The 72,089-nt window shown below is 30.8% G+C and overlaps 4 protein-coding genes and 1 long non-coding RNA gene across 5 annotated transcripts; 4 read left to right on the top strand and 1 right to left on the bottom strand.

Moving 5' to 3' along the window:
* The first annotated feature begins 23,270 nt into the window (after positions 1-23,270).
* LOC130943540 (psbP domain-containing protein 2, chloroplastic-like) lies at positions 23,271-24,418 on the top strand. Its single transcript, XM_057871459.1, has 2 exons — positions 23,271-23,612; positions 24,121-24,418. The coding sequence occupies exons 1-2, from the start codon at positions 23,526-23,528 to the stop codon at positions 24,277-24,279; spliced, it is 246 nt and encodes an 81-aa protein (XP_057727442.1). The 5' UTR covers positions 23,271-23,525; the 3' UTR covers positions 24,280-24,418.
* Positions 24,419-30,524: 6,106 nt separating this feature from the next.
* On the top strand, positions 30,525-33,030 carry LOC130945654 (cytochrome P450 71A1-like). Its single transcript, XM_057874356.1, has 2 exons — positions 30,525-31,561; positions 32,192-33,030. Exons 1-2 carry the CDS (start codon positions 30,527-30,529, stop codon positions 32,792-32,794), a joined length of 1,638 nt encoding a protein of 545 aa, XP_057730339.1. The 5' UTR covers positions 30,525-30,526; the 3' UTR covers positions 32,795-33,030.
* Positions 33,031-36,478: 3,448 nt separating this feature from the next.
* On the top strand, positions 36,479-37,830 carry LOC130946953 (uncharacterized). Its single transcript, XR_009072398.1, has 3 exons — positions 36,479-36,860; positions 37,058-37,140; positions 37,513-37,830. It is a non-coding gene; the product is annotated as an uncharacterized LOC130946953 (long non-coding RNA).
* Positions 37,831-46,914: 9,084 nt separating this feature from the next.
* Positions 46,915-49,377, bottom strand: LOC130944866 (protein DUF642 L-GALACTONO-1,4-LACTONE-RESPONSIVE GENE 2). Its single transcript, XM_057873437.1, has 3 exons — positions 49,178-49,377; positions 48,218-48,712; positions 46,915-47,538 (listed from the first exon to the last, which is right to left on the bottom strand). The coding sequence occupies exons 1-3, from the start codon at positions 49,263-49,265 to the stop codon at positions 47,018-47,020; spliced, it is 1,104 nt and encodes a 367-aa protein (XP_057729420.1). The 5' UTR covers positions 49,266-49,377; the 3' UTR covers positions 46,915-47,017.
* A 15,788-nt stretch (positions 49,378-65,165) lies between these two features.
* On the top strand, positions 65,166-66,290 carry LOC130944038 (uncharacterized). The gene has a single exon (XM_057872164.1). It carries the CDS (start codon positions 65,260-65,262, stop codon positions 65,821-65,823), a length of 564 nt encoding a protein of 187 aa, XP_057728147.1. The 5' UTR covers positions 65,166-65,259; the 3' UTR covers positions 65,824-66,290.
* Positions 66,291-72,089: the final 5,799 nt, after the last annotated feature.

Genomic DNA, 72,089 nt, shown 5'->3' with positions numbered 1-72,089 from the left:
GTTTTGGTATTGAGAGATTATGTAATTTTGATGGTTTAGGTGAACTCTAGCAACGAAAAATTATTGGGCTTTACCCAATTGTCCAAGGATAATGGTAAGAAACTCAAAACCCTTGTGAATTCTTCAATTATATAAGTTAGGTATTAAATTTGTGAATATGTATGTAATGATGCGAAATTAGGTGGTATATATGTGAATTGGAGCCAAATTAATGAAGTTGAAGGCTTGAGTTTGAGTATTGGGAGCTAAAAATCCATTTGGTAGAAGCTTGGAGCTTGTGAATTGAGGATTGTGAGGTGTTCCAGGCTTAGGGAGGAATCGGCAAAGGTATGATTTTGGTTTCTCATATATAATGTATAATGTTACGTGAAAATTTAGGCTAGTTGACTGTAGGATAAGTTGAACTACATGAATTTGTTAAGGTTTAGTAATTTTGGTGATAATGTTGAGTTTATTATGAATGTGTTGATTATTGATGATTGTGATGATTGATGATGAATAATGAATTGTGTTGCTTTGATTTTCGATCGTTTCGAATGAAAGTGATAAAAATTTAGTATTGGTATGTTGTGGAAGAGATGGAATGGATATGGAAATACCTTGAATATCGTTGGTGTTGTTTTGGGGTGTGAAACATTGATTTTTAAATTGGGATTTTGGTAAAAATAGAGGTTTGGTACTTTTGGTAAAAAAAAAAAAGTAGTTTTTGACCAACTTCGTCGGATCATAACTCGGCTTCTAGGCCCTCAAATTTTGTAAAACTTGTTTCAAGTAAAAATTGGGCATGTGAAGTTTATGTTGTTTAAAGAATGGATAAAAAATTATTTAAAACAAAAAAAGTTATACGCGTTTGAAGTTTGGTGCAAAAATATGATTTTCTGCACACTTAGCAGCTTTTTTAAGAAAACGGAACCTGCTTACGTGAACATGCATGCGACGCAAATCCTGGGCTCTGCCCAGATGTTCTGCGTACACGGGCATGGTTCGCGTACGCGAAAATACTGTGTTTACGTTCACGCACATGTGACTAAAGGTCTATATACACGTTCTATTTTTTGAGTTTGCGTACGCATGACCCCTTTTTTTTTGAAAAGTGTGTTTTTGAATGTTTAACCAATCCTCTAGCTTTCCAATCATCTATAACTACCTTCTAAGACCCAGTTCCTAATTTCTAAGCATAGAGAGAAGAGTGGACCTATAGAGAAAGATTATGAAGAGAAGAACTTGAATTAAGAATTTTAAATGAAGTTGAACATGGTATGAATGATGATGAAACTAATGTTGATTGATTCAATAAGTGTGGAATGTTGAGATGTTTATGAATAAAGGCTTTATTGATAATGATTGATTGATATTGAATGATTAATGGCATATGCTCTTCTATTATTTAAGATACGAGTTTTTCTGGGTAGACGCAGTCGCTTGCCACCATTTTCTCCAGGTTAAGACTTAATACTCTGTTGACCCTACGTCGCAAGATTTGAATAGGTACTTTAACTCCCCGGAGTTCTCCCAATGAGATGATAAATGAATGATTGTGATTATATGCATAGACTCTTGGGAATGCGCGCACGGAGGGACTATCCAAGGTTAGCTACCAGACATGTCGGGTTTGGCTATATAACCGACAAATGAGACTCATCAGCCATAGGACAGCCATACATCATATGCATTTGTATATTTTGCTTGAGTGTGCATATTTTGGTTTGCCTAATTGATTAGCCATGCTTATTTGCTATTTGTCCTATTTGCTGTATTTGCATCCTATCTATGTTTTCTTTACCTGTCTTGTATGTCTTTGCAACTAAGAGATCCCTCATGCTGGCGGAGGTGACGCTGAGGGTAGTTTCACCGGTGATTAGGAGGTTTGGGTTGATAGGAGGTAAATAATAGATTAGAACTAGAATCCACAAATAAATTTCCAAATTTATGGTTTAGTATACTTCTTTAAGTTTAAACCTGAGTGTCAAAGTTCTAAGAATGCCTCTGAATTTTTTGAGACCTTATATATTACTTACGTTGGCACTTTTACTATGTTGAGAACCCCCAGTTCTCATTCTATACATATTTTGTTATTTTTCGCTGAGTGTCTGAAATTTCATATATATATATACTTCGTTCAGCCTTAGTTTTGCAGGTCGAGTCTGGAGTTTGATATTTTGTATCTTTTGGTCTTCTGCTCTTTATGTGTATAAACTTTGTCCTTTCTTTTTTATCTGGTTATCCTTTTACATGTGTGATGCGCTTTTCGTTTGTGGTTTTGCTTAAGCTTTTCTCAAGGCTCCTAGTTACGAATTCTTTCAACACACACATACACACACAGATCGTTATACCTTGTTACCTCTTCTTTACGACTTAAGCGTAAGACTCTGCATAATAAAGTATTACAAAAATGAGTATGGCTGAAAATATTTGACAGAATGTGAAAGATCCAATAATTTGACAAATAGTCACTTTGCCTCAAGATGTCAAAAATAATGTGTGGGGGCAACATGAACCGGAAGAAGTTGTTACTCAAATATTAAAGAGGAATAGTTTTTATGTTGAATCTACCAAACAATTTCGTTGTGTGTCACCATTTCCTAATTTTGTTCAAGAAGCCCAATTCCCTCAAGAATGGAAAGCTCCCAAGGCATTTTCTATATTTACTAGAGAACGTGATGAGTGGACAGTGGAATACGTAGTAGGGTATACTTTTGAAATTGGTCAAATTGCTACTAATGAATATCTTAAAATTGAAGTCTTTTCATCTTTATTGACCAGGATTGCATTTACATGATTTCTACACTCCTACTAAATTCAATTCATTTTTTGGTCGAATTAGAAAAATACTTTCATGAACAATTCTTTAGAGAAGAGATGAAAATCAGTTTGTGTGATTTGTATAAAGTCAAACGATTTCAAAATGAGTCCATTTATATGGTTATTTGATTCTATTTACACTACAAAAAAATATTAAGTACCACCGATTTAACGGCAAAAGAATGAAAATAATTCGTTGATAAACATATTATTGGCAGATTTATCGTCGAAAATAATCTGACGGTATAACTCTCACCGGTAATCAATTATCATCCAATTTTTCAATTCGGCGGTAATTATCGACGGATTCAACAGTAAATTCTTTTCCCACAAACAATTTGATTACCGGATAAAAATTTTTGCTGATAATTTTGGCATCATACTATTTTGTTTTCTGTCTAATTATATTGTCGGATTTTTTCTCGGTAAATTCGATAGTAAATTCAATTTTTTGTTTTTTCTAAACACAGTTAGTAGTCAAATTTCATTTTTTCTAGATTTGTGTTTTACACAATTAGTAATCAAAATTTAAATAATAGAAATCAAATAATAATTTTATTAAATATCAAGTGTACGAATAAAATAAAACGTCAAATAAATAAAATACAATGAAATAATCTAGAAGAAAATCCTAACCACTACGGATCTTGATAGTCATTGTCGTCGTTATCCCCCTAGTCCTGCTGAGGCAATGAACTAAGCAATGATGTCGGTGCCCCTCCATCAGCGTCGCTGCCACCAGAAACGCCGCTACCACTTGTGCATATCTGCTCGTGGTATACCACCATTTATTGCTCCATCCGCTGAAGCCGCTCCAGCTCCTACTTAAGCTCCAGCCTGAGGGAATCTATGTTTAACACTCATGTGAGGAACTTCTTATACCTCTCCTCATATTGCTGCAGCTGCTGAGCCTGTTGGTGAAGGTTCGAGGTGAGATTCTGCACCTGCTCTCTCAAATCAATGCTATTCTCGGGATCGACAGTGCAACTGATGACAGAGGTAGATGAAGCCATCAATATGGATGTGCGGATGTTGTTGTCAAAGAACAATCTCAGTCTGTAGACGCGATTCTTATACGGCTCAGATGCGGTTTTACGCCGAACCGTGTCAGGATCGACAACTGAATCAGCAAAGTTGTTACAGTTTTCTCTATGCTGGGATTGCTGGGTTCTAACCTCCAATCTTTGCATGTAATTGAAAACTTTAATCACATGATGTTTACTTACATAATGATCTGCAGACCGTTGATCAGCAAATCTCTCCTTGTTTTCTTTCAAGGTGTAAGTAGACTTGAAGGTCTTTATCATTGTTGCATCATGATCCAATAATTTAGACTATACATGTTGAAACAATAGGTTAAATTAAGTAATGACATTATATGTCAAAGGCAAAATGAACATAATAATAAGATGAAACAAATTACATACCAGTCTGACCTTTATCTTCATGAAAGTCGCTGAGTTACCGGTATACTTTAACGACCTGGTTGATGCCATATTAGCTCTGTTTGTGAGATGGTGATGCATGAACCCTTCATCTGTCTCCGAATAGACTTACAATGCCTTTTTAATGTTTAGGCAAAGCCAAATAGTAGTGAGGTGTTTGCATATCTCATATGCGTCTTATATCATCTGTTGAAGCTGCCTAACTATCTGATAGTCGAAGATCTTCTTAATCATGACATCACATGAGTCTTGTCCCATATATATTTCTCTTGTACAAAGAAATATTTAGCACTAGCTAATCGAAATTAAGTACCTAATTAAACAAAATAGAAGATATAAACTAGCTAAGGTTTAAATATATTGTGTTTTTACTACCCATTTTTAATACCATCGCTCTTTGGTCTCCGCAGGAATTTTCTTGTAATTCGGCCATGAATGACCGTACATCAACTTAATGATATTGGTATACTTCTGTATACATGTATTGTTATTTGACACAAATCTATCAATAAAAAACTTAAGATTAACAACTATGTATATTAAATAAAAATATCAAAATAGATTGCATTTAAAAAATATTAAAATAATATTCACACCATCAAATTATCAAGCCAAATCGTCATTCGTATGACGGATAATGATAGAGAGGATCTCGTTATTTTTAAAATTTGAACTTGATGAAAACCTTTTAACTTAAACTTAAAATATTGATAATTCAAACTAACTTCATATTTGGTGTTATTCTATATATTAAATAAATAAGAACAGATTAATAAAAAATTATTTAATATTTAATAATAAATAAATATTTAATTTTTAATATTTTTATACTATTTAATTCTATATGCTTTGATATGTTTATATAAATTTTTTTATTATTCCTGCATACTATATATTAATAATAAATGAATAAAATAACTATTTAATATTTAATATTTTTATATTATTTAATTCTGTATACTTTAATATGTTTATATAAAATTTTTTATTATTCTTACATACTATATGTTTGTTCTTAACCATTTATCAGTTTTTTTTTTTAAATCTGTTACCTAGCACAAGTATGACTACTGTTGTTGAAGCAATTTCTAGAGTGATCAGAAATCTTATCTTAGGTGTTGAACAATCAAGCTTCTTAATTGTACTAAGAGAGAAAGAAACGAAAGTAAGGAAAAGCATAATCTATATATATATTGAGAAAAAATGAATTATTTCTAGAAAAAGCTAAGGATGCATAAAATATTGAATTTTCCATTCTTCCACCTGGGAACCAAATTAAAAGAATAAATAAATGAAAAAAAATAAAAACAAGGGATCGGATCGAAGCAAGAAGAAAATTCATAGAAATTAATTAAGAAATTAAAAAAGAACATCAAAAACTTGTATATTTAATTTATTTCGATCAAGAGTCCAAAACTTACATATTACATTTACACACATAATATAAGCAAAGGATATAATATATACAAATTCTCACAAATTAATCATGGGAGCAAAGAAGGAAAATGATACACCTTCTAAATATATAAAATCTTCCTCTACCCTCTCTTATTAGAGATCCCATACCTTTAACACTAAATCTTCTCTTGGATACTCCAATATTACTCTCACTTTCTACCTTCATCTTCGAAGAATAATAGAATATATGCCAATACTACTGTTCACTCTAGTCACAAAACGTACAATTGAGTGCATGCACTTTTTGGGCTCAATTTTTGCCTTCTAATTGCAACAACGAGTATATATCAAACTTTACGTGGTTTTGGAAGCTAAATAAGTTCAACCAAGTTTATAATATGAGGTTATGAGTGAAGAATTGCATGAGAGGCTGAGAAGAGAGAGAAGAATGCTCTTACATATATATACCAAGAGAAAGGGAGTTTTGTGTGGTGGTCCATAGTTAACAAGAAAGACATGCAATATATATTTAATGTGTATTTTAAAAATAACATAAATAAAATTCAGTAGTTTTTTAATTGAGTAAATACATAAGGTATGACTTCAATTAATTTTTTAAATTTTAGTTGAATCAAATTTGATCTATAAAATTAACTAAACCTGCACTTTATAGAACATTTATTTTTCGTATTTACCCCTTTAATTTCGATAGAATTTTAAAAAATTTAAAATATTTTTTTAATTATAATTATTGAGTGTTAAATATATATATACCAATGCTAGGAAGCTAATTTTTTCCATCCATATGAACTAATTTTTTTAATTATTTTATTTATTTAAATACTAAATAAAAATTATAAATTTTTAATTATAAATTTTAAATCCTAAATTCTCTAAAAAATAAAAATTCTGAAATTAAAAAAAGTTTACTAATGTTGCTAATTAACTTTTTAATTTTTTACACAAAAATGTTGACCCTCTTGTATTTTCTATTCATAAATCTCAACTCTAAATTTTAAATTTTTTTAAAAAAATTATCTAGTATTAACTAATTAAAAATTACTTCTATATATATACTTATAAATGTATTCCAACAGCGTCTAAAAACTTCTCTTAAGGATGGAACTCCTGAGTCTTGGTCGCCAATAAAGGAACCAAACGTGGGGTTTGTGGTGGATCATATGAAATGTCACCATGCTTTGGGTCCCAACACTTCTGGCAAGCAGCAACAACAACAATAATAACTTGTATAGAGAATGTTCAAAACCATACAAATTGAATCTCTCTTTAAGCTTTGTGTGCTCTTTCCTTGTTCATAAAACGATGTTTAGGGCTTTAAGCTTTCTGTATATTAGAGAAATTTTAAGGTACACATGTTTTCAAGAATTGGGTGACATACTGTCATATTTGGCTGCTTTGCTTATCAATATGCTCATAAAATGAGTGAAGCATAGATGCTGTCACATTGAGCCATTCATTTTTTCTTTTCAATTATTAAAATTGGATCAATAATTATATAGTTTCTGACTCCGCTCTCAGCTTTTTTTTTCTTTTTTTTTTCTTTCACAATAAAGACTAGTAGTTAATAATAATACATAATAATGAAATTGCATCACATACATGTTAACAGTTTAAATTTGATGCACTGAAAATATCAAACATTTTATATAGTCATTAAATCGTATCTGGTTTAGAAATGGCGAAATAAATCGGTATTGGGAGAGTAATCCGGTTATGAAATTTGAAATGTTCGAATGAAGATGATTACCAATAGGAAATATGGTTTTATCCAAAAATAAATAAATAAATAAAAGAAAACATACACGAAGTCATTTACACTATTATAGAAAAATTAAATGAATTCTATCTTTTCTTACAAATTTTATATCGCTAAAAAAATTATGTTAGTTAAACTAGACGTACTCAATTTTAAGATCCTTCTTTATAATTTACTTTCAATTCAATAATAAATTAAACAAGATGAATTATTTGCATGTAACTATGTATAATAAGAGTAATGTTAAGAAGAAAATAATTTAAAATTATTTTATTTAATTTAATATTTATAATTTTATGTATGTAATATTTATAATTACATATTTATTATATTTTATATTATATATTTATTCCAACAATAATTAATGAATACAAATAAAAAAAATTAAAATATGACTATCTATGATTTTCAAACTATAGCCCCCAAATATTTTTTTTGTAGGAGTACCATATAGTAATTTATTTAACGTTGAAAATGAATTAAATTAATACCTAAATTATTTTTGACTTGGTCCATTATTGACTTATTATTAGCTTATAATTAATAAGCTAAACCTATCAAAAAATAACTAATAAGCTAAAACTTGCTATGTTTAACCTGTAAAAAAACTTGAGATGGTTAATTAATGATCGGGTCATTTATGAATGTTAAAAATATAAGTATTTATGTTTTTTTTTCTGTCAGATTAATCTTTTTATTTGTGATAAATGGTTTTATAACACATGTTGGTAAAAAAATATGATTAAAGTATTTTTTTAAAGAGGATATTACAGAAAAAGTTCAACAAAATGGTTTATAAGGCTTCCAAATGCATCTGAGAGGAATCCAAATTGAAATAACACTTAAGAGAATTTCATTATGGAAAAGTCTAGGGGACTAACTTTGGCCAGCATGTAACTAGCAGAGGAATGTAAGTCATTGGATGAAATCTCACACCAATCTCACACCATTAAATCATCATTGATGGCTAGTTGATAATTAACAATCACAAAAATTGCTAGCCTCCTAGCATTACTCTTTTATTATTTTAGCGCACATAAAGGTAAGGTTGAGAACGTCAAGGAGATTCAAATTTCAAGGAGATTCAAATTTCAAAAGTGAAATAGTTGTCGGATTGATCTATATACAAAGCAATCGTTGATGACACATGTCAAGCATGCAATGAAAGACCTCTATTATTACTTTAGTGTTTTGTAATATAAATTTTAAATTCATATTTTTTAAATAAAAATATTATTTATATATTAAAATTAATCACTAAAATTAATTATCATATATTTTTATATAATTATATATAAATTTAATTTATATTTAATGTATATTTTGTATTTTAATAAATATTTTACGTTAGTTATTGATTTTGGTGAATTTTTTTAAATGATAAACAAAAATCTTTATTAATCTGTTAGGATATTTTATTAGATTTTTAATTAACACAAAAAGAAAAAAATAATTATTTTAGTATTTTAAAATTAATGCTAAAAAAAGTGTTTTCATCTCTTAAAACAAACTATGTGGTTATTTTAGTATTTTTAAGATTAAGTTAAAATTTTAAATGCTAATCCAATTAAACAACCTTAAACTTAAAAGGATATTTTATTTTTTAAAGTTAATCATTAATAATTATTTATGTTAAAATATTAAAAATAATACATATTAGTTTTGCAAAATTTTTTAAAAATATATTTTAGTTATCATAGTTAACTAGAAGGGCATTTTGTATAAGATAAAATCTAATATGTTTTTAAATTTAATTAAGATACGAAATGAAAACATAAGAAACTATAAATGTTGGATTTTAAAAGATAATTTGACTATTTTTAATAATATATTTTTGCATTAAATAGACATATATTTAAATTTAAATAATATCAACTAAAAATGATAATATTTAGTTAGGATGTTTTAGCATTACAAGAAAATTTATTTTTAATATCAAATTTTTATTGACAAGAATAATATAATAGTCATTATATATTTTATTTAATTTATTTTTTATAATTATATATTTATCGTTATTATTGTATGTTATGATAATAATTAATATATTTTTTGTCGCTATTAAAAAGTCTCGATAATTGTATATAATTATTTTTGTAAAAATTTTATGATAAAGTATAAGATAATTCATATTTAATTACCGATAAATATATTAAAGACTACTTTTATTATTGTTAAAAGTAAAATAATTAACAACTAAAAATAATATTTTTAGTAGTGTAGGTATATGCCATTGCCTAGATTATGTGTTAAAATAATTTCATATATGGCTATCATATGTGTCATAAAACCATAAATAGAGAAGGCTGAATAATATTGTTACCAACCACAAATGGTCTAATAAATTCAAACCTATCTATGTGGAATTAGCAAATACAAAAGGACCCAGCAGCAGATCTTGCAAACACAATCAAAGGGAAAAGACGTAACTGTACGGTACAAAAACTAATCTTCTTTTGCACGTGCTGCTCGCGTGACTGACATGCTCACTGTCTGTTACACGGAAGACAATGTTTGTTTATGGTTTATCTGCTTCAAGTTTTTCAAACCACAAAGTATTTTACATGGTTGGAATAAAGCTCCATGTTGCTTTCCTTCTTTTCTGTCCCGGGTGTTTATTTGCTCATACTTGAAGGGACTATTACTACCATGTAGGGTTTTTGTGCTATCACTTTATAACGATTTTGGAATGGATTTGATTTTTTTGGTTTTCAAAGAGTAAAGAAGTGCATGGGTAGGGTTGAGTTAGATGAAGACTTCACTACTTACAAAGCCCTAGTTTAGTGGTTATGATATTTGAATTGCAATAAGTGCATCTGAGTTTGAAATTTGACTGATACCAATAGTGAATGAAAATTATTAATGTTGGGTGTATAAATATGTAATATGGATGACAGTCGTAATATTGTAACGTGCAAGGTTAGAAATTGTCTAACCCAACTTCTTAACCAAAAAAAAAAAAAAGACTTCATCACTTTAATAAAAAATGTTATAAATAAAAAATGATCAAATTTTAATTTAAAAGACCAATCATCTATCGTCACTTTTTTAAACATATAAAAACCTAACATTAAAATGTATAGTATTTTGAGACGGGTTAAAACAATTTAAACCCAAAAAAACGTTACATGAGTTTAAAAATGCAAATCTGAGTTGGAAATGGATCTTTAATTACGATAGACAGCGAAGTGCTTTTACAACTAACTTATTTGTGCAGGTGATACAAGAAGAACTGAACTTAGAGGAGGTGATCATTAGTTACAGCTTCACTAGGATTATTTGAAAAGGGCTAGTTCCACCTAGAGTGGAGCTATTTGTCTGATTTGTTCTGATAGGAAGAGTGAATACAAGAGACAGGCTGAGTCGGTTTGAAATCATCAATCAGGAGAATATTATTTGTGCTCTTTATATTAATGATGTGGAACATATACATCATTTATTTCTAGGATGTGTATTTGCTTAGCAGGTATGGAGTGTTTAGATTTCAGCCTTTGGAAGACAATGATCTTATCCGGGAACGATGAAAGAGCATTTTTTTAGTTGGACAAAAGAACCGAGAAGGATAGAGGAGCGTAATTACCGGATGAAGTGCTTTTGTGCGATCGTCTTGAACCTATAGTTGGAAAGGATTTTCCAACAACAAGCAAAGGCATTAAAAAAATTATCAACATGTCTTCGAATAGCGTTACCGAGTGGAGCGGTGGAGTTCCTTTTAATTATTGATGGTTATGTTGGAGATGACATGAGAATTGTTTTCGTGTTGTTGTGGTTCTTGTTAATTTGTGTTGTTCTGGTGGCTCTACTTCTATTGTGTTGAGCTGTTTGTTTTAAAAAAAAGTTTTTTAACAATTGAGGGGATAAAATGTGATCTTTTATCATTAATTTTATAAATAAGATCAAGAATAAATATGAAAAAAAAATAATGAAGGGTTAAAAAACTTATGTTTGTTGTAATTGAGTTTTAAACTGTGTTTGGTTCAAACGCTCATGTAGAATAATAAATATAGAAGTAATTTATTTTTTTCAGGGTAAAGTATTTTTTATTTTTAGTATTTTAAAATTTTTTTAAAATAACCTATAGTTTAATCTTTTGACAATCAATAATTATTTTCTTCCAAATTTACGAATCTTATGCGAAATCCTCTTTTTGTTTCTTCCAAACCCTAATTTACCTCTCTGGTTCCATCCTTCTTCATTGCTATCACCAACGACAAGCCTACCTTCCTTCTTACTTCCCTCTACATTTAACGTCGTCAATGACTCTGCTTTTGCCTGCCATGCCTATGCTTAATGCTTCTGCTCCATTCTTGATCTTTGCTTTTCCTCTGCCATTGTTGGCATATATGCTTTTGCCTCCATCATTCAACTCTGCTTCTTCTCTATTGTTCACTCCTCCCTCTTTCTTTCTCTCTTCCCTACCTTCTAGTCTCTTTTGCTTCAGTATGTTTCTTCTTGTTGATGGTGGTGCTAGTGGTGATGGTTATTTCGGATGAAGCTTCATAGTGAGAGGTGGAGTTCGGTGAGAGAGTGATGATGAGAAGTGGCAGCGGGTGAAAGCTGCTGACAATTCAGATTGGGAGTGATAGCAGTATAGTGAACAGTGCTCAGGGTTACAATTAAGATTAGGATTAAAATTGAAATTGGATTTAAAATTAGAAATAAAAATTTATTTGTAGTTATTTTTTTATATGAAATTGATAGTTAAAAATTATTAAATAATTTAATAAATTTAATTAAATTATTATTTAATAATTTTTTATTATCAATTTTACGTGAAGATAAATTATATGTGAATTTTTACTTAAAATTAAAGTTGAGTATAGATTTAAGTTTAAAATTAAAAGGGATTACAAATTGAGAAAAATAAGTAAATATTAACTATTAAAAAATCAACTATGGCAAAAAATTAAAATTTATTTTAAATATTAACGGGCAAAATAAATTAAATTAAACGCGTGAATAATAATTTTAAAAAATTTCAAAACCTTATGATTAATTAAAAAGCAAATATACCTTATCCTTTCTCATCTTGTATGTCTTTATTACTACGCCTGCATTTCGTTATATTGTTTTTTTCAATGTTCTGAAAATCGGTTCGAACTGGCCGGTCGAATCGGTCAAACTATGAACTGGACACTAAAGCGGTTCAAACAATAAAAAAATCGTTAAATCTGAAAATCGGTGTTGAACTGGCGAACTGGCCGGTTACCGGTCGGTCGAACCGAACCGGGATCTAGCCGGTTTTTTAGCTGTACAGCAAAACGTTGCCGTTTTGTGTTTTGTGAACCCTAAATGTCTGAATCCCTAATCCCATCCCTTCGCCCTTCGCACTTTCATTTCACTTTCATAGTTCAGCACTTCAGCTCCACCATTCTCATCAAGGTTCAGAGAGACATAGGGAACGCCATCACAATCCGTCACGCCGTCAGCTCCGTCGCGCCGTCAGCTCCGTCGCGCACTCTCGGGCCTCTCGCCGGATCCTCCGCGTCGTGTGCTCGCATCTCGCCTCTCTCCTCTGTACTCGGCTGCTTGCGCCTCCCTCCGCCAGTGAGTGCTCGAGCTGTGCGAGTTGGTTGTTGCTCGTCGTCCGTGGTTGTCTCTGCTTGATTCTGCCTTCCAGTGTCACTCGAGTCTCGTCTCAGTCACTGGCATCTCATGGTTCGCCTGTCTCGTCGCCGGCGGCAGAAGCAACTCGTGGGGTTGTCCCTTGCGTCGTCGCCTTCCGTCTGGTGGTCACTGACTCGCCGTCGACCGTTGGTGAGTCCCTGCACCATCTCTTCCCTGTTCTCTCTTCTCCAGATTTCCCTTCTCCCTGTATATTTGCATGTTGCTGAAAAAATTGCTAATCAATAAATTTGCCTTGTTGCTGATCTAAATGTTACTGTAAACCTGGACTTTACTAAGATTTGTTAATTTTGTTGCTGTAACTTGAATTTGTTGCTTCCCAGTCATAAAATCATAACAGAATGCTCAGTCGGTGCTTGGTTGAATTGGCTTTGCTCACTGATTGTATTTGATGATAGATTTTAAATTGATAACTTTAAAATTTTAAATTTGCACTGCCCATGTTACTGATTCACTGTTCCTTCAGTGCTTTTTGTTGTTGTTAATCATTGTGATGAGCTATGTTAAAATTGGGTTGAAAAATGTTAATCTTTCTTCATTTTTCATTATTCTTAACTTCTGTTCTTTTTAAAAAATTGCAATTGGTGATCTTTTGATTTATTATATGCTTCATGTTTTTAATTTCACTCTGCTTCTAGGCTTTGAAATCAGTTTATGATAACTGTGATCCAATTATTTAATTGGATAACTGATGTAATTATTGAGTTTAAGAGATTGAGTTTTTCTGTTCTCATTATTAGTAAGACATGGATAGTTTAGAATTTTCTATTTCTTTCCCTTACTTCTGAAGTTCGTTATTTCAAAAGGTTCAGTGTTGGCTTCAACTTTCAAATGGGAATTAGGAGCTGGTGAAGATAACAACATCTTCTGGAATTGAGTCTGTTGTTTCACTGCCTAATGAGAAAGTAAGATATGATCTAAAATTACAATAGTACACAATGATATTTTTTCTATTTGGCTGGACTCAGTGAGACAACTGGGAAATATTCTTGTTTGGTCTGATTAACTAACTTCAATATTTAACCTTGTAAATCATATCTTGTACAATTCAGACAACCTTGTTAATCATATCTTGTACAATTCAGACAAAAACAGGACCTATTTTGGTTGCCATAAATTTCTTCAGGAAAGTTTCTCTGCATGGTAATGATTATATTAATGATTATATTAAAGCCTACAAGCATAAAAGAATTAAAAGAGCTTGTTTTGTTTTACTTTTTGACTCAATTACATTAAGGTAATATTGTCTATCTTTAACTTGTGCACTGCAATTATTTTGCATATTTTGCATATTTTGATGATTAATTACATTTAGTTGGTGATAATTTGTATAAGATTTTAAATTTGAAAGATATTTTATTATGTTTATTTATAATTCTTATTATTTTATCATGGAACGGTTTTTTCGGTTGAACCACGGTTGGACCGGTTGAACTAGTGAACCAGTAACTAGAGCGGTTTGATGACCGGTTCGGTTTTCAGAATCTTGGTTTTTTCTTTTTTGGTTTTCCACGGTATCCTCCAACCCGACAGGTCAAGGACTAATCCGCTGCGGTACTGAGCTCCATTTAAGGATTTGTCGCTGACCAATGAATTGCTGCATACGCAAGGCGGGATTTGAACTCCCGACACTTGCTTAAGCGGACTAGTGAGCTAACCACTAGACCAATCCAACTTGGTTAAATAGACAAAATAATAACGTGAGTGTCTATACCACACCAATTTTTAATTAATTAATTAATTTCTTTTTCGAAGTGACTTTTTAGTGTATAATTTCAAACGGATTGGTAGAGTAATCATTATTTTTATTTAAAACTATTATTAAGTCAATTAAATTATGGAAAATAACGTGATAATAAATGATAAATATTGAAAAAAATTAATTAATAATTAATCAATAAAATTTGAATTTAATTTTAATATATTGTCAGTATAAAATATTGTATACATTTATTTAATCACATCTATTATATATAGTCAATATAAAAATAAGTTATTTTTACTGATGTAGTGTGACATAATTGAATATACATATAAAATTATTTTATACAGATAGAATATTAAAATTAAATTTATAAAAAAAATTTCATATATATTTTTAAAAATTTAAATATATAATTTTATAAAAATTTGTTTTTCTACCAAAACGAAAGTGCACTCACTATACATCCTCGCCGAAACAACAGTGATCAACCTTCTTCATCAGTGTCCCCTAGCTTTCAGGTTTATTGCATGAGTGCCATTAACATAGTTTTCACTCATTGACGCCAAAAAAAACAAGACCAAATATTCAAATCTGACATGTCATAAACCTTTGGTTGCTACTAGTCCATATCACCAATCAACGTGCCCTTTATACCTTCAATGTATGATGCCAGTGACACCTGACTCATTCATGCATTATTACTTTCTACTTTCTAGTAGAAGCTAGCTAGAAAATAATTAGGACTTTCTGTACAAGTTTTATTTTTTAGCATCATTAAAGCATGACATTTGTATACGTATGTGAATACTCTAATAATAATACCGAAAACCATTTAGGGAAAAGATACATGTGTTGCACCTTTTTTTTACCCCTCCTTTTGTTTATTGGTGAGTGTATATAGAAGTAATACCTATGACACATATGTAACATGTGTTTAAGTTATGGGATTTTGAAGAATTAAGTTTTAAGTGATCCTTAAAATTAATTGTATGTATTAAAATAATTTTAAAAATTTTAATTATACTAATTATATATTTAAAATTGACAAAAATAAACTACGTTAATTTTTTAGTTAGTTTTCATTAAGTAACGTATCATATTATTAAAGACAAACGTAATTTACTCTTATCAATTTTAAATAAAATTAGGGGCAAAAAACCATTATAAGCCAATACCATCTAGAATTTACGTATATAAGCCAAATTGAAAATGGTTTCAGTAATGCGCCAGAACGTATATTACTATAAATCGAACCAACGTGGTTCGAACTGCATTTGTTAGTAATTCGAACCAGTGCAGTTCGAATTACATGTTGACTGTTGTTAATAAATCGAACCAAGATGGTTCGAACTTCAAGTGCATATAATTCGAACCAGGGTGGTTCGAATTATAGAGAGAGAAAGCTGACAAAGTAATTCGAAACAGGATGGATCGAATTAAACCAACCATAATTCGAGAAAAAATTAATAATTTATTAAAAAAATTATTAAAAAATTTATTAAAAAATATATTTTATTTCATACGTTAAAAAAAAGCTAACAAAATATTTAATTACGAGACTTCTTTAAAATATTAATGAGCTATCAATTCAAATTCCATACAATACTTTTCTGTCCATTTTTAATAGTTCATGAATATTTTTTAATAAATTTTTTTAATAAATTTTTTTAAATTATACTACAAAAAATATTTTATCCTATGCAAAACAATTTAAAAAAATGGCTTAAAAAATATTAGGAGTACTATAAAAATTTGTAATGTTATAATAACTTAGGTAAATACATGCATGTACTCAAATTTTAAATAAAATACTCTACATAGTCAATAATAATTTAGAAATGAAAGAAAATATTTTATTCCATACAAAATAATTAAAAAATATATTTTATTCTAGACAAAATAATTTTAAAAAATGGCTTAAAAGATGTCATGAGTACTATAAAAGTTTGTAATATTCTAGTGATTTAGGTAAATACATGATAATTTTTTAATAAAATTATTTAAATTATATGGTGAGATATTACATGATTCGAATTACGTATAGGGAAATTCGAATTACTCTGATTCAAATTATATGGTGAGCAATTCGAATTCTATACAATACTCTTCTGCCCATTCTTGATAGCTCATGAATATTTTTTAATAAATTTATTTAAATTATACCACAAAAAAATATTTTATTCTATGCAAAATAATTTAAAAAATGGCTTAAAAGATGTTAGAAGTACTATAAAAATTTGTAATGTCCTAATGACTTAGGACATTAAAGAAATACTCCACATAGTCACTAATAATTTAGAAATTAAAGAAAAAATATTTTTATCATATATTTACCTAAATCACTAGAATATTACAAACTTTTATAGTACTCATAACATCTTTTAAGCCATTTTTTAAAATTATTTTGTATAGAATAAAATATATTTTTTAATTATTTTGTATGAAATAAAATATTTTCTTTCATTTCTAAATTATTATTGACTATGTAGAGTATTTTATTTAAAATTTGAGTACATGCATGTATTTACCTAAGTTATTATAACATTACAAATTTTTATAGTACTCCTAACATTTTTTAAGCCATTTTTTTTAAATTGTTTTGCATAGGATAAAATATTTTTTGTAGTATAATTTAAAAAAAATTATTAAAAAAATTTATTAAAAAATATTCATGAACTATTAAAAATGGACAGAAAAGTATTGTATGAAATTCGAATTGATAGCTCATTAATATTTTAAAGAAGTCTCGTAATTAAATATTTTGTTAGCTTTTTTTTAACGTATGAAATAAAAATATATCTTTTTTAATTTTTAAATTATTAATTTTTTTAATAATTTTTTTAATAATTTTTTTTAATAAATTATTAATTTTTTCTCGAATTATGGTTGTTTAATTCGATCCATCCTGGTTCGAATTACTTTGTCAGCTTTCTCTCTCTATAATTCGAACCACCCTGGTTCGAATTATATGCACTTGAAGTTCGAACCATCTTGGTTCGATTTATTAACAACAGTCAACATGTAATTCGAACTGCACTGGTTCGAATTACTAACAAATGCAGTTCGAACCATGTTGGTTCGATTTATATTAATATACGTTCTGGCGCATTACTGAAACCATTTTCAGTTTGGCTTATATACGTAAATTCTAGATGGCATCGGCTTATAATGGTTTTTTGCCCTAAAATTAGTGTAATTAAAATTTCGTTTTTCATTTTACTACATGCAATTAATTTTAAAAACTATTGTGGAATTTAACTCTAATTTTGAATATATAGACTCATCATAAAACTAGTCATTTGTCAATTTTATTATTACATATTATCTTTTTAAGATCTACATATAAAAGTTTTAGTGTAAAATCAATCATATTTCCAACTTAAAAAAAAAAAGAAATCTTATCCTCATCAGTGGAGATATTAGGTTAAAAATCAATCACCTGTACACATTACACAAGCCATAATAGAATCCTTCTAAATTTGTTTTATTTCTTCTATTATCACTATTATATATAGATGTCATTTTCTATTTTATTATTTCTGTTATGTCCATGTGGCACTGGCCTGTAATCTCTCTGCATATATAATACTCATTCTCAGCTCTAGTGTAATTAAATGAGTCCAGAAATCCGTACGTCTGAACGTATATAACAACTACTTAATTGAATGACCTAACATAAATAAAAACATATACTTAATTAGATCACAGTTAAAAAAAACACACAAAATTATCACAAAACAGACCCAGTAATAGAATATCCAAAAGAGAACAAATTCATAAAGCATCCTAGCATATACATATATATATATATATATATATATATATATATATATATATATATATATATATATGTATGATGATATCGTATAAAATAGTTTTCAGAACATTATATACTTGATATAAAAAAAATAATGCTACACATTTAAATTTTTTTATAAATTAACTCCAACCAAATTAAATAATAAAAAAATTTAAAATAATGTTAATCGTTATATTAGAACAATTTGATTAAACTTAATTTACAAAAAAAAACCTTAGATGTGTAGAATTATTTTTAAAAAAAATTATCCATCCACTTCTACAAAAATTGCAAAAAGAGTTTACTCTCGTAGAAAATTAAGTCCAAATATAACTAAACACACTATGTCATTATTCTATATCAACTTGAAACTCAAATGAAAAAATTGATAAAACCTTACAAATATAAACAACCCTTGCAACCCTGTATATCTCACAAAACATCTTCCAACCATGACCAAATAAACTTGAACTTCTTCGCTAACTCTACCAGAATTGTTGAATACTTTAAAGTAGAGTATATCCATAGTAGGTAACGGAGGACTGTTAATATTCCATATAGTGTCAATGTCAAATGGTACTAACTCCTTAGCAAGGGCCATAGGGATGTATCTAAAATTGAAACAAAAAACACATAACAATTCATACGTTTAATCGGCAATAAATTCAAACTCATATACATGTTAAATTGATGAGCAAAAACTAATGCTATCGGTAAATATATTGGATCGTTTAAGTAATATTACGATGAATGAATATCATTTTTATAAGGATTAAAAGATTGATGAGCACGTAAATTAAATATCGAATTAAATCCCTAATTAGATCAATAGAACCTGAATTGAAGAATGTTAAAAAATCTTAGAATGATTAAATGTTAGAATCTTGAAGTTTGAATACTTGAGAGACAGTAATTGTTAAATTTGGAGAAATTAACGGTGGAGAGTGTTTAGGATTTTGGAGATGTTCATGTTCTTAGGATAATTAAATTTTGTTAACCTAGTTTTAAAGCATGCAAATCTCTGTTCACGACGAATTTTAAGGAATCAATTTCCAATGTTTCGAGTCCTCGATTTCTTTTCAATTAAATAATCGCCAATGTCTTGGCCAATCGATTAATTGAAAAGGTTAAGTACAAAATCTGATTCGGTTCTTCATAAGATTCAAAAATAATTCTTAGATCGGATTATATATATGTCATGTATCCAAATTAGTCCTATTCGATTGAATCTTATCAGAAAATACAATTTCAAAAATTGTCTTAATCCGAATTATATATCACGTATTCAAAACTAGGGTAATTAAAAATTATGTATTATTGTGTCGCACATTTAAAAAATCACTATGTCTAGTCGATTTAAAAATTCATGTGAAAAAGTTTCAAGCACAATTTGAATATTAGTTTTGTCGAATCAGTAAAACTAATCTAAAACGGGATTAGCTCACTTGTCGATGCTACTAATCCTTTAGTGATAAAGAGTAAAATACTCAATTATAAAAGAAATCAATGCAATATTTTAAAATAAAAAAAAAAACTTAGATTAATAAACTATCAAAACATGATCAAAACTCCTAACTCTTTGAATGAGAGATTAAAAACCTATAGAGAAATTCAAAAATAAAATAAAAGAAAAGAAGAAGAAAAAGAGAGATATGTGAGGGATCCAAAGATCCTTTCCCTCATGGCTGTGAATGTAATTGACTTATTTATACATAAGTTTTTTTGAATTCAAATTTTACCTTCTAATCTTATCTTAATCAGAATAATTATTCATTAAGATAAGCTCTAATTAATTAAAATCCTAAAATTTAAAACATAATCAAATCAATGTAAATGAAATACCCATTCTAAGGAATCTTGCTCTTCATAATAATGTTGTGTGCTTAGTAAATTTGTAATAGTAAATATGTAATTTTATAAACTTAGAGTGTGATAAAAAAATGAATCAACATCCCAGCTCTATATAAATGATATCAAATTATCAAGTGACTCGCATGTGATATCAATGTATATTTAGATCAATATTTTCAAATTATCCAATTTTAAGCAATTAAAGTAAATGATAAAATGTTAAAATAAAAAGTGGTTCAAGATTAGATGTTTGGCTACCCCCATTAGCAAATAAATTGAGGAGAAAGAAGGGGAAAAGAGGTTATTTGTGGATACTGTACTCATATTCCTTGTCAATGAAGGTTATAATTGACAAATTTGATTGGAATAAGAAAAAAAAAGGAAAATGTGTGAATCAACCAACGAAATGAGATGTAGAAGAAAACTATAATTATCTTGCGTTTCCATAGAAAATTCCTCACTTGCTAGCTTCTAATTTCTTATCACATCTTGTTGGAAAATATAAGGTCATTTGCTAAAAACAAAGAAAATGACATATAAAATGAATATAGAAATTAATTCAAATAAAAAAATCTATCACCATTTCGAATTTAAAAGAAAAAATATTATCAATCATAACTCTTAAACCATCACAAAAACTATAAAAATAAAAATATATTTCAAAAGTAAAGAATAAGAAAGGTAATAAAATGAGAATACTTTCAACTCTTCTAAAGCATTTTATAAATTAGATCTTAAAAAGAACATTTAAAAGAAATCAAACTAAAAACAATAGCGAGCATCTACACCTAAATAGTAAGATGGAACCATCAAAGGATAAATTATATATTAGAAGGAAAAAATTTAGGGAAAAACTAAATGGAGTGGGAAGCTTTTCACATGAAAAAAATATAATAAATAAATAATTATAAACTCAATTAAACTTGATTTGTCCAAATTTTATATAGCCTAAAAGCAAGAAAATCCCAAAATAAAATAATTTAAACTTATCAAACCTTTTTTATAAAATTATTTTGGCTGTTTTCTTAGGCTGCGTTTGTTTACAGAGACAGAACATTGAGACAGGGACACTGAGACACAAAATCGTGTTTGGCAGAGGAGACATGGACAGAGACAATGTGTCCAGAGACACTGAATTAGTGTATTTTGTGTCCATCCTGACAGGAAGGACACAGAGACACTAACAAGGGACACAACTTATTTTTTATTTTTTCTTTCATTATTTTTGTTAATTTTTCATAATTATATTTTTTATTATTATATTTTTTATCTCAAATTTTTTAAATGGAAAAAAATAAGAATAAATTAAATTTTCATAATTTGTTCTAGTTTATTGCCAAACAGAATACAAAAACACAAAATTTTGTGTCTCTGTCCATCAATGTCTTGTCCTGTCCTGTTCTTTGAAACAAACGCAGCCTTAAATATGAACCAAGTTTTGATGTAACACTTAATTATTGGATTTTATTGTGTTTTTTAAAATTTTTAAGGCGGAACAATTTGTAGGAGGCTGAATTATAATAACAATTTTTTTTAAATTTATTTGTAGCAATACGCAAAGAGCATATTGAGTAATTATAATATTAAATATATAATATGTCAATACACGGGAGCATATTGATATTATCAGTAATGTAAAAATCGGACCGAATCAGTCGGTTCGACTAAAAAGTCGGTTCGACTAAAAAATCGATGAACTGGATTCTAAACCGATCCGCTAGTTAAATCGAATAAGGAAGTGAATCGGTATGAACTGGTTAAATCTAAAATAAACCGGTTAGAATTAGTCAAATTCGGTAAAACAGATCCAACCAAATCGTTGGAAATTAAAATTTTTTAAATAGGTGGGGTGGGGTTCGAACCCCTATCCTTAATAAAAAAAGAGCAAGTCACAACCACTAGGCTATCACAATTCTAGCTAATATGTTTATAACTTATTATATATATAGATATCTTTTATTAAATGTATTTACTTCTATTTAATTTATTTTAATTTTAGTTATAAACTCATTTATTTTAAAATTAATTATATTTTTATTTAACAATAATTATAAATTTACTTATTTTTTCTTTTCATAAGTATATAATATCTATTAATATTATTTTTTAATAAATATTTGTAGTATATAATAGTATAATAGATATAAATTTATTAATAAATTATTAAAATTTGAAAATAATTATTATTTTAATATAAAAACAAAATAAAATATTTATGATAGAGTAAAATTAATAAAATACTTATTATTTCTGTTTCATATTATTTTAGAATAGTTGAATATTCTTAAAATGTTAGTAAAAATATGTATTTTAAATTTTAACTTTAAATTTTTTATTATTTTTTATTTTTTATTTATATAGGACCGGGTTAATCGGTTCGATCACCGGTTTAGTTTTGACAACTATGAATATTACAGAGAGTCTAAGCGTATTGTAATTTTTTTTATTAAAAAAATTTAACTCGAGTATTATAAAAAGAAGAACGAAAATAAATCCATTTCACCCAGTTAATCAAGAATTGACCAACAAATTAGTTCGATTTAATATAAAAATCATTTGACAAAGAATTAATTAAAAAGAAAAAAATCAATTAACTAATCAGATTGATATAGTATTTTAACAGTTAATTGGTTAAAGATAATAAACTATAAAAAAGATAAATCTTTTTAAAAAAGATTTTTTTATATGTTAATATATTATTTTTTATATCCAATTAAATCTTAGTTGAATTTCCATTGAATTTTTGAACATCTAATTCTGCTAGTTCTATAACCGGTTTGAATTTCAAACCCCAAACATGACATTTGTTGAAACTACTCATAAAAATAACGGTAACAAATGAGTTCAATTTTTTTACCAACGAAACCCAACACATTAGACTTTGCAATTCCATTCCAATGGCTTTGAAAACTTGCTTCACTCTTCTCCACAATTCACAACACTCTTCTTCCAGAACCTTTTCTCAATCCCCTCTTTCAATTCTGTTACCTGCATTCTTCACAATGAACCTCACAACCACATCGTGCGTTTATCAACATTTTTACTAAGAGGAAGCTCAATCCTGCTCTTCTTCTCACAACTTTTCTTTCGAGCAATTTATCAAACACTAGTGGTGCATTGTTGATGGCTCAAGAGTTGGACTTGGAGCTTCAGAGATACACTGATTCCAAGGAAGGTTTCACTCTTCTTATACCCTCTTCTTGGACTAAGGTAAAATTATTTACCATTTTTTTAGAATTCAAACTTACATTAACCTTAATCTTTGATAAGCTTTTCCTACTGTGAAGAATTGCGTATGTTTTCCTCTCTGTTTGGTATGATGCGTTGGAAAATGATTCAATAGAGTTTAAATGGAAATGGAATGTGGTGGGTGAATTGAGTTTAAACTCTCTATGACTTTAGTTTAAAACTCTTTTACATTGACACCTAATCGTGTGTTGCGCATAGATCAAACTGGTTTCTTGTTGAGATTGAGGTGTAGAAGTTAGCCACTTTTTGTCTATATGGCAATAATTTGATTTGATATTAATTTAGAAGAATTTTTGCATTGAAAATGCATAAAATTTGAACTTAGATAAAATGGAAATGGAATAGTATTGGATGAAACTGATCATCATATATTCATATTTCATAAAAAGTTGTTATTTATTCCCCCCAAAGTACAACACTTTCCATTTACATTGTAACAATCTTTGCTGCTCTGGTTTACAATGAATAGGTTGATAAAGCTGGGGCAACTGCTTTGTTTCAAGATGCAATTATGGGGAGCAACAACATTGGGGTTGTAGTGAAGCCGGTTCGTCTTGCAAACCTTGGAGACTTTGGGAGCCCCGAGTTTGTAGCTGTAAGCATTTACAAGCAGAAAGGCGTAAGGTAAGGTTCTTGTTTCCATTGCTGGAACTTTCTATGACCAATGCAAAATTTGAATCAAGTGTTTTGATGATACTGATTAGAAGAATCTCCCTGTACTTGTACCATAACAACATAAGCAAAGGAAGAATGAGCTGAAAGATTTACCTTGGATTAGTTTAAGTCTGTTGTCAACATCATTTCGCTAATACTAAGCGCTAAGACACTAAAAGCTAAACTAACTAATTGGCTAAAAATTGTCTTCTCTGTTTCATTCCTTACATTATATAATAAAAAGGACTCTAGAACCTTCCCTTCCTATCACAAACTATTGGCACCTCACCTGTTCTCTAAAGTATTCCTATAATTATTTATTTTTATCCATAGTAGATTCTTCGTTGATCTTTACTTAATTAAGTCAAAAGTAGCAATGATCAAATTGGTTTCTTGTTGAGATTGAGGTGTAGAAGTTAACCACTTTTTGTCTATATAACAATAATTTGATTTGATATTAATTTAGAAGAATTTTGCATTGAGAATGCATAAAATTTAAATAGAGTAAACTCTTTTATTTTTATTTTTTATTTAAATAGATAATTTATAATTAAAGTATGTTGTATAGGGAGGAAACAGAATATCAAAAAAAGAAAATATTATGTAATCTAAATGAGTACTATACTATCTCGATTAGTTACAATTATGTAATTTTTTCTCTTTGAGCTCCATTCCTGTTTATCAAAAAAGAAAATAAAGATAATTTGTAATTTAAAAAAATGGAATCATATTAATTTGAGAGTAAATTTTTTTGCCCGTGGTTTAGTTGATGGGAATGTGAAGAAACATAATTACACTATGTCTAAAAGGCATAGGAGTTAACCTTCAATTGGCTATAAGCTATTATCTTACTTAATAGATGGTTAGTTAATTTTGTGAAGGGTTGTGGATTTTTCTGATGTTTTTTTTGGTTGTTTATAGATACTCTGTTTGGATTTTAATCCCAACGAAAAATTCTGGACAAGATCTCTTCTTTCTAAATTAACGTCTTGATTTTAGGCTTCAAGATTAAGTACATTATTGACTTTTTAATGATTACAAAAAATATATTAATTATTATCATAACATACAATAATAATAATAAATATATAATTGTTAAAAAAAATAAAAAAATAAAATATATAATGATTATTTTATTATTATTGTCAATAAAAATTTGATATAAAAAATAAATTTTGTTGTAATACTAAAACATCCTAACTAAATATTAAAAGGATGATTTTCTCGTATCCATTTTAATTAAGAGTAAAAATATCATTTTTAGTTAATATTATTTAAATTTAAATATATGTCTATTTAATGCAAAATTATTTTATTAAAAATAGTCAAATTATCTTTTAAACTCCAACATTTATAGTTTGTTGTGTTTTCATTTCAAATGTTAATTAAATTTAAAAACATATTAGATTTTATCTTAGCATACTACCTTTTAAGTTTTAAGTGCCTTACCATAATATTATATTTGAATTTTGGTTTAACATTTAAAATTATATTTATTAAAACAAATTTTAAATCAATTTTTAATGCTTTTAATCTCTTTTGTTTTAATTAAAAACTATCTAAATTTACATAATACAAAAAGAAAAAAGCATCTAGAACGAAGTTTTATAATTGAAATTTGAAAATGGTATCTTTTAATTTTTATCCATAATTAATGTAAATTAAATTGACACACATTGTCTTAGAAAGTAAAGTTTACATAAATATATCTAAAAATAGGAAACAAGAAAGAAGAAGAAGGAGGAGAAAAAAAAAGAAGAAGAGAAGAAGACAAAAAGCAGAGAGTAAAGAAGAATCAGATTCTGCAACAATAAATCCGTTGAATATGATACAGTCGTGGAATATGATAGACCTGTATGCCGATCAACCACCGCAGCTTCAATTTGAGACTCCGCCTCTGCCTGAGTCGGTCTGAAAAGGGGGACGAAAACAAGATTTATGCCGCCAATGTAGGTGGTTATCAACCACCTCAGCCCCAACTCCAGCCGTGTGCCGTGGACGTGAGTGGTAATCAACCACCTCAGCCGGTTATTGATGAGTATTTGTCGGATGAGTTTTTCGCTGACATGTGTGGTTATCCACCACTACTTCAGCCTCAGCCTCAGCCTCACACTAAGTGGATACGAGGAACATGTTAGAGCTGATAGCCAACGTGGGTGGTCATCAAGCACTTCAACCTCAACGTGGGATATCTCACATATGGCCACGCCTTTAAAGGTTGGCCATATCTCTCACACACGGCTACGCTTTTAAGCATGGCAATATGTAAAAGCGTGGAAAAAATAAAGCGTGGTGATAGGTCACCAAAACTGTGGCGATAGAGCAACCAGCACTCTTGTATATGTGACCCTTTCAAAAGCGTGTCGGTAGCTCAAAAAGCGTGACAAAAAGCTATCGCTACGTTTTTTTACTTTCGCCACCCTTTAAAAGCGTGGCAATAGAATTATTTTCTTGTAGTGAGTAGAACACATTGATGACGTAACAAAAGAGGAAAAAGAGAGCAGCGCATACGAGAGGAACGATGATGATCAAGAAGGTGGGAATGTGTTGGTAGCTGTGGTTCAAGGCATCTGAGACTGGTGGTGGTGATGGTGAATTCAAGATGGATGAACATTCATTTTTAGGGTTCAGGTCAAGAGAATTGGGAATTTTTTCTTTCATAATCGTTAAAAATTAATAATAAAATCCAACTCTATAATTAAATGCTATATCATCAAAATACGGTGGCCATCTTAGTATCTTTCTCGTCGGAGATGCGCTTTGACGAGTTTGGGGACACGCTTGTTAATTTTTAAAATATTTTGAGGATCATTTTGTCAGCACCAAAATTTTTTGAGTACCGAATTGGTATTTACCTCACCAAGCAAAATAGTTAACCAAGTCCAACCAAGTAGTTAACGTATTTTACATCCCACGCGTGTGCACTCCTGCTGTTGTTGCTTCTTCTCCTCCTCCTCCCCCTCCTCCTTTTTCTTCATCTTTCTCTTTTGTTATCGTCGTCGCTGTCACCATCACCACCACTACCTCCTCCTTCTCCTTTTTTTTTCATTTGAATTTTTTTCTTTTCCTCCTTCCTTTTCCTCTTTGTCCTCCTCCTCCATCATCATCATCATCATCATCATCATCATCATCATCATCATCAACGTTATCGTTATTGTTATCGTTACGTTATCGTCGTCTTCTTATACATAAATAACATTGTTCATTATTCTCTTTCTAATTTTTACACTTGTTCTGCTTACTTTCGTTGCGTTGTCTACATATTTTTTTACTTATTTTTTTTAATCAAAATTTGTGAATCTACAACTCAAATCTTCATGAAATAATTTTTTAGTTCTCTTTTGAATTTTTGCACTTGTTTTACTTAATTTCGTTGCATTACATAATAAATTTCGGTGTTATTTTTATTTTTGGCAAGAATTCAATTCAATAAGTGTGAACTTGCATTCATTCAATTAAATAAGATTACAATACAGTATAAATATGTTCATTCAAGTCTAACATGAGAAGCAATGCTCCTAAAAGAAGAATTAAGAGCAACAGAAAGAGAAAAAGAAGGAAAGAAAGAAAGAAGAATAATAAGAAGCAAAAGAAAAAAAATGCAGCATTAAAGAAGATATTTCTGTATTTTGCAATAAAATTTTGGTGCTATTGTTTCGATAACTTCTACACAGTTAAAAACTCTCTTTTCTCCTCCTCATCTTCTGTTTCTTCTTCTTCTTTTTTATCTTTTTTTTTTCATTTTCTTCTTTTTATTTCATTCTCTCATAATTCTTTTTGTTTCACTTTTTGAGAGGAATAAAATAAAAAAAAAAGAAAAAAAAATTAAACAAAAAAAATAATTGTAATAACACATAAGAAAGAGAATAAAAAATAAATAAATAAATAAAACACAGCAACACTAATAGAAGAAGCTAATAAGGAGGAGGCGACGGAAATAACACACGATGAAAGAAGCTGATTTCATGCACTAGTTGAGGGAGTGGATTTTGTTAGATTTAAGCCAATTTTATTAAATTTGGTTGTCAAAAAGGCTTAAATTTATAACGAAATTTTTTTTATATAGCCATGACATCTGGACCACATATATCATTCTGCATAATCGGTTTTGTAAAAAAAAAAATAATTAAAAATATGTTAATAATCAATAATAAAAATTTGACGCATCTAAGAATTAAAAATTACATGTTCAAAATTTAAAAATTAGACATAAAAATTTAAATTAATTATTGTTTAATTTTTATTATTTCTCCATATTTTACTATTATCTGATTCTGCAATGATATATAATGTAGCGAAACTTTTGTTGTGCAAAAGTAGTAGTGTAGTTACTAAAATGGGATTAGTTAATCTTTAATGTTTTTTAATAAATAAAACGTAGTAAGTAGCAAATAAAGCAAAGGAAGCTATAGCACTCGAGATAGCTAGCTAAAAAAAGGATAAATAGATATTTAACCAAAACATCGGTACCTAATTAAAATTAAATATTTATAACTTTTCGAATATTATAAAAATGAAACACACAAGTTGACGCGAGAGCAAGGAAGATTAATAGGTTAAGTAGTATATTCGTTATTGTAATAAAAGAAATATAAATTCCATATTATTTAGGATAATAAATTTTATATTATGTATTAGTCTCGTTAAATTATGATGACTTTTTCTTTTTCTCTAATATAAATAACTCAGGTATTTATCTTTGATTATGAAGTGAAATTTATTTAAATATGATAAAGTTTTGTACTTATTTTTTTTAGCTTTCTTAAAAATAAAAGATTTATTTTATATTATTGGCTTGACTAACTAAAGTAAATTTATGGTTATCTTTTTCATAATGAATTGTTAATCTCGCTAAAATTAATGACTCAAAAGACGTGTCAACCTTAATTATAGTGTTATATCAACACTTAAGAAAAATGATTATGCTATATGTATATTAAAATTAGTTATTAGTATATATATTATAATATAAAATATATATTAAAAATAAATTACACAACACATGTATATATATAAATATATAATGATTAATTTTAATGACTAATTTAAATATACAGATAATATTTTTATATCTATACAAACTGTGAATATTAAAATAAGAACAATGTTATATGATTAGTAAATATATTATTATTTTTTGTCAATATTTAATCAATAATAATTTATATGTACCTATATTTATAAGAATTTTGCACACAAAAATATATAATTTATACATATATTTATTAAAATTTTATACTTACACACATAAAATATTATATTTTGTACTTATATTTTTTAAAATTTATATACATAAATTAATAAAATTTATTTATTAAAATTAATTTAATATTATGCTGATTAAATAATATCCTAAAATATTAAAAATTACTTATTCAAAAGTTTTTTTTTAAAAATAAAAACTTTTAATTTTGATACCCTAAAAATAAAATAAAAGGTATAAAGACAAGTAAAATAAAAAAGTAAATATTTTATAAAATTAAAAAATTATTTAAATTCTTTAAAAAAACGTACAGCGTCGTTATTTATATAGTCCACTAATAAAGTTAAAAGTTCAAACAAGAACCACGAGGACAATAAAAAAAATTGGATGAAAATTCATGTATAATTATTATTAAATGGAGTTGATAGTTAAAAATTATTTGATTATAATATAATAAAATATATTAATAAATTATTTAATAATTTTTAATTATTATTTTTAATTAAAAAAATTGTATATAAATTTTTACTATAATAAATATCCATGTATAATTATCTTAAAATTTATAGTTAAAAATTATTATTAGATAATAATTTAATCAAATTTATTAATCTATGGAATAATTTTTAAATATCAATTTTATATAGAAACAAATATATGCTAGTCTCTTTTTTTTATTGATGAATTCCGCTAGAGAGATAATGAACTATTTATACAATGTGTACAATGGGCTATTGAGTTACAAAATGAACATCTTTTATACTAACCATCTGAGTACTAGGGATAATAAACATCTTCCCAAAAGATTAAATTAATTTTGGAGTTCACTAAGGATCGAGCTCTTGACCTTTCAAATCTAGCGCTCTAATATCATGTTATGATACATGAAAAAAGATAAAACTAATGATTATATCTCTAATACTCCATAAATCTCCGTTGTACAAGTATTTAATTGGCTATTCGTACTTTTCCTTTATTGATATATATACATGGAGAGTTCCGGCACGTGGTTTAATGTATGTATATGAAACCGGAGATTGAGGAAGAAAGAAGAAGGAAGCTAAGAATGGCAACTATTGTATCCATTCTAAAACAATTCCCATGTGATAAGTTTAACTCAACCCTCTACCTTTCAATAATAGTTGCCATCATTATTAGCATCCTTCTTGTGATTAATCTAACCATCACAAGAAGAAGCAAATCCATTATTAATCTTCCACCATCACCACCAAAGTTACCATTCATTGGAAACCTTCACCAACTAGGAACATTGCCACACCGTTCTTTCCAAGAACTCTCCAACAAGCATGGCCCTCTCATGTTCCTTCAGTTAGGGCAAATCCCAACATTAGTGGTGTCATCTGCAGATTTGGCCAAGGAAATCTTCAAAAACCATGATCTTGTTTTTGCGAGCCGCCCTCCAACGACGGCCGGAAATATCTTTCTCTATGGCTGCAAAGACATAGCGTTTGCGCCCTGCGACGAAGCATGGAGACAGAAAAAAAAAGTTTGTGTTGTTAAACTTCTAAGTCCCAAAAAAGTTAAATCGTTTCTCCCTGTAAGACAACATGAGGTTGCAAAACTTGTTGATACCATCCAAGAAGCGTGCTCAAGAGAAGTCTCATCATCATCTTGTGTGATTAATCTTAGTGAGTTGTTGGTTGCTACATCGTTCAACATCGTTTCAAGATGTGTTCTTGGACAAGACTTTGATTTCTCAGAAGTTAGTGGTCATGGAAGCTTTGGAGAGCTTAGCAGGAAGTTGCTGAGGCAATTCACTGAGTTTTGTGTTGGTGATTTCTTCCCTTCATTGGGTTGGGTTGATGATTTTAGAGGCTTGACTTCCAAGTTTAATGCCACTTCTGTAGCAGTAGATGCTTTCATGGAAGGAGTAATTGAAGAACACAAGAAAAATAAGACGAACAATGATGATGATGATGATGATGATGATGATGATAGTAACAAAGACTTTGTGGCTATACTTCTTCATCTTCAAGAGAAGGGTATGCTTGAATTTGAGTTCACTAGAGAAGATCTCAAAGCAATCCTAGTGGTTTGTTTCTTCTATCTTCCCTTCTCATAATATATAGAATGACTCATTTTGTGTTTTTAATTTGGGATGTTTTTGAAAGTAAACTTTTGTAAAATTGAATAAATTTTGAATTAATTATTTTACTTGAAGTAAATTATAGAAAAATACTAGGAGCCATCAAAGTCATATATACTTTAGAGTATATTATTTATCGTTAATATTTGGAACGTAAGTTCTATATATATACAATATTATTATGAAGAGTGTTAGGGGATCAGCAATTTTTGTGTTTTATAACCATCAATTGGTTATCAATAATATTTTTAATGGTGTGAAATTAAATATAATGGTATGCAATCATTTAATTTTCTTTTGATGGTTAAATATTGGCCAACTTTTTAAAAAATTGCTGGTACTGAGACTTTCCTTATAATGTTTACTTTAGAATATATTAACATACTTTAGAGTATATTATTAATACTTTATATTGACATTTGATCTTATTTTATGTACGCTATATTATTATAATGTACTTTATCATCCATAAATTTGTTCTGTTGTTCACCTTACTCTTTAAACTCTTATTTTTAATAGATATTTAGTCATCAGTAGCATATTTTTTTAACCCATTATTTCATTTGGTTAATGTAGGACATGTTTCTTGGAGCAACTGATTCTAGCTCCACCACTTTAGAGTGGACTTTTTCTGAACTCCTTAAGAAGCCAAGTACCATGAAGAAAGTTCAAGAAGAGGTAAGACAAGTTGTGGGGAACAAATCAATGATAGATGAAAATGACATAAATCAAATGAAGTATTTGAAGTGTGTGATCAAAGAAGCTCTTAGGCTACACCCACCTCTTCCTATCTTAGTCCCTAGACAAACAACATCAAATTCAAAAATAAAAGGGTATGATATTCCTTCAAAAACAACTGTTTATTTGAATGTTTGGGCAATTCATAGGGACCCTGAATTATGGAAGGATCCTGAAGAATTCATTCCAGAAAGATTTGAAAGTAACCAAATTGATTTCAAAGGACAAGATTTTCAATATATCCCTTTTGGATCCGGAAGAAGGGGTTGTCCTGGAATGTCATTTGGACTTGCTTCTACGGAATATATTCTTGCTAATCTTTTATATTGGTTTGATTGGAAGCTGCCTATAAATGAAGACATAGACATGACTGAAATGTCTGGAATCACTGTTAGCAAGAAAGTACCACTTCATCTTGAAGTCATAATGATGGCCAATTAGATATATAATTGTTTATGTTTTTTTTATTAAGTTAAATTTTTATGATAACTGATTTTATGATATTCGCATCTTTATGACCTGAAAATTTAAAGCTTGATGTATTTGTGATTATTAGGGTCCTTGATTTCAAGATTTTACTTCACCTTATCTATAGTGGAACTTTGTTACATGTATGTAATAAGGTTTCTTTATCTTGTAATGGGTGGTGGAACTTATTAATAAGAAAACATGATATTTGGTTGTTTAATTAGTCTAATTAGTTAAGAGTCATTTTGCGATTGTAATTTCGTTTTTTTCAAGAAAATCTGGCGCCATGCATGTATATGCTACATTCCTTATCAATTATATATGTGTCTCATAATAAACTTTAGAATTACACAAGTCATGTCTAATTATAACTCTTAAAAACAATAACGTTCATTACTTTCTTTATTCCCCTAATAAAACCCAATCCCCCCCCCCCCCGCCAAAAAAAAAAAAACCAATTAATGGAGCTAGGCTGCCACTTTCTCTAATCTATGATTAATAATTTTATAATTTTTTTTAATAAAAAAGCTCAACACAATACAATGAAACAGTAAAACAACTAAAATGGCAAACATTATCATGTAATGAAAAATAAAAAGCAAACTATCCTAGTGTCATGTATTCCGGTATTGCCATCAACAACAAAAATGATCCAAATTACTCTACTCTCTATAACTGGTTAAAGATTTTTGAAACACCTCTTCTGGACCCCTTCCTTGTTATTAAAAATCCGTCTGTTCCTCTCTAGCCAAATGTTCCAAATAACCGCAAAGAAGCATATGATCTACTTGTTGCGCTCCTCTTTCCTATTAACAACACCTGTCCAATTCTCAAAATGTTCTTTTAGTGAACCCGAAACAGACCACGATCTCCCAAAGTCAGAAAGCTAAGCCATTGACACCACACCTGCCAAATAAACTCACAACCCAGAAACAAGTGGTGAACATGTTCAACGTTTCTTTTACATAATACGCATATGTTATCACCATGATTAATAATTTCAAATCTAAGCAGTTTTTCTTTAGTATTTACTCTTCCTATCAAAACAAACCAAACAAATAACTCCACTCGTGGAGGAACCAAACCTTTCCATATGGTTCTGGTGAAAGTGTAGCTGGTGATATTCTCCAGAAGAGTTTCTAACTGCACTAACTGCACAAAAAAATTAGTTGAAAAAATTTTATCCTTGTCAAACTTCCAAACAACTCTGTCTTGCTTATCACATGCTAGTTTTACAGGCTTTAAAGACTTGTGCAAAAGATCCACTAATTCCAACTCTCCTTGGTATAAATTTTGCTTCTACTGGAGGTTCCAAATTCACTCTAACCCGTCTCAAAACTCACAATCCCCTATGACAGATTTTTTTTGGTTTGAAAAAAGTCTCAGAAACCTTATTTTTAGCGAACCACTTTGTAGCCAGACATCTTCCTAGAATCAAGTTCTCCTTCCATCACCTGCCTCCATAGACAACCCAGCAATCATCTTATCTCTTACATTGTTATTTTTGAATTACAACTAACAGATATCCTTCTATGCTCCCCCTCTAGTAGGTAATAGCTGAGCTGATAACATCACATTGGGGTTCAAGTCATAGCAAGAGCATACAACCCTCTATCATAAAGAACACTCATTTTTTAAAAAACGCCACCACCACTTGAAAAGAAGTGCAGTGTTTCTAACCACAGCATCACCTACTCCCAATCCACCCTCCTTTTTAGGGGTTTGAACCACTTCCCACTTAACTAGCACTACACTATTTCTACCTTCCTCCTTGCTCCATAAGAATTTTCTCTGCAGCGATATTAACTTTTCTGCCACAGCATTCGACATCTTATACAGGCTCAGGTAGTACACTGGCAAGCTATATTCAACACAGATTTAATAGGGACTAACTTACCCGCTTTATTTAGCACTTTTGCCTTCCACAAACTGAGCTTCTTCTCAACCTTACCAATTATCGATTTTCAAGTCTTGACCAGCCTTGGATTTGTTCCTAGAGAAATGCCAAGATATCTTATTGGAAGGTTAGCCTCTTTACATCCCAATAAGTTGCACATGTTGTAAGTTCACTGTTGTTCACAGTTGATGGGGATTAAACTTGATTTATCAAAGTTAATAGTTAATCCCGACATCACCTCAAAACACCTTAATAATCTGGCATAGTTTCTAATGGTCTCCTCTTCTAGTGGACAGAATAATATAGTGTCATCTACAAACTGGAGATGTGAGAACTCTATTTTCCTTACCAACCAGCAGCGGCGAAATACGTCTGTTCCTAACTGCCTCTCCTACCATCCTATGTAGAACATCAACAATCAGAACAAACAAAAAGGAGACAATGAATCACTTTGTCTTAAACTCCTATCCATCTTAAACAGTTTAGATGGCGAGCCATTTTTCAGGATCGATATATAAACGTTGTACCAACACACTCCTTAACCCATTCTATTCATCTTTTATATATTTTATAGTTAATATAATTAATATTAAAAGTAATTAAGTATCAAAATTAAATGGTAGTATACATATATATATATGAGTTATTAATTAACTTTAATTTATATATATTGAACCAAATAAAATAAATAAAAATTTGTGAAATTGTATCACATGGAACTGAAATATATTTCGTAATTTATGATGAGCATCTTTGAATTGTCTTTCATGAGATACTGTACAAATTGAAGTCATAGTACAATAATGCAAGTACTAATTGTTGCTCTGATGAGATAAGGTGGGTCGCTTTTTAATTTTAGTGTGGTGGCTGAAGTCATGTCTTTTTCTAATAATGTACATGTGAAGATTCGGTATATCTTTTTTTTATGTGGATACTATCAATTTAAGAGTTAAATTTATTTTTTTTATTTTAAAATTTTAAATATATAAATTTAATCTTTAAATTTGTATTTTAGTGTTGAAAAATTTTTTAAATATGTTAATCAAATCTTCCGATTTATTTTACGAGAAAAAAAATTATTTCACTACAAATTAAACCTCTAATCTATGCACTATGAAATTTGACTTAGATTTTTTAAATTCGAAGATCTGATTTGTTATTTAAAATAAAAAAAATTAAAATACATATAAAAAAATATACCAATTAACCATGATATTGTTACATGCAATTTTTTTTCTATTTCTAAATTATCTGGATGGTGTCGTTTGCTTTTTTTTTTTTTTTTAATAAGCTGCTGCTACTGCAAGCAATAATAGAGAGCAAGTGAAGAATCTAACATGCACGATATAAAGAATAAAGAGGTAATGCTCAGAATGGTTCTTGCGCTATAAGAAAAAGGTATGTCACCATGCCTTTTTTGTTACATTTTAAAAGCGTAGTCAAAAGAATTAATGGTCATGTTTTTATGAGAGTGACGATTGATTAGAAATTTAGTCATTTTTTTTGCTACGCTTTAAAAGCGTGACCAAAAGGATCAATGGTCACGCTTTTATGAGAGTGACAATTAATTGGCGATTTGGCCACGTTTTTTGGTGCCACGCTTCAAAGAGTGATCATAGAGAAAAATAGGCACGCTTCTAAAGGGTGCCAATAGAGTTATGTTATTATGACATTTGTAAAATGTGCCAATAAGGTGTGTAAAGTTACATATAGTGACCAAAAACACGTAAACACGCGTTTTTCATCACTCTTCACTATCACACTTCACTGTGTACCAGAGCCTTTTCATCGCGGATCTAACCCTAACCTTAGAGGCTTTTCATCGCGGCTCCAACCCTAACCCCAGAGCCTCTTCATCGTGCTTCCAACCCCTCCTTCGATGCTCCCTCCGTCTCAAACCCTCAATCGTACTCACTCTCTCTCTTGCAAGTCCTCAAATGTCGCTCCTCTGTCGTGCTCCGTAATGCTCTGTTGCATTCCCTTCGTGCCGCCAGTCTCTATTATCCTTTCTCCACGCCGTATTCCTGGTCACCAGTCTCTGCCTCCTTCACGTATCTTGTTATCCTCTACGTGTGGCTGTGTTGAAGCTCCAAACTCCGAAACTTCTCTGTGTCCCTAGCTCAACTTCTGCCTCTACTTCAGGTGATTTTGTATTCTTTGCTATTTCTCATTCAATTATGTTCTTTTCTTAAAAAAGAAAAAAGTTGGAAGAACCAATTTTATTAACCTTAAATGAGAACAATTTTGTTTCGCTACTTCCCCAACCTTATTGCCATTGCTTCCCCTAAACAAATTGTTGAGTAAAGCATCAATGGCTACTGCATTGTCATGTACCATAGGTAATAAGGGGTAGGTATGGTGATCTAGTGAAGATACTCTCCATCTGCCTAAAGGATTTGGTAGGCAGTGCGAGTAAAGGAAGGTATGTTTTATGTGACACATGGATCTCTACTCTTTTGCATTTTATAGAGTTATTGTAAATTGAAGTTATTGTTATTTAGTGGTTGAATTTGTTCACACGAAAATGCATTGTATACATTAATCAATTGTCTGAGTCAGAAAAGAAAATAAGAGGAGTGTATATGGTTATTGGTTAACTAAGGTAGGGGCTGAAATGAAGTTAAACCTCCGGGACCATTTTGTAGCAAAAAAAAAGGTCGAAGACGAAAAAAATTTTCAATCCCTACTTTAGAGATCAAAATCGTACTTAACCCTTCAAGTTTTCACTTGGGCCATATAATTAATTTTACTTGCATGACAAATATAAGCATTTATCAAAATTTATCTCGTGCAGGTTGCAACTTTAAGAAGAAAAAAAAACAAGTGCCGATAGTAATGCATGTTAGCCTATGATAATTTCTTTGGCGGCTTGGTTGTGGAGTTATTTGTATTGTATTCTAGAAAATGTGGCATCATGCGGTCGGAAAATAACATTCTGTTCCCTAGAAGCATTTTACTATTATAGATATGGTGTATGTGTAATGATAATTTCAAGTATGCAAAGTGGTCATCTTGTTAAATCTGCTGTTCATGTCTATTTTTGTAACATGGCATTAGTTTGTCCTTCTAATGTTGTCATCTTGTTAAAATTGTATGTACCCATCCTTATTTGCCCTTGCAGCTATTAGCTCTTGAAATTTTTGTTGTCAATAAAGATTCAATGTAATTAGAATTACAACTTTGATACAATCCATTAAAAGATCGCATATAAATCATACTCAGCTCTTTAATTTTATTATTTTTTATGAAGCTTCTCCGTTATCTTTCCCTGATACTCAGCTTCTCTCTATTTTTTGCTAATTTATTTGTAAGATATGTACAGGAACGGACATATGGAGAGCGAGTAGAGGTCTCAGCTCCCAAATTTTAAAAAAAAAAATAAATTATTAAGTATGATTTAATTTTTTTTAAAATTTATTTAGTATTTAATCTAATATAAATAAAAGTCCAGCCTAATCTAAATATTAATAATTTTTAATATTTAAAAAAATAAGTAACAATATTAAAAAAAAATCTAAAAAAATATTATTACTAATATTTTTTAATTAAATAAAATTTTTCAAATCTCATAAAGTGGATTTTTTTTTCTTCTTGTGAGCGTCCTTCTTGATTCATTTGGTATTAATTCTCCATGTTTCAACTATTACAACTGAAAGATCTTTTTCAGCAATGAATATTGTGAAAAATAACTCATAAACAAAATAAAAGGTTAATTTCTTGCTAATTATCTTTTAATTATATTAAAAAGAAAATTGTTGAAAAATTTGACACAAATTCTATTATCGATAAATTTTATGATACGAAGAATCGACCATTTCGTTAATAAAAAGTACATACATATTTTTTGTACTTTAAAATATATTCTCTATTGATATATTTTTATAATATATTTTATATTATATAATTTTTTGTATAATTTTTTAAGGAAAAGTCTAGGGAGCCAGCAGTTTTATTGAATTTTGGCCAGCATGTAACCAGCAGAGGAAGGTGAGCCATTGGATGAAATCTCACACCATCAAATCATCATTAATGGCTAGTTGATGGCTAACAATCACAAAAATTGCTGGCCCCTAACATTGCTCATTTTTTAATATTATATATATATTAGACCCTCGAGAATAATATTTCTTGATCCGTCCCTGTGTATACAGTGTCGAACATATCATCATTCATTCACATATATCACCATGTCTGGCTTAATGATTTCGCTGCTTCACATAAAAGCCATGTCTTTAATTTATTTGCACTTGTTTGTCCTATTGTTACAAAAATCTGATGGAATAAATTTAATTATATGAAAAGCGCATTGTACCATTTTATTTTCTTCTCTGTTTTCAATTGAATGCCATCGTTTTCTTTTTATCATATTAATTACATTTAGAAAAGTTGGATCATAAACTACTATACCAATAGTTTGGATCAAGCTCTTAAGAAATTTGTAACATGAAAAAGTGAGAATTTAATTACTTTTGAATTAAAAAAATTATAAAGTCAACAATAATATCATTTTAAAAAATGTATATGTTGATACTATTACTGAATTTTTTTAATTGAGACTTGAAAGTATGTATCTAATTTCTATTTAGGGATTGTTGCTAATTTATAGGAACAGAATTAACTTTTGGATATTTTATGGTGAGCTATCTGTGCTTTTAAATTTGATAAATGATTGTTTATCTCCCTTTGTAACAAACTACTTTTTTGTTGTTATTTATATTTTCGGCGTCCATTTAGCTCATTACTAGTCTTGGCAAACCGGAGGATGAACCAATTTGCATAGGACTAGATGGCTGATGGAGAATTAATATTGGTTTAGAATTTTCACAAAAGAATTACGTCGTAAGTAAAGTCTAAACTAATAATTAATTCTCAATCAAAGTTTAAAATATTGTCACAATACAAACCAAAATAAACGGGAGTAGTATCTCGGGTCGTTCTCCCTAGGAATTGCAATCGAGTGCTCAATTATTGGCTATATGGAAATCAAGGGTTTTGGTCGCAATATACAAAAAATGCAAATAGCAAGAAATTAAAGAAGCAAACAATAACTAAATATAAAAAACAATTAAACTAAAACAATTAAGGAAATCAACTAAGAAAGATCTTGGTAAGGATTGATGGTTAATGATCACTATCCTTGTTACTAACCACAGCATGATAATTACAAAGAGCAAACCCACTTCGTCATTCCCAACATCGGAGAAAAGTCAAATAACCTTAACAAATCCTATTCCATAAGTCATAGCCAACTCATTAATTAACTTAGTGAAAGACTAGTAGTGTCAATGAAAATAAAATTAATCAAAATTTCTAAATTATCAATCAACTTGGACATTAGTAACTCAAGATTATCTAAGTTACCAACCCTAGCCAAAAATAAAAAAAGTCTACTCTATAACTAAAGGAGACAATTTATCAAACACATAGAGTGCAATAAAGGCAAATATAAAATGCAAGAATTAATAAAATCTATAACTAACCATCCAAGACAAGAAAACAATAATAGCAACTAAAGCAAACATCAAAGGACATGAAAATCTCAAATTGTATTAAATAGAAGTGAAATTCAACAATTGTTCATAAATTAAAATAAACAAAATAAAGAAACTAGCAAGAGAAACTAAGCAAATTGAGATAATAAAACAAGAAAATGTAAAGAGAACTACTTAAGAACAAGAATAAAAATCTATATTTAAGATAATTTAACCAAAAACTATCCTAAATTTTAGAGAGAAGAGAGAGATTCTCTCTTTAGAATCCTGTAAGACCCGAAAAATTATAAAATGATTAATTTGGATAATTAAGCATTTAATGGAAGTAGTCAAACATATCCGAACGAGGTCAAAAATTAAAACTTAGGAATTTAAAATTTTAACTATGATAATTCGATTAAGTGAATTTTTTTGACTGAAAAAATGTAATTATATCAGAAAATTACATAAAAATGCGTTTTGGTATTTTAGCCAACTGTACTAGCTTAAATCTGCTCAGTATTGAGAGTGAGGAAGTTAATTTATGAATGAACAAAGTTAAGAAGTTGAAATTTATAATTTAGAGGAGTGAAAATAATTAGGATGTGAATTAAACACCAATCTTAAAGTTTTGACCCAAACTCGGGTCAATAGGATAAATCGAGTGAACCAGACCGAAGTGGACTCAAGCCCACTGTATATAAGCCTCCTAGTGAGGCATTTCAGCCCCATTCACTCACCAACGAGGGGAAGAACACGCTGAGATTGAAGAAGAGCGAAGAAACCCTTGTTTTACTATTCACTCTCTTCTTCATTTGATTATATCTTGTGATCTGGAGCTTCGATTGATGAGCCATTTGCGGCCATGCACCGGTCTCCTCATCCTCTTTGATTCTATCTAGGTATTGTGGTAAGTACCTCAAATCTCTCTACCCAGTATCATTTTCCCCTTTCAATTTGTGTTTTGGTTTGGATTTTGAGAAAATATTGTGATTTTGATTGTTTAGGGGTACTCTAGTATGAGTTATTGGTGAGTTTTATCCCAAGCTTTGGTGGGCAAAGGTAAGGATTCACTAAAAGCCTTGTTGTTGGTTGAATTTGATAAATCCTAGTGTTGATTTTGGTACAATGTATGGAGGAACAAAGTCCTAATCAGCTTTAGCGATAGAAGGAGAGGAATGCAAATCTTAGACAATGGTCCTTGGTGCATAAAAGGAAATCTCATCAACTTACAAAGATGGTCACTCGGGACATTTTAGAGGAGATAAACCACGACTTCATGGCTTTTTGGATTCAAGTACATGGAGTACCAGAGAAATTCATGAACCTGGAAGCAGCCTCTAAAATTGCAGATTTAATAGGAATTATCAAAGAAGTGAAAGATCCTGTCTTAGACAACACTCTCATGAGAAACTTTTTGAGATTCAAAGCCATAATAGACATTTTAAGGCCCTTCCAAATAGGATTCTAGCTAACAAGAGACTCCCATCCAGAAACGTGGTTAAGCTTCAAATACAAGAGATTACAATATTGCTACTGTTCAATTGTGGCATCATAAGGCATGAGAGAATGACCTATAGCAGACCCACAACCATAGGATGCTGGAACCTAACATACCCAGATACTCAATGAACCTAGGAACCAACCCAGCCAGACCACCAAACACCATGGAGGCAAGAAGACAAGCAGGGATGTTCGAGCAAAGAGAGGAAAGAGAGGCGTGTGCGCCACAAACCAGAGCCAGAGAGTGTGAACAAAGGACAACGGAAAGTGTTGTTAACCAGTGAATAATAGAGAGTGAAGAGTCTGAAGTGACTTCTAAAGATAAGGGTGGTGCAGTACACAAGGACAGCAGGAGAGATGCATGAAATAAAGATGAATAAATCCTTAATCCTCGGAAACAGGGTAAGGAGCACAACAAGGAAGATCTGCTACAAAACAATCAGATAAGTTAAGCTTCCAAAATCAGAAGAGAGATAAATAGAAAGAGTGAGGTAGAAAGAAGGGTGATAGAGTGTCTGAGCAAAGAAAAGGGGGCAGTAAGCAATCAAAATGGGCCTCCTGTTAACATTGGGCCCAACACAACAGCTCCAATAATTTAAGACCAAGAATTGGACTACAAACAAAAAGGGGCAAAAACTAATCAAGATGGTGCTCTGATGAGAGATAATTCAAGTGGACTCGACCCTAACAAAGATATATCAAGAGGTAATTTAGCCCAAGCCAACTTACAATCTTTAGGAAAATTGAAAATAATAAATAAGCCCTGTTACCATCTAACTACCCAAGAGCACTCTCAATCTATCCATAATACCCAAATGAAAAGATTCTGGTATGCGAAGAACCAAAATACGGGATATGGGCTACAAGGGAAGTGGCCAAAATGAACAAAGAAAAAGAAAAAAAAGAATGGAAGGCTCTATCAACTACGTGGAAGAGGGCAACTATTATGTGGAGCTTCCATCGGAGGAGGAGGAAAATTTGGCACAAGAGAACAACGACAAAGAGAACTCAGCAGCATGGGAGAGGGTACTAGTAATGAGAATGAAGAAGGGTCTGAGTCTGAAGAGGAGTAGAGAGCAGTAGCAATTTACCTGATCATAAACGAGGACTGGGAGCACGAACAAGAGCTAAAACAAGCAAAAAAGTTCAAAGGAAGTGACACTGATGATAAAGAACTTCAAGAGCTTTACCAGAACAACTGTACATAAAACAAAACAAAGAAGAGAAAGACTCAATGGCTGAGGAGGCGGACCTAACCATGCTCCCTACACAACCATGAGTGTCCTAAGTTGGAACTGTCATGGAGTGGCGGCTGCCGCAATAGTAGCTGAGCTTAGAAGTTTATGTAAATAATATAGGCATGCCTTAGTATTTCTAACGGAAACTAGAGCAAGAGATGTAAGAATCAATAAATTAAAAAGAAGGTTGTCACTAGACAATCACTTTTGTGTGGAATCCCGGTGCTTGTTCGATGGGCTATGTATTTTATGGAAAAATAGTATAAATGTTATTGTTTATTCTTGGTCTCAAAATTTCATTAAGGCATATATAGATGATAATAATGGCAGCAGATGGGAAGGTATTTTTGTTTACGGTAACCCCACTTTTAAACATAGAAGAAAGTTGTGGAGAATATTATCTACAGATAGAGGATACTCAAAAGAGCCCAAGTGCTATATTGGAGACTTCATTGATGTCTTACACCAAGAGGAGAAAGAAGGAAAGCATCCTAAATCCAAGATACAGCTGGAAGAGTTCAGAGAATTTATTAATGACAATGCATTGATGGACCTGGACATGAAAGGAAATAAATTCACTTGGTTCAACAATCCCAGAAATGGATTTGTTACTCGAAAAAAATTGGACAAAGCCTTGGTAAATTGGAGTTGGAGTCAACTGTTGTTTCCTCTGATCATTGTCTTCTTCTTCTCCAATTAAACCCAGAACAGAGGAGCACCAAATTGTTTAGATATGAGACATTTTGAAAAGACAATGAAAAATGTGAGAAAACTATGAAGAAAAGTTGGGACAAAGTAGGCGCAACTGATGGAAGTTGACCAGAGCTTCTTACAAGAATGAAGAAGTGCAAGCAAGAGCTAGGAAAATTGAGTAAAAGAGCGTTCAGAAGGGCTGATAGAGAAATAGAAAAGTTTAAAATCAAGTTTCAGTGGCTACAGAATAGCTCCTACACCTACCAACAACAACAAAAAATCCAAGAGACTAAGGAAGCTATTTTTATATTGTAGAACCAACATGAAAAATTTTGGGACCAAAGAGCAAGAATTATATTGTTAAAATGGAGAGACAAAAAAACAGCTTTCTTCCATATACTACAACCATTCAAAGAAGAGACAGAAACATAATAGAGAAACTTAAAAATGGTAATGGGCAACGGATCCAAAGGCAAGCAGAAATTATGCAACTTATCGAGAATCACTTTTCAAATCAAGAGGGGAAGGTGGAGATGAACGAGTGCATCAGCAAAATTTGTAAGAGGGTAAACGAAGACATGAATGAATTTCTTAATCGAGAAGTCAAAGATGAAAAAAATCAGAGATGCAGTTTTCAACATGGATAGTCTTAAAGCGCCAAGACCGGATGGATTAAATGACTTGTTTTATCAGAAACACTCGAATGTGATTAACAAAGAAGTGTGTGCGGTGGTTAGAAGTTTTTTCAAGGACGGCCTCTTATTAAAGGAGGTCAATAAAACTCGTGTGGTGCTAGTCCCAAAAGTCAAGCAAGTTGAGAGCCTTAACCATCTAAAGCCCATTAGCTAGCTGCTGCAATTTTATTTACAAAATCATCTCAAGGGTGATGGTTATAAGGCTGAGGAGGATTATTGACCATATTATTTCTCCCGTTCAAAGTGCTTTTGTAGGTGGCAGACAAATTCAAGACAATATCGTAATTATTCAAAAAAAATTTCATGTTATAACCAAAAGAGGCAAGAATAGTTCAGACAATTTAGCCATCAAGCTTGATATAAATAAAATTTATGATAGACTTGAACGGAACTTTCTAGAAAAAATTCTAAGGGTTTTGGCTTCGAAGAGTGATGGATTAGGCGATTGATGGAGTGCGTCAAAAAAATGAACTACAAATTCAATAATAAAATATGAATAAATTACTATGTAAAATGATAAAATTTTAAATTTTATTAGTTTAAAAAAAATTAAATTTAAATATTTAAAATTATATATTAAATTTTAATAATTATATTATGTATTTAATTAAATTAGTTCAATTATAATTCAACTCCAATTAAACTATTGAATTATTGAACCAATCTTTAATAAGTTCAATTCTCTCAACCTTAATTACAACCATTACCACAGCATATATTATCATCATCTAATGTTGATACATCAATACGAAATTCAAACACATCTAGAGTCTTTACAAGACCCTATTACTACTTCCCCTTCTAGATCAATACAGCAATATCATGAGACTACCTCTTCCAATACTGAGTCATTTATATCCTCACATCATCAAATAACTCATACTTTTACACAAATTACTCAAATAAACCAATATTAGAGGCGGTCACGAATTTAAAAAATTTTGATAATAAAAGTAAAACTAAAATATAAAAAAATTATGTAGATACTAAAAATTAGTCAAAAAATTTAGTAACAATATATTTATGTTATATCTAATATTTATTTTATATTTCAATATGTGAATGATTTAATGCTAATTTTTTGTGTATACTTAACAAAGTTGACAAACTATAAACATAATACGATAATAACTTTTATAATTATATTTTGTTATTGTCAAATTTGATTAGTCTTTAAATTATCTAACCAACAAATTAAAAATACTAAAATAATAATTTAAATAATAACATATAATTTAAAATTCTATTCTATAGCTAAATTTTATATTTTAAAAAAATTAAATAATTTTTTTATTGTCAATATAATTAAATGTCATTTTTTAAAATATATATTATTAAATAATCATTTAAAAATTCATCTTCTATACGATTAAAAAACCGACTCTTTATAATATTTATAGCTGAATTTTTTTTCAACTATTACAATTACTACGAATAAAATTAAAACTAATTTCTAAAAAAATACTAATAAATAAACAATATTCTTTCAAGTCTCAACAAATTTTATAATAATTTAATTTAATAGAGTTAAATTTAATTATTTAATAGGGACAAATAAATATTATCTTTACGTACTACTTACAATTTTTTCAAATTTTAGTGGGGTACTAGCCCCACAACTTCCTTAATAAATCTATCTTTGATTCGTGGTATTAAAATTTGTTAAACATCAGCACTGTTTATTACATCACAACTAAGTTATATTTTATTTATTAATAGATTTATAAGTTATTATTCGTTGCGATACTGAGTTCCATTTAAAAATTTGTCGTTGACTAATAAATTGCTGTATGTACAACAAAATTCGAACCCTCAAAATTTGCTTAAACGGCCAACCCAACTTGGTTTACTAAATACACATTTATTCACACACAATATCACTATTAGTATATGGGTTCTATATTCTTCACTCAAAACTCTAATCCTGTAGGCTGGTACAACTCTCAAATATCAATGAGCCAGGTAAATCTACTATTTGTCCAAACCTCAGCTGCAAATTGGTTATGCCTCAAATGTGTCCAATGTGACACAGCCCGAAGGAATTCTTAAAAAATATCCAACACCTAACATTCGCAAATGTCCAAACAAGTAATGACCCAGCCCAATCCAGAATGGAGACTAACTTTGACTCGAACCCCTTCAAAAAGCCAATGAACCGTAGTTCAAACTTCAAAGTTCAAATGGCATTTGTCCCGTCACCTGATGTAACCAACAAAAAAAAATGAAGCAAAAACTTCAAAGACAGATTGGCTCGGCTGGCAGGCAGGCAGAGCCATCGGGCCTGTTCCCTTCAAAGACACACCACATGCACGTGTCCACATTTCACGTTACCCACAACAAACTCTCTATCTCTTCACAAACACCTCCGCTTTGATATCACATGTTGCATTTTATGGAATCTATTATATTATGAATTAGAATACAAATACAATAAATAGATAGATCAATAACACATGGTGACAATCAAAAACTATAATATATTACTTAATCATTTCATGAACATTCAACTCCCATGATTAAAAATTTGATCTTCAAACTCTTGAGCCAAATTTTGTAATGAACAGAAATTAAAATTGGTGTCTTGTGCTCAGCAAACTAGAGTAAAGGAGTGGTATGGTCTCGTGCAATTATACAGAAGGCAGGCTCAAGTAACTTGCAAAAATCATAGTTACTAAGTACTACATTAATGGTTTAACAACTTAGGCGACAGGGAACACTATAACTTGGTCAAGAACAGGGCCACAGAGAGATCCATAATCATCAATTCTGGTATGGTAGAAGGAGCTGTAGAATGTGAGCCTTGTTCTTGGTGCAACTGCTTTGAACTTGAAGCTCACTGTTCTGAATTTTCCCTTGCCTTCAGATTTGAAGGGAACTTTGAAGGTGTCCTTGGCAGCAAATGCTTCGACCATCATGGATCCATGGCAGCCGTTTTTGGCATCTCCAACTGAAAATGTGATGTTGTAGACTTTGTTGGTAACTGTTCTGATGATTTGGGCGATGGCACTTTCCCTTCCTGCAACCAGTTCCACTGCTCCCAACCCGAATGGGATATTGAAATGCTTTGAATCTATGAACTTAATGGCTTTCAGGGATTCGATGATCCAACCGGGGAGCGGCGACATCAAATCTTGCTGCTCAGGAGGGAGCAGAACACCGTTGGTAGAATTGAAAATAGGGAATGGACCCTCTTCAAAACCGGGATTTTTAACCAAATTAGCTGCACAAGAGACAACATAATTTCATTATCAAACAGGTAATCATGTTCATAGGTCCAAAAGCATAGTAAGAATTTAGTTAACAGTAGAAATGTATTGGCCATCTCAATTTCTCAAAAGAGCATAGAGCATGGAAATTAAAATAATTTCTTCTGTTCAATTGGCATACTTACTCATCCCAAATGCTGACTATCCGGGATCTAGCTTCTTTAAAAAACGGGGGCATATGATCGAAAATGTGTTTGAGGATTTAAATTGGTAAATAAAAATTTTATTTTATTTATATGAAAAAACCCTCTAAAAGTTGGTATTCCATTGAAATAAACACTTTATGACCATGGGATAAAACAGTCATTCCCTCTCATTTTCAGTCATCTACTATCTCCACCATTATATTAAAAACGAGGTGGTATAGGGAGCCAATGGAGTATCTATACAATGTGTACAATGGGGGTATAGGGATGTTCGATTCAGTAAGATATCAGATGTTTATTATTCCTGATACCTGGATGGTTATTTTAGATAGTATAAATGTATTATGTTTGAAAAATTAGTAGTGTTTTATTCTGGATGTTTATTTTTCAACTCATTGGATCAAATAAATAGCCCATTGTATACATTGTACAAATATTCTATTAGCTCTGTAGCGAAATTCAAAACAAATATGTTAAGGTTCATTACCTCTTGAAGGCAATGGAGGGTAAAACTCTCTGATAGCAATGGCATCCAAAAGCGGACCGCAAGCCGGATCTTCCTGAACTCCAGGGTTGTGGAAAGTAACTTTAGCGACATTAGAAGTGGCCTTGAATCCCCAAGCAATGACATCACCATTGAGGCTATACAGTGTCTGCAGAGGAACATCTCCAGTCTGTGGAGGCACAGAGATCCTTAGGACTTCATCTTGTGCACAAGTCCTCGACGCGCCGAGAATGAGCGCGTAATATTGGCCAGGTTTGACCTTGATGGTCTGAGAGATTGAGGCTTCATTGCCAAGCCTAACAGCATGTATGCCATGAGTCACTGGGAAGAACATGCCTCCGGGTTGTGGTCCTCCCGTGACATACTCAACCAAACCATTGATTTCCCATTTTGGTAACGCAAATTTTCCAATGAGTTTGGTTTTCTGGAGGGATTTGGGGTTTGGTTGCTCCTCAAAATTTCCATTTTGAAGGTAAGCTGTCCAGAACACAGTTTCAATCAGTCTGTCTAACTTATCAAATCCAAGCATATAGCCAGTATTTACTATTAAGTGAAGATTGGAAAAATAAATGTTCATTTTCAGTTTGGACAAGTGCCAAAAAACATTTTTCCCTTAAAATTGTCATAAGGCTCATTATAGAAACAAAAATAGTGGTGGGTGTTGAAAATTTAAAAGTAACGGATCCATCACCTTTTTGTTTTTTTTTTTTTCTTTCTTTCTTTTGTTTTTTGGTCTATTGAAGGAGTAGAAATAACATTAGACAACAGTGGCCAGTATGGAACTGTGAGTGCATAACGCTGAACAGGAAAATATTTTTAAATGAAGCATCAGGCACATTGAGAAAAGGAAAATGAAGCACAGACTTTACTATAAAAAACAAAACAAAACAGAAACATAGATCTAGTGTTTCACTTTGGAAGAGACTTAGATGGGAGCATTACCTTCAGGTACTCTTGGCTGAATAACAGCAGAAGCTGAAACAGCAACCAACAAAGCCAAACAAAGTGTAGATACAAGTGTCACTGCCATTTTCACTACAGAATCTGGGGTCTAAAGCGAAAGAGATAGAGGAAGAACTGAAGAAGTGTATGTTGTTGCTCTAGAAGAGAGCAGAGCTTGGTGTTGAAGACTGAAAAGAAGTAGAAGGAGCTTCAGTTGCTTTTATAGTTGGAAAGTGGGAAGGACCAAAGGGGTAAAAGTAAAACTATGGAGTATGGAGTATGAACAGAACTTAGCAACAATCACGTTGGAAGGCCCATTGGGAACACATGAATTCTTTCCAAAAAAAAAGTTGAAATTTTTTTAACCGGCTTTTTCTCCACCAATCATGCTGTAGGCATTTAGAAATAAATAAATAAATATAATAATAAGAGTAATTCTTTTTCGTTGAGAAAACTACTTACAAAATATAAAAATAATAATTGAAAAAAATTAGAAAATCATTAAAATTTATTATTTTTTGCCATTATTTTTATTTATTAACTCAATTCCTTTAATTTAGTAAATTCTAAACATACTTTAACCTACACTTTTAAATATTGATGATCAAAAATAATAAATTTTAATAATTATTTAGTATTTTTTATAATAATTTATTCATAAAAGATAATATTCCTTTTACAAGAGCACTCAAATATTATATTTTTGAGACCTCCCTTAAAAATTATTTAATTTTTTAAACTATTCTTACTCCTTTCATCATCTTCAACTTTCATTTATTATTTCATATAATTTGTGTGTTTAACATATTTAATATATTTAAGCTGCTAAATTTTTTGAGGGATTTTTTACTAAATTAAATAATATATAGTTAAATACATATATAAAATAATGTTATACTAATTGTGCACAAAATAAATAAATTAACATTTTTATTTATGAAAATTTAGAGAACTCATCATTAATTGAATCATGAATAAATAAAAGTAATTTTGTACTTACAGAAAATGATAAAGCTTCAATTTTTATCTATTACAATTGAGAACGCTAATAGATTTATACATGCATAAAATTAACATTTAATACCACTTTTGTATACAAAAATTATCTATTTAAATACTAAGTTAATGTTATTCATTTATGAATAATTAAATTTACTATTATTATTATAAACTTTTAGTAAAAAGCAATATCCTTATTTTATTATGTCGGTGTGGTTACGTTATTTGATCGATCTCGGGATGCATTGATGCAATGTGGGAGCGGGAGAAGATTATAAAATTTGCAATAATAACGTTTTAAGTTAGCATTTGTAATAATAAATGTTTTGGCACCATTTCTAGTTGATTAAGTTGTTTACTTTTTCTTCTTTAAATGAAAGAGATTATTCTTAATTTAGTCTTTGAGTTTTTAAATTTTTTTTATCTTATTCCCATTTAGTTTTAACATAGTAGCACCTGTTTTTGGTTGTCTTATCCCTTTTTTCTTTTGTAATAAGTATTATTATGGTCATAAGCGAATTTCAATCATTTAAACCACATGCTTAATATCTTTTATATCACTTGAATTATATAACTTAAAGTAAAATGTACATAATAATGTATTAGTACTTTTTCAAGCGAACTCTAAATACTATGTAAAGAGTTATATTGTTCACACTCTTTTAAAATATAAATGATAATAAATATAAAAAGGGTGAAGTAGAGAAATATCACTTGGTGAATTTTATTCTAGTTTAGTCATTGTCCTAGGTTCAATCCTCTCTATAACTATGTCGAAGATTTTTTCACTAAGACTAAGTTTTAATGGGTGTTTAATAAACAGCTATAACAATAATGAACACTTTTATACACCTCACAAAAACTTTATTATTAGTACAGTAGTAAGGCTCACTCCACTTAGAAACACCAAGTTCAAAAACTTCAAACAATCCCAATTTTAAGTTTTTTTTTTTTTTTGGGGAGCACTTATTAGTGTGCCTCGTGATATCCTTCATCATTAGTATATTAAGTCACATTTCACTTAGAAACACCAGCTCTAACTTGGAGCAATCTCAACTTCAAGTATTTTTATTCTTGAGTACTTAATATACATCGCGGTATCATTTACTATTATATTGTATAAAAGTATCACCACTTAAAAAATCATTGTCTAAATCACACAGTACAACTCTTCTCTTATAATCTCAATAAACTAATTGTGAGAAGTCTCTAGCTTGTTGAATGAATACAAATTAACTAATTAAGCTTTATGAACAAAAATTTGAATATCTCTCAAATTATGTATGAAATTATTTTTGTTGAGTTTAAAGAAATAAAATAATTTAAAGATGATGATTAAAACATTATAAATTGAATTAATAGCAAAATTATTTGTGTGATTTATTGTGTTTAGTGTGCAAAAAATAAATTAATCATCATTGACCCAAAAAACATAAAAAACAAGTCCATATTACATCCGACCCAATATTGGTTCAAACAAAACACTCATATCATATGATGAATGGCAATGAAAGCAAGTAATCTGAACAAGAAAGAAAAGAAAGAAATCTGGCCCAAATCCAATATAAGCCCAAACGGTGGTCCACACCCAAATCCATTCACTCCACTTAGTTACTAACTAGGTAAGATGAAAAATGTTGAAAGAGAAGATTGAAGGTATGGTTGCATGTCTTATTCGGTCACTGCTTCTACCCTCTCTCTCCTCTGTGAACGCTGCTACTACATCTGATTTTGGAGAAGAAGTCAAACAAGGTGCTGAAGCAAGTTTCAAGCCTAGGAAGCTTCATTCCTCTATTAAAGGAATGAACGACCAAGAATTGAAGTAAGGAGTGAGAGCACAATGTTTGGGTTCCCATAGCTCATTGAGCTGTTTATTCATCTACTTCATGGTTTTCATTGAATATCTCTTTTTCTCAGTTTAGTCTTTCTGGGTTTTAATGGTAAAAGGCATATTGGTGAGGTTTGTATGTAAAAGCCATTGAGTAGAAAAAAGGTAGAGAGTTAGACTTGGAGAAAAATCCATAGTTATTTCAGAAATTCTTTGTAAGTGTTTTTGTTTTGTTGTCATGATTCTAAGGAAATTTCTTTACAAGTTGGGTTAGCACTTTGCCGTTAAAAGTTAGGGTGAGTTTCTAGTCAAGTCTAGTTTGGGTTAGAAATTGAACTTGTTCCAGATAGGATTGATTAGAATCATAAGGAGAATTGGTGAATTTAATTCTGTTAGAAGATAGTGAAATTTCGTCACTGTTGTGATGGAGACTAGAAGTAGGCTATATTGCACTAAGTAACTGAACCAGGATACATATGTGTGTTATTATCCTTTCTCTTCTTTGTTTCTGGTTCTGCATTAAAGGAGACAAAACAGAAGTATCTTCTGATTCTACTATTCAGCAACACTTCTTTATAATACTCTTTGCATGTTACTCTGTTTTGGCTCCTACCGCGACAAGAGAAAAAACCAGAATTTCTCAAGTTTTCTACTCAAAATATCTCAATTGAACTCAAGATTTTAAGGAAAATCAAAAGGAGGCCAAGATTCAACCCCTTCTCTTAGCCACTGATAACCATCAATTGGTATCAGAAATTGGTCTAAAAAAGATCAAGCTTCATAACTTGGAGGAAAGATCCTGATGGCAAACAATGCTGGTTCTAACATGGTTGCTTACACATTGACAAAAGGACAATCGAACAACAGACTTTTATTCTTCAATGAGAAAAACTACAACTATCGAAAAGAAAGAATGAAGATCTTTGTTTAATCTGTAGATTACAACTTCTGGAAGATAATCATGAATGGTCCTCAAATCCCTACCAAAACTGGCACTGATGGTGTTGTCACTCCCAAAATCGAAGTAGAATGGAATGAAGATGACAAGAAAAAGGCGGAACTTAACGCCAAGACTGTCAATATGCTAAACTGTGCAATCAGCTTCAAAGAATACCAGAAGGTTTCAAGATGCAAAACAGTAAAGGAAATCTGGAATAAGCTCCAAGTCACACATGAGGGTACCACACAAGCAAAGGAAACAAGAATTGACATGCTGAGCAAAGAACATGAGATGTTTTCTATGAAGAAAGGAGAATCAATTGATGACATATTTGAGAAATTCTCTATCATCATTAATAGCTTAGATGCTATGGAAATTACTCATTTCGAACAAATGCTAGTGAGAAAAGTCTTAAAAAGTCTAACAAAAGAGTAGAAAACTAAGGCTACTGTTATTTTTTGAAGCAGTAACCTAAGTCAAATGACCTATGATGAGTTGAGAGAAAATTACTAGCATATGAAATCACTCATATTAAAAATAATATAAAAAAGAAAGGAGTGGCTCTTAAATCTTGTACTGAATCATTAGACAATGAATCCAGTGACTGTTTATCAGATGATAAGTTTGTGTTTTTTTGCTAGGAAACTTAGAAGAATGATGAGATTGAAAGAAAGAAGTACAAGAGACAGCTCAAAGGATCCAAAGAAAGACATCAGCAAAGTCATTTTCCACAACTGCAGAGAAGCTGGACACTACAAATATGATTGTCCCAAGTTAAAGAAAGAAGACAAGTCTTGAAGGGAGAAGAAGAAAGGAATAATTGCTTCTTAGGAAGATTTGAAAATGATATTGAAGATGATAAAGAATCAGACAACAATTTTCAAGTTTGCCTAATAGCCAACCACAGTCACCATAATGAGGTAATCTTTCTTGAACCCTCTAATGAAGATCTCCACCTCATGATTGATGATCTTACTCTAAAAAAATAAGAACTTTCTGAATCAATGCCATGAACCTGAATCTGCAAATGATATCTTAAAGGCTGAAAATGCTTTTCTCAAAGAAAAATTAAGAGAAGCCAAAATTCCTGTTGATATTGTTGAAGAAAACAAATGGCATAAGTTTGAAATCAAAAGTCTTGATGGAAAGCATTCTATTGTTGACTATTTGAATTGCATTGAAGAGAATGAAAGGTTGTATAAAGAGATTAAGAGTCTAAATCAAGACTTAGCTAAATTTGCTCAAAGCTCTGAAAATTTAGACAATTTATTAGCTAGTTAAAGACATCTTTTTGAAAAGGTTGGATTGGGGTATCATGAAAAATCTAAACCTATTTTTAAAAAATCATGCTTTGAAAATGAAGTCTCAACTTCCAAAGACAAAAGATTTCAAAACCCCAATCACTTAAAAAACCAGCAAGCAACAAATTTTGTCATATATGCAATCGGGTTGGTCATTTGCCCATTCAATGTTTTATTTTTGAAAGAAAAATTAGTGATAAAATTTACAAAATAATTGGTAAATAAAATGCTCTTGGTTAACCAAGAAGGTTTAATATTAAAGGATCCAAAATGGTTTGGATACCTAATGTCACTTAAAAGTTTTGTGTAATTTTTTTTAGCATCTAAGAAAAAGAATGACATGTGGTATTTGGATAGTGGATGCTCTAGGTAGATGACCGAAAAGTCCACATTATTCATCAAGCTTGATAAATACGATGGAGGTTGTGACTTTTGGTGACAATGGAAAAGAAAAAATAGTGACCGTAGGTAAGGTAGGTAAGAGTTTCTCTACTTTTATTAATGATGTATTTTTAGTTGATGGATTGAAACACAATCTTCTAAGAATTATCTAATTATGTGATTTTTGTTATTCGGTTATTTTCAAAAAATTAGAATGCTTAGTTGTGTGTGAAAAATCTGGTGAAATCTTGGTTGAAGCTAAAAGATGCAATAATGTGTATGGAGTTACCTTAGAAGAACTAAAAGAGCAAAGTGTAGCTTGTTTTACTTCCATTGAATTTGAAAATTAGTTATAGCATAGGAAATTAGGACATGTTAGCATGTTTCAAATTTCTAAACTTGTGAAAAAGAATTTGGTTTGAGTAGGTCTTCCAAAAATAAAATTTGACAAAGACATCACTTGTGATGCTTGTCAATTAGATAAACAAACTAAAAATTATTTTATACCCAAGGATGACATCTCAACCAAAAGGTCATTGAAAATGCTATATATTGATCTTTTTGGTCCTACTAGGACTCAAAACCTAGGTGGTGAACATTATAGTTTAGTGGTAGTTGATGACTATACAAGGTTTGGTTAGGTTCTTTTCTTAGCTCATAAGAATGATGCTTTTCTTACTTTTTCAACTCTATGCAAAAAGATTCAAAATAAAAAAGATTTGAAAATAGTTTTCTTAAGAAGTGATCATGAAAAGGAGTTTGAAAACCAAAATTTTGAATTATTTTGTGATGAATTTGATATTTCACATAATTTTTCATGTCCTAAAACACCTCAACCAAATGGGGTTATTGAGAGGAGAAATAGAAGCCTTTAAGAAATTGCTAGGGCAATGCTTAAAATTCTAAAATTTCTTTGGGTTGAGCCTGTGAACACAACTTGTTACATTTTGAATCGAACCATCATTCAAAAAGTTAAAAAAAATCTCATATGGACTTTGGAAAGGAGTACCACCCAATCTTAAGTATTTTCATGTTTTTGGATGCAAATGCTTTGTCTTAAATACTGCAGATAATCTTCAAAAAATTTGATCCAAAATCTTATGAATGTTTCTTTGTTAGTTATTCAACCACTAGTAAAGAATATAGAGTTTACCTCAAAGAACATAGAATAATCAGGGATGGCAGCAGAACCCGTACCCGCGGGTACCCGCCCCGCGCCTACCCGGTCGGGGCGGGTTTAAACCCGACCCGGAGCGGGGCGGGTCTGAACCGTGGCGGGTTGATGAGCGGGGTGGGGCGGGGTTGGGTTCAGGCTAAACCCGCCCCTACCCGCCCCGAAGTATATATATACCTTTTATGATTAGGGTTTGTTTGGAAACAGTTCTCACCGTCACTCTCACTCACTCAGTTAGCCAGTTAGGGTTAGGAACCCCTTTGCCCTTCAGCTTCTTCTCACCGTCACTTTCACTCACTTCTTCTCCTCTGTTCGACTGTTCCTCAGCTCTTCTCCAAGAGACCAAGACCATAGTGAGTCCTCTCATCACTCATTCACTCTCAGTTTCTCAGTTTCTCTTCACTTCACCCTCAGTTTCTCTTCACTTCCTGTTTCCCCCAAAAAAAACCCTAGCCTCCTCCACCGCCGCCGCCTTCCGTCGCGTCCAAAAGCTTCGTCTGTTCGTCGTGCTCCAGCCCCTCTCCTCGTTCCCCTGTTCCTCGTCCGTTCTTCTCGGCTCTCGCTGCTCAGTCGTGCTTTGCCCGTCGTCTCTCGTGGAGCTCGTCGCCGTCGTCCGCCGTGCTCGTCGCCGTCGTCCGTCGTGCTCGTCCCCATCGTCCGTCGTGCTCGTCCCTCGAAGGTAATGGCTTCTTGTCCGTCACCTTCGTCGAAGCTTCTTCGTTTTTTTTTTTCATTTTTTTCAGAAATCATATTGAAATCCTGATTCCTGAATGATTAGCTTTAGATCTGCACACTGCTGTAGTTCTTCGTTTTTTTTTTGTTCAGAAATCATATTAACAATCCTCAATGCTCACTGCTCACTGGTCAGTGGTCACTCCTCATTCCTCAATGTTCAGAAATCATGTTTTGTTCTTCGTTTTTAATTTTAATTGGCTACTCTGATTTTGTTTTGTTCAGAAAACATTTTTTTGTGCTCAATGCTCATGCTCTTAAGCAGGTCAGGGGTCTTTTGCATCACAGTTTCATTCAACATCTTCACCTTTTAATTGTCAAACTGGTTCCGTTTTATAATTATGGTAATTAGTGAAAAGTGGAACTTGTTGTTTATACAGGCTTTGGAGCTGATTCAGCCATTCAGGAGCTTCAAAAGCATTACCCTGTAAAACGATGTCCGTTAAGAATCCGAGTTGCTGCTCCTGAGGAGGAAGTGCCTACCCTTTTAGAAAAGTTGAATGAGTGGAAGTCTACCATTATTTCTAAAGAAGGATCTTCTGGTCAGCTATCTGTTGCAAGTTTTTATTTATCCTTCAATTCTTACAAACAAGTTTGGTATGTGTTTCAATTCCTCTATCAATTTTGTACCATTTGTTTTTATGCTTGGTTAGTCTTGGCAAAGTATATCTTGAAACAAAACCTATGTTTGGATAAGATTGTTATGATGGTATGTGATGAATGGAATGGCATTGAATAAAGTTTCCATCTAACTGTCAGATATGTTGAGAGATTGGAAAGCTGTGTCTTATAGTTTTCTTCCCTTTTGCTGTGAGCTTGGCCATCGGCTTAGGGACCATATCTATGTCCTAGTTAGCATTTAATTTTTGCCAATTTATGGTATGTATGGGTTACCATCAACAATTATTATTAATAACTAACTAAATTAAATTAAAATACAAAGCAGAAACTATATTTGACCCTTGAGCTACTAACTTGTTAGTTAAAATGCTTAGTCTATTAAATGGATTCTATATATGTATATACATTCTCAATCATGTAACTACTAGTTTGTTTAATTGTGAAATGTTTCCTTTATAGGAAGCATAATATGACTCCAACTCTTACTATCAAAACCAATGTTACAATTTTTTTAAGGAAACACTTGTTTTTGTTTTTGGTGGAAGAACAATCAAATGAAATTTAAAGTTTTGGCAAAAATCGCCAAGGATATATATGCCATTCCGATATCCACTGTTGTTTCTGAATCTGCTTTTAGTACAAGTGGTCGTGTGATTTCTCCTCATCGCGAAAAGCTCAAAGAAAGCATAATTGAAGCTTTAATGTGTGGCCAAAGTTGACTGTGGGCAGCTTTAGGGAATAAAGGTGACATATTACTTAATATTCATTTATGTTAATTTTTTACATTATAGTAATTATTTTATTAATTGCTATCTCTTTTGATTTTTAGGTTTAAATTTTGATCTTCAAACCTTTAATGATGATGAAGATATGGAAAGTGATCAAGAATAAGGATTGAAGACTTTTTAATATTTTAACGATGTAATTTCTTTATGTTTGTATGTTAATTAAGTTATTTGACATTGTATGGACCTTTTTAAATTTCAAGTTATTTGATATTATATGAATCTTATGTTTGTATTTTAATTTAATTATAAATTTTAAGTTTGTATCTTAATTTATAAATAAATGTGTAAAAAATAAAATGTCATTTAATTTTTTATAGGGGCGGGTAGGGGCGGGGCGGGTTAGGGTACAGGCGCCTACTACCCGCGGGTAGGGGCGGGGCGGGTAGTAGTGGAATGCAAGGAGGGTGGGGGCGGATGCGGGTAGAGCTAAAACCCGCCCCTACCCGCCCCACTGCCACCCCTAAGAATAATAGAGAAATCCATACATGTCACCTTTTGTGATTCTAACACTATTTCAAGTGCTATTGAAGAAAATGATGCAGGAATTGAAACTGAACCTAGCTTTGAAAGGATTCATGATCAAGACAAATTAAAACCTTCTTTAGAAAAAGTTGTCCCTATTTTTTCAGAATAAAATACAGGAGATAATTTTGTTTTGTCTCCTACCAAAGCAGAAAATTCTAGAAATCAGAACACCACAGAACTGAATCATATTCAATCTGAAAATCACTTCACCAAAGCCCAAATAATGGAAATTCTTGAAGTACTATCCAAATGAATTTATCATTGGAGATTCATCACAAGGAGTTACCACAAGATCTTCAAATAGAAAGAGAGCCGAACATAATAATTTTGCTCTCATATCTCAAGTGGAACCTTAAAATGTGAAGAAAGCTCTTGACGATCCTTCTTGGATAAAGCCAATGGAGGAAGAATTGGTCCAATTTGAGAAGAATGAAGTTTGGTCATTAGTTTCTTGTCCGAATGGTAAGAAGGTAACGAATACTAAATGATTCTTTAGAAATAAATTGGGTGAAGATGGTAGTATTGTTAGAAACAAAACTAGATTAGTAGCTCAAAAGTATGACTAAGAGGAGGGCATTGACTTTGATGAGTCATTTGTTCCAGTTGCAAGAATGGAAGCAATAAGATTATTGCTTGCATATGCAGCCCACAAAGGATTCAAGCTTTTTCAAATGGATGTCAAGTGTGCCTTTTTGAGTGATTTTATTGATATAGAGGTATATGTAGCTCAACCTCCCGGCTTTGAAAATAAGGATTTCCTAAACCATACTTTTAAACTCTTTAAAACACTTTATGGTTTGAGACAAGCTCCTAGAGCTTAGTATGAAAGACTTAGCTCTTTCTTGTTGAAAAATAGCTTTCAGAAGAGAACTACGGGTACAAATCTTTTCATTAAAGAATCTAATGATCATTTCATACTTGTCCCAGTCCCACTCATCTCCTATCCTCTCTCAAAAAATCAAAATTGAAACTTGAAAGAATAAACAAAAGATGAAGAGAAGAACCATAGCGGACTAGCCCCCAACCTTGTAGCACGCTATCGCCGCACCCACCGTAACCCCTGTAGCCCTGCATCCCCACAGCCCCACGGAACCCATAGTCACCGTATCTCCTTTCTTCTGTTCGAGCGCGCTCTCTCTTTGTTCGCCGATGTCGCGCCGTCTCCTCTGTCGTCGCCATCACTTCCCTTCCTCTTTACTGCCGGTAAGCAGTGTGATAGTAGTTAATTAGTTATGCTTTGTAATTTGCTGAGTTAATTCATCACTCTCCTCTTGTAGTTTGCTGTGTAGTTTGCTGAGTTAATTCGTCACTACCCTCTATGTTTGGTGTTCCCTTTCTCTAAATTATTTTTTATTTTTTGCTGATTTAGTTTTATTGTGGAGTTTGCTGAGTTTGCTGATTTAGTTATGTTGTGGAGTTTGTTGATTTAATTATGCTGAGTTGGCTAATTTTGTTTGTTGATTTAGTTTGCTGAGTTAGTTTGTTGAGTTTGCTGATTTAGTTATGCTGTGGAGTCTGAGTTTGCTGATTCTAATTTGTTAATTTTGTTCTTAATTTTTTGTGGAGTTTGTTGATTCTACTGTGGAATTTGCTAATTTTAGTTTTTCTTTGTTGTATGTTAAAGATGGAACAATCACAAAGTGATCATCAGCCACAGGACAATGCTATCAATTCTGTCCAAGAATTCCAAACTGGTTCTTCTCGAAGAAAATCTGATCCAACTTGACAATATTTTACTGTGAAATATGACAAAAATAACAAAGCACAATATACATGCGTTTTTTGTTTGAATACTTACAATAGAAGAGGAATATGTAGAATGAAGTATCATCTAACAAAAATTTATGGACAAATTAAAGTTTGTAATAAAGTGAACGAAGATGTTGAACTTCATATTTAATTAAATTGATTGAACCTAGGTTGAACTCCGGTCGAATCAGTGAATCATTAAACTAGTGATACCTTACCGATTTACTGACCAGTTCTCACAACCATGGTACAAACACTAAGTTGTTATTTTACTAATTTATGTGTGCAAATTTTGAAAAACGTGGATGCAAATTGTATTGATTTATGAGTGTAAATTGTATTGATTTATATGTGTAAAATTCTAGTAAATATAGGTGTTAATTATATACGTTTTGTATGCAAAATATCCATAAATATGAGTACATATTATTACTGACTAAATACTGACTACAAATACTAATATTTGCTGTTAATGTAACATTACTCAACAATAAAATCTTCATCAATGCCAAATTGCCAAACAAAAAAAAAAAATCAATTTTCATCTTGATCTTCATTCCTTGTTGGCCTTGGTATGATTCCTTTTCCGGTGGTAATGCCAAATACGTAGAAGTAATCAATTGCTTCTCCTTGCCTTTCTTGGACTTGATACATTTGAATGACTTCTTGATCAATGTGGTTGAACTTTCCTTTTATGTAGTGTCTCGTGTTCCTAAGCTTGCTCATAACATAGTCCATAGTAACGAAAGGATGTGTAGTTTGAACTTGATTTTGATTAGATTTGCGGAGGCGACAAATTTTCTTTAGATAATAGGCATATCCAAACCAGGATCTAACTGCAACTTAGATAATACTTTAAATTTTATTTTGATTAGATTTGCGGAGGCGACAAATTTGCGCGTAGGAGATGTGATTCTTACCACAAGTTTGGAAGTCAATGCTAATTATGAAACAAAACCTGTCAAAGCAATCAGCGATCGATAAGTATTGGTTTACTGAGCTGGAAAATTAAAATTAAACTAAGGAAGGTTATTTCGTCTTTGGTGTGATTTCCAATTTCAAAATTCAAACCACAAAGGTCAAGATGTGGCTACATGTCACATGGATTCCTTGATCTCCTTGGGACCACCTGTTTCCAAAATCGTATTAATATATTCATTTTAAAGTAGGTTCGTGTACCTAGAACAAAATTAAAGTAATTATGTATGATACTGCCTGGCAGTTTAGCGCCATTTCTCTAAGTTATCCACCACAATAAGGGTCCATAAAAGTTGCAGTTCACTGCTATTATTTTTTTGTCCCCATATTATGAGGAGCACGCTATTATTATATGTTGATCCCAAATGCATGTGTTTCTGACTCATTTAGCTTCAATTTTCTGCACCTGATATGCAGATTGATTTCACTTTCGAGCTCTTTGTAATTGATTATTAATTATGGCACAAAACTGTTTTAGAGTCCGAGATTGAAAGTATATATATATATATATATATATATATATATATATATATATATATATATATATATATATATATATATATAATTACTCTGTTAGTCCTTGTAGTTTTGCGAAATTTTTAATTAGATCTCTATATTTTTTTTAATTGGATTCATGTACCAATTTTTTTTTCAATTAGGTCCCTCTTAGTAGTAATTGACTTAATTGTATAGGGATCTAACTAAAAAAAAAATTGTTGCAGGAACTTAAATAAAAAGAAAAAAATGTAGGGACTCAATTAAAAAAAAAATGGTGCAATGACTTAATTAAAAAGAAAAAAAAATATAAGGACCTAATTAAAAATTTCGCGAAACTATAGGGATCAATAGAGTTATTAAACCATATATATATATATATATATATATATATATATATATGTGTGTGTGTGTGTGTGTGTGTGCGCGTGCGTGTGTGAGTGATAAAGACAAAGTAGCTTACGTTTTCACGTGAAATTATATATTATCTAGGGTATTAAAGTATATTTTTTGTCTCTAAAGTTTGACAAAAATTTTTAAAATACCCTTAAGTTTTATTTTGTTTTAATTTTATCCTAAAAGTTTTGGATTTGCATCAAATATACTCTTGACAGCTAATTTTTTAAAAAAATTTAAGACCAATTCAACAAGAATTTCATAAAAACATCCCTCAACACAAGTAAATCAAGCATAAAATTTTCATGCATTATTGTTAAATTGGTTTTAAATTTTTTAAAAATTTTGCCGTTGAGGGTATATTTGATACAAATTGAAAACTTTTAAGACAAAATTAAAACAAAATAAAATTTATGGGTATTTTAAAAATTTTTGCCAACCTTCAGGAACAAAAAGTATACTTTATCCTAGATAATATATAATCTCACGTGAAAATGTAGGTTACATGACCATAGAATAGGTTGAATTATGTATGTTAAGGATTAGTAACTTTGATAAAAATGTTGAGTTATCTTGAGAATGAATTGATGATTGATGATGATAATGAATTGTGATGATGGTAGCTTTTCAAATAATGAGTTAAGTTATCTTGATTTTGGATTGTTTATGATAAAAATTAATATAATTGAGTAAATGGTATAATGTGGAAGAGATGGAATGGATATAGAATTGTTTTGGACTTAATTGGTGTTGTTTTGGGGTATGAATATTGGTTTTGAAATGAGAGTTTTGGTAAAAATAGATATTTGGTATTTTTGGTAAAACTTGATTTTTGGCAAATTTCGGCAGGTCATAACTTGGTTTTCGGACCCTTAAATTTTGTCAAACTTCCATGAAGTTTACGCCATTCAAAAAACGAACTAAAAATGATTTTTAACGAAAAAGCTATGCGCATTTAAAGTTTGATGTGCAAAATTTGAATTTTTCATACTTAGCAGCTTTTTACTACTTTTGCTAGACATGCGTGCGCGAATACACACGCGACGCAGACCTAGGCTCTACCCAAACATCTGGCATATGCGGGAGTGTGTATGCGTGCGTAGAATGAGAAGATTTACAAGCTCGCGTACGTGGGCAATACCACGCAATGTGGGCGGCTTCCCTGTCCAAGGGACTAGCATACGCAGACAAGGCTAAGGATTGGCATCTCTCTCTGTATTTTAACAAAACGGCGTCGTGTCACTGAAACCGGACGATTCTAGTTCCGGTTCAACCGGCCGGTTTAATAACTCACATTAGATTTTTAATTGAATGATTTAGATAATAAACCAATTGTTGAAGCTGTCGATTCACAGTCGGATCAGCCCGACCAGCTGGTCCAATCCAATTTTGTAAACCATTTTTTGAAGCCTCAGCTGCATTATTATTATGTAAACATGAAAAACAAAAATGCTTATACATAATTGTAAGATCGGTTAACCGGTAGTATGGCCCATTTGGTTGAAAGCCTGGACTAAAGACGCAATTAAACCACCAAAAATCAGACAGTTTGTAACAAACTGACCAAAACTGATCGGTTTAATACAAATCCATGAACCGGTCAATTCTCATGGACAAAAGTTCGAACTCAGGTCTTCTGTCCACAATCCAGCATATCATGCCACCACGCTATTTATTCCTTTGGAATTAAATATAATACGTGTTAATTATTATATATATTATATACATATTTACATTTACCTATTAAAATATTAATGAAGATATTTATTTTAAATTTTTTAGAGTAAATTGATAATTAGGTCTTTAAGGATTTCGACTTAGGATTAATTAGTCGTTGAAGAAAAAAAATATTAATTAGATCTTTCACGATAATAAACAATGAACATGTATATCCTTTTATTAATGGATAGTGCAAAACAAAATAAAATTATTCATGTATTTCGTTATCTACAATAATGCATGTCTTGTTGTCGTATAAGCATAGAAACGATGTAATTTTGAATAATGAAGTATTCATTATTTTTAGAGTTTTTTAATATAACATTTATCAACTGCTCTTTATTTATTACTAATCATATTAAAACAGGTGAAGTTTCACTTCAAAAATTATTATCTACATAATAATATTTCATAGATACGTCACAGTAGTTAACGGTACATATAAGCATCATCGTTAAATTTTACATGATAAATTGATAAAGGGACATAACGTGTCCACTATTTGCTATCGTAGAGGACTAAATTGGTACTTTAATTTTTTTTAAAGTTTAATTAATCTGAAGTAGACTCCAAAGATCTAATTATCACCTTACTCAATTTTTTATTATTTTTTATTTTTTTTATTTATATAGTACTAATTCTACCATTTCAATTAATAATTTAACCAATTCAATCACCAGTTTGATTTTAACAATTATGCGCTTACATAATGTGCATTGGACTTGATTAGTGTATGTATTTTATTGTAACTTCAGCATTTAGTCCAATTCATTGATAAAGTCATATATTTAATTTAATTCACACTAAAAATAATATATATAAAAATAATAAAAAAACCTAAATAAATTATATTTATTCAAAATTTTCTCTTATTAATTTTATATATATTTCTTTTAATGTGTATATATTTAAAATTTATATTAAAATATATTTATATTTTATATGTTTATTATAGTTTTATAGATTTATACTTATTTTATTATAATTTAATTATTTAGGTTGATCTAGATTGAACTTCTAAACAGCTAAATCACACAAGTAGAGTAGTTCAATAAGACAAGTCAATAGCTGGTTCGATTCTCAAAAGCTTGGAAAGAATTGAAATTCCTGATTTGTTAGAATTCAAAAAGTATTTTTTTATGAAAACGGGCCATAGGACCAGAAAGATTGTAATCATTTTTTGGTATTAGAAAGTAATGCAATAACTAACCATAAAAATGATTGGGCCGGAAATACACTGTAGATAATGGATAAAGAACCAGAGCGTGGGCCTATAGAAGAGCCCACAATATCAGTTATGAGTCAAAGTAAACAGGGAAAACGGTTGAAGTTTTAAAGAGGGAGGCGAGGTTGCTTCCAAAAGAAAGCGAAATTACATAAACACATACACGCACTCTCCATCGCAGTCAACATCACATGCTCCCCACCTCATCACTCCTCCACCAAACTCTCTCTTATGCATAAAACCACCAACCCATGTGGACATCCACCACCACCCCATCCAACATCTCCCCTTAAATACGACGCCGTTTCCTTCCCAACCCTTCAACCCTATAATCATAATAACCGTCATGAGCGTCGCCACCGCTGCTCCTGGACTGACGCGATTTCCCAGCGGTTCATGGTGACCGCTGCCGTATCAGCCGCTGCATCCTCCTGGCTCCACAACAGGCGGATCCGCTACCTCTTTCTCCTGCTCTGCTCGCCACTCCTCCTCGTCTTCCTCTGCGCCGTCCTCCCGTTTCTATGTGCCGCCGAGCTTTGCCTCCGCCGTCGACTGTGGCGGAAGCTAATCCGCGACGAAGAGGAAGGGAGATGCGGTTGCGGCTGCGAAGAGGAAGAAGAAGAAGAAAAGGGGCTTCTTCATAGGTACCTGGAAGATCAGCTTCTTTTGGTTCGATCTATGTACGATTGCGGTGACATTGGAGAAGTTGAGGAGGAAGAAGGCGAAGAAGATCGTCCTAGAAGGGTTGTAGATGTCGAAAACCTTAGTAGTTGCAGGATTCCTCTATTGAGATGATGAAAAACAAAACAAAGGAAACAGGAAAATTCCTTCTTTTTTTTTCTTTTTTTCTTTTGGGATAATTTTAGAACCTTTTTTTTATATAGATGATGGCTAATTTTCTTCCTTGATTTTCGTTTTTGTTTAACATCATAGGAAAAAGGAATTTGTGTATTGAAGTTGTATGTACTGGTTGAGGGCTTACACTTTGCAGCAAGTTGCAATTATTAACCCTTACTTTACTTTTTCTTTTTTGTTAATATTAAACTCTTTAATTGTATTTCTCTTGAGTTTAATTTATTTTCTCTTCTTGTAATTAACTTCATTGGTTGTTCCATAGAGCTTTCGAGAGCAACATTTCATTGTATATGCATCGTGGAATTTGGTATCGTATATTGCAGGCAATCCGCTTATTGTTAAGATTTCGTTTGAAAAATTAAAAGTACTATCTTTATACAAGACTAATACATAAAAGTTTAAGTGTATGATCAAATGTCTTTCTAAAATGTAAATATAAAAAGTTTTGACTGAAATATTTATTAAATAACTTTAATAAATACCCTCACAAAAGACCATGAAAGTAACGCTAACATTACCCACAACTAAAATGGTGTATTTTATGGTGGTTTTGGTGTCTGTAAAATTTTAAATAGATAAAATAATGATTATATTTTTCATTTTTTATCAACATTTTTTAATTTAGAAAAAATAAAAATACAAGCTGTGATAAAATTAAAAAATATCGTAGAATAGTAAATAATATGTTACATTAATTTTAGATATACATTATAAGTGTTACCAAAATTAAAAATTTTTTTATATTGAATTATTAAGTGTGAATTTTTTACAAATAACTCAAACTATGTGTTATATACTGTTGTAGATCTTTACAAAACTTGAGTAATATTTTGTCTTTTCATAATTAAAATAATATTTTTTTATAAAACGTTAATGACATTTTATCTTTTTATAATCAATTTTTTTGTTACATTAATATTTTGTATTATCACCATAATAATGTAAAATATTAAAATGGTTAAATATTTTAGTGTAATATTCATATATAAAAAAATGTAGCCACCATAATTTCTAAAGAGAACAAATGATGAGAGAATTTATGTGAAGCATGAAGAGGTGAAGATAGATTTGATCTTGTTTTTCTTTTTCACATAAATCATAAGTGGCATAGTTTTTATCAAAGATTTCGAAATAATATTTTACTTCTTTTTAAGATAACTCATAATGAGTTTTTTTTTGTGAGAACAACCAAACTTCTTGTTTTACAATCATTTATTATTAATGATTGAAGACCATCATCTTACATTCTAATATTTTAGGTCCTCCAAGTACAACAAATATGTGTTATTCACTTCAAAGAAGCTAGGGTAGATTTAGTTGCCTTATTGATAAGAGTAAAATTCCACCCTGATTTTTAATCATTTCGTAAATTTTTATTCTATCTTTTATCAATTGAAAAATAATAAATCATTTTGTGAATTTTTATTCTGTCTTTTATCAATTGAAAAATAATATTGCAGTTCTTAACTATTGTCTCCATCAAACCTTTTATTCCATTTGTTAATATTTTCGTCTAAACTTAATGAATGTTGCCTATGTGTACCGTTAACTCAACACGTGTCAAGCAACTATTTAAGAGACAAATCGTCCCCTGATGACTCAGCAAAACACTGTATTTTAAAAAATTTAAGAATACTTTACTTCTTCTTCTTCTTCTAGAATAGTTTTATGTGTTGAAAAAGATACTTGTAAGGTCCCACATCGATTGGGGAGGGGAACGAAGCATGCCTTATAAGGATGTTGATACCTTTCTATAGCATGACGCGTTTTGACGAGTGAGTGTGGGGGGCTTCGGCTATCATCCCTATCATTAAAGTCAAAACCATGAGGTCTTGTGTGCCAAAGCGGACAATATCGTACAGATGATATCAGAGCCGGAGTCCGGATCAATGTGCCATTTGGACTGTTACAATACTCACGTTAACAGTATACGTAAACAACATTGGTAGGCATTAAATACAACTCTATCACATTAGTCACAGAATTAAGTAACACTCAATAGATTATGAGTTAAATCATCTATTAAAAGCACGTGATAATTATCCAAACCCACATTTACAATACCAAAAATTTTGGCTTGAATACAGTTGGTAAACTTAACCGAATCACTAGTCTTGGGTTTGAGATGATTGAAATATTTCTTTTTCTCCAGTCACATACCTCAAACATCTACTATTTATGTACCACTTCTGATTTTTGGATGTTTTGAGACTTCAAAACACTTATAATATCAGAAATCTTTGCCTTAGATACCCAAACTTCATCGAGTCTTTCTTGGCTAGTCCTTGAAAACTCTATTTGACGTTTCCTACGTTCTTAAATCCGAGGTTTTTTTTTTTAAAAAACATTTCAATAGTTTCGTAGGATTTATGGACTAGAATCTTCAGCGTTTTTCTTTTTTACCAGTGACACTATTTTATTGTCATGTCCAAGTTGACAATAGACGCAAAAAAAGAGTTAATACTCAATTTGGTTCTTAAATTTTTAGGTGAGTCTCAATTTAGTCTTTGAGATTTTAATTGTCTCTATTTAGTCCCTAAAATTTATAAATGTGTTTCACATTAGTCCTGAAATAATTTTCAGTACAAAAACATTAATGGAGCACTGATATAGACAGTCAGATATCACGTTGAAACTTGTAAAATGATATAATTTTAGTTTTGGCATTTAAATAGCTCAAAAATAGCGTCATATCATTTATTTTGTTAGGTAAAATTTTAATAAACACCACTTATAATGTTGTTTTTAGGTTATTTGCCGATTTAATTTACTCCACCATAAACGTGGTTCCGGTTTTGATGATGCAAAATCGTTTGGACTATAATTAAATTAGTTTATTTATTTAATTAAATATCAGGTGTTTAAATTCTGTCTTGTGTGACAAACCTTTAAATGGAAAGAAAAAAAAATCGTTTAGACTATTAAATAGTTTTAATAATAAAATATAATTTTAAAGTCTTGAAATAGAATAACACAATCTAAGTGATTTCACTGACCAATTCCAAACAAGTTATTAGAGTCACGTGTCGTGCCACTTACTGATAACAGACTTTTAACGTAAATCTCCCCTTTTTCGTTTCTTTTCGACTTCAACGTAAAGCTTCGTTTTTGTTTCCCTTTTTCTTTGATTTTTCTGTGTTTTCATCTGGTTATTGTTTCTTCGTTTTTAGATTTTCATTTTTTTTTTCGTTTTCATTGTGTTCTCGTCTGATTTTATTCTTTTTCTCTTCAGATTTTGATCTGCAAAGGTTTTTCTTGAAATAGAACAGTGTAATTAAAATTGAATAGTGTAATCATTTTCAAACCAATGAATAATTCAAGTTCAAATTAGTTGAATGAGAACGATTTGGATTATTCTTCTAAATCAAATCAAGTGGACGAGGTTTGGATCGTTTTTAATTTTATCTAATTTCATTCTTCAAAAATTTTGAATTGAATGGAATGGAATGGAATGGAATATGATACAATTGAATAAAGTGATAATGAATAATTTCATTTTTCTTTGCTAAAATCAGTGTTGTTTATGAACATAATTTTCGATTCATTTATTATTAGACAATGGTGTTGTTTTGAAAAAATTTTGCTTTATTCTTCAACAATTTTGAATTGAATGGAATCTAATGTAATTGAATAAAGTGACAATGAATAATTTTATTCTTCTTTGCTAAAATCAGTATTGTTTATGAATTTGATTTTGGATAGAATGCAGAAGTTTCTGAATTTATAAAATGCGCAATTTTTGGTTCATTTGTTATTGCACAATAGTATTGTATAATAATATTTTGGTTCATTCTTCAACAATTTTGAATTGAACGGAATGGAATGCAATTGAATAAAGTGATAATGAATAATTCCGTCCTTCCTTGCTAAAATCAGTATTGTTTATGAATTTGAATTTGGATAGAATGTAGGGATTTCTGAATTTATAGAATGCATAATTTTTAGTTCATTTGTTATTGTACAATGGTATTGTTGTGATAATATTTCGGTTCATTTTGCAGCTCATGTGTGTTGTCAATGAACAATTTATCCCAAAGATTGGGGTGACTTTCAAGACACTTGAAGAAGCTGAAAAGTTCTACAAAGATTATTTCAAACTTGCTGATTTTTCTACGAAAATAAGGAACAGCACTCGGAAGGGAGATGAAATTAAGAATCAATTAATTACATGTAGTAGAGAAGAAAAATAAAAATCTAAGATATCTCCAACTCTGAAGACAAACCCTTTGTAGGAATAAACTATCCAGTCAAGATTTATGTACATATATTGAAGGACATTGGTCTTTAGATAATTTCTAAAATTATTCTGAATCAATCATATCCTTACTGTCCAAATCGAGTAGAGATGCTTAAATAACACAGGGAGCTAAACATGTTTGTGCATTATACAATTGAAAATAATGAGAAAGCCGGAGTTAGAGTGAGTAAAACATATCAGTCATTTGTAGCAGCAGTGGGAGGTCATCATAAACTAAGTTTTATTGAAAAAGATGTGAGAAATTACATTATAAGGGAAGTACATAATGCTTCTGAACAAGATGATACCAAAGAATTTGGGAAGTACTTATTAAGAATGAAAGAAAAGAATCAAAAATTTTTTTTTTGAGCTTAATCTTGAAGTTGATCACTCTATCAAAAATGCATTTTGGGCTGATGCAAGAAGTAGGGTTGCATATGAGTATTTTGAAGATGTTGTTTCATTTGATACGACTTACAACACAAATAGGTAATTTTTGCCGTTCTGGTTTCGGTTCATTGTGATATAGTATTCAGTTCATATGCATAACTAGTTTTGGTTCATAAAAATTTTTCCTTCTGATGTCCACTGTAGGTACAATTTGGTTTTTGGTTCTTTTGTGGGTGTGAATCACCATAGTGAGTCGACACTTCTTGGATGTGCTTTGATAAAAAATGAGGATATTCAATCATTCAAATGGTTATTTTTTTGGTGAAAATAGGTATAACTTTCGATTCATTTTGTGTCTGATTTCGGTTCATTTGCAGAGCTATTTGAAGATCGTGATTTATGGATTCCAATTTATCTTTATCATCACTTTTGGGATGGGATGAGAAGCACACAAAGGAGCAAGAGCATGCATGCTTTTCTTAAGAAGTTTATTACACTTAATAGCTCATTGATTCAATTTGTGAAGCAATATGATAATTGCTTAGGAACCAGAGAGCAAAGAGAGAGAGAGAGAATTTGATGCTACAGATTTTCATACTGTCATACCGTGTGCAACAAAATCATCAATAGAGGCTCAATTTCAGCATGTGTATACTCATGAGAAATACAGGAAAGTTCAAGCACAATTTAGAGGAAAGGTAAATTGCATCACATGATCAACGCAGTCTGCTCTAAGTTTTACAGCATATGAAGTTATAGAACAGGTTTTTAACTCAACATTCAACAAGTTTGTTGTTACATACGATGCGATATCATGCAAAGTAAAACGCCAGTGCTTGTTGTTTGAGTCAAGGGGTATATTATGCTGTCATTCTTTGAGTGCCTTAAGCTTTGAGCGAGTAGATAAAGTGGCACCGAAATATAAATTGCAACGCTGGAGTAAGAACGTAAAAAGGAGGCATCCACATATCAAGAGCAGCTAAGATGAGCCATTATCGGAGCCAAGGAGCAAGAGATTTGATGATTTGGTGTTTCGCTCGCACAATATTTGTGAACTTGCATCAGAATCTGAGGAGTTGACTAGAATTCTACATCGCACTTTTGATAATGTCATGGCTGAGATGCAAGAATATTAAGAGAAAAGTAAAGGTAAATGTTCGTTATCTCATGAAGATGCTACATTGAATTATGTTAACGAGCTTCAAAGTCCCCCACGTGTTAGAACAAGAGGACGTCCCAATAATAGACCGGGATCAAATATGAAAAACAAGATCACAAATGCATCAAAGAAAAAGAAAAAGGCAGCTCTAAGTGAGGTAACATTGATTTGCTTTTGATTAGGTAAAAATGTATTTGTGCATGTTAGTACATTTGCTAATATATGATTTACTTCTTTTGCAGTTGAACCTTTTAGATGGTGGATCGATGATTCAATCAAACTCTAGCCTTTATCATGCACATGATATGAATTATCCTGGATAGGATATGACGCACTATGATAGAAGTTTCGGTGTTTAGTAAAATGAATTTTGGCGTTTAGTAAAATAAATTTCAGTTTATTTATGTTTTACTCATATAA

Source organism: Arachis stenosperma, chromosome 8 (assembly GCF_014773155.1).
Source record: "Arachis stenosperma cultivar V10309 chromosome 8, arast.V10309.gnm1.PFL2, whole genome shotgun sequence".
Classification (NCBI taxonomy): Eukaryota; Viridiplantae; Streptophyta; class Magnoliopsida; order Fabales; family Fabaceae; genus Arachis; species Arachis stenosperma.
The sequence above is the reverse complement of the archived record's forward strand: the minus strand, read 5'-3'. Positions and strand labels throughout refer to the sequence as shown.

Coding starts and splice junctions, on each gene's coding strand:
- LOC130943540 (XM_057871459.1), top strand. CDS start 23,526: ATGGCTCAAGAGTTGGACTTGGAGCTTCAGAGATACACTGATTCCAAG. Junction 23,613..24,120: donor TACCCTCTTCTTGGACTAAG/GTAAAATTATTT, acceptor TACAATGAATAG/GTTGATAAAGCTGGGGCAAC.
- LOC130945654 (XM_057874356.1), top strand. CDS start 30,527: ATGTATATGAAACCGGAGATTGAGGAAGAAAGAAGAAGGAAGCTAAGA. Junction 31,562..32,191: donor ATCTCAAAGCAATCCTAGTG/GTTTGTTTCTTC, acceptor TGGTTAATGTAG/GACATGTTTCTTGGAGCAAC.
- LOC130944866 (XM_057873437.1), bottom strand. CDS start 49,265: ATGGCAGTGACACTTGTATCTACACTTTGTTTGGCTTTGTTGGTTGCT. Junction 48,713..49,177: donor TCAGCCAAGAGTACCTGAAG/GTAATGCTCCCA, acceptor TGTTCTGGACAG/CTTACCTTCAAAATGGAAAT. Junction 47,539..48,217: donor CCCTCCATTGCCTTCAAGAG/GTAATGAACCTT, acceptor TCTCTTGTGCAG/CTAATTTGGTTAAAAATCCC.
- LOC130944038 (XM_057872164.1), top strand. CDS start 65,260: ATGCATAAAACCACCAACCCATGTGGACATCCACCACCACCCCATCCA.